The sequence below is a fragment of the Nuphar pumila genome, chromosome 7 (assembly GCF_984573655.1).
Source record: "Nuphar pumila chromosome 7, dmNupPumi1.hap1.1, whole genome shotgun sequence".
Taxonomy (NCBI): Eukaryota; Viridiplantae; Streptophyta; class Magnoliopsida; order Nymphaeales; family Nymphaeaceae; genus Nuphar; species Nuphar pumila.
The window spans coordinates 59,287,064-59,359,152 of NC_143255.1; the positions used below are offsets into that span (position 1 = coordinate 59,287,064).

General features: G+C 38.4%; 1 protein-coding gene across 2 annotated transcripts; it reads right to left on the reverse strand.

Annotated features, from left to right (window-relative positions):
• Window positions 1-10,632: 10,632 nt before the first annotated feature.
• LOC149832340 (uncharacterized) lies at window positions 10,633-48,614 on the reverse strand. 2 transcript variants are annotated; one of them, XM_090012427.1, is made up of 7 exons: window positions 48,271-48,614; window positions 47,823-47,942; window positions 47,618-47,671; window positions 39,999-40,162; window positions 39,504-39,680; window positions 39,193-39,402; window positions 10,633-10,707 (listed from the first exon to the last, which is right to left on the reverse strand). In XM_090012427.1, the coding sequence occupies exons 1-7, from the start codon at window positions 48,571-48,573 to the stop codon at window positions 10,647-10,649; spliced, it is 1,089 nt and encodes a 362-aa protein (XP_089868553.1). In that variant the 5' UTR covers window positions 48,574-48,614; the 3' UTR covers window positions 10,633-10,646. The 2 variants fall into 2 exon arrangements, with proteins under 2 accessions (XP_089868553.1, XP_089868554.1); XM_090012428.1 differs by lacking the exon at window positions 10,633-10,707 and having other exon boundaries at window positions 39,239-39,402; window positions 39,484-39,680.
• Window positions 48,615-72,089: the final 23,475 nt, after the last annotated feature.

Consider the following 72,089-nt stretch of genomic DNA (forward strand, 5'->3'; position numbering starts at 1 on the left):
ATTTATAATTTGAGTCATTTGAGAAAAAATAAGAAATGATATTATATATATATAAATGATTTAATCATAAAAATATCAAACCCTTAAAACAAATTAACTATAAAAAATCAAATTATCAAATCCTATTAAATCATAAATGCTTAAATGCAATAATATAAATCATAAATAAATAAAAAAAACCATAAGATTAAATAAAAAAACCTTAATTCGAACCCTAACCATAAAAAAAAATCACTAATCAAATATAAGAAAAGTCATAATCAAATTAACTAATCTTAAAATACAATAAAATAAGTCATAAATAAACCAAAAAAATCCTAAACTATAAGAAAAAACCATAAAATTAAACCAAAACCCCTAATTCAAACCCTAACAAAAAAAAATCCTAGTCAAATTATAAAACCTTAAAATACAATAAAATAAATTATAAATAAACCAAAAAATCCTAAACTATAAGAAAAAAACCATAAAATTAAACCTAAGCAAATACAAGAAAAGCTCTAATCAAATTAACTAATCTTAAAATACAATAAAATAAATCATAAATAGACAAAAAAAGCCCTAAATTATAAGAAAAAAACTTTAAATTTAAATAAAAACCCCTAATTCAAATCCTAACCAAAGAAAATAAAAAGAAATCCCTAATCAAGAAAAGTCCTAATCAAACTAACTATAAAAAACTTTAAAAAAATTGATTCAAAGGTATAATCAAAGAAAATCAAATTAACTATTCAAAGCTCTAATTTAAGAAATTTGATTCAAAGCCCTAATAAATTAAAATCAAAGAAAAAACCTAATAAGAGAGAAGAAGAAAAATAACAAAAGAGAGAGAGAGACCAGGGTGACATCACCGATGGCAAGGTGACGGCACCCTGGTCGATCTGCTCGTTCACTGCATAGGAGAGAGAGACCAGTGTGTTGTCGCCAACGGCGAGGTGATGACGTCCTGGTTGATCCACCCATCCGCTGCACAGGAGAAAGAGAGAGAGAAACCAGGGCATGTCGTAGTCGGCCAGTTGCTGCCGATGGCCTCTTGAATGAGAGAAAGAAAACAGAATGAGTCAAGCCACCCCTTTCCCTTGACTTTTTTTTATTTTGACAGTTCCCCGTTCCTGTTCTTTTCGTAAGAGGGGGTGAAATGGTGTTTATCCCCTTTTATGAATGTGGCGAATGACATTCCATGCGGGCACCACATCCAACGTTTCTTACAAACATTGTTCTTGGCGTGTTTTTCGTTCCGCGCGATGTGCGGGATGCACTATCAAACGTGCCCTTAAGGATGTTTTCTTCCCAAAAGAAAAAAGTTCATAGGGGTCTTTGTGTTTGGAGGTAGGGACCTTTCAGATTTGCCTGATGACAGATTAGTCCTAAGGCTACCACAGAATCGTAAATTCATGAAGCTGAAATAACTCATTAAAGAGTTAAATACATGAATGCTTTAATTTAAATCGAGAAAAGCACAAAAGGAAGCTTTTCTTTTCGCTTTCTTTTGGACAACTCTGCATTGGCAGGCCTTCAGTTCGTAAAACCCTTGAGGCCCTCACTGGACGAAGATTTGGAACTCGTTTATGTACTGTCAACTTAGTGACGTTCTGAAGTTGCCCATACCAGATTAGCAGAGCCTTTGTGGGCAACTAAACGGAAGTTTTTACGAAAAGTATCTATAAAGATATTTATCGTGCTTAAACGTTCTCCCCAAGAAGAATGTGTTGGTGTTTTTTCTTGATCATGATCTTTCTAAAATGTGGGCGAAGTTCACATGTACTTGAGATTTTTTCCTCAGCTTGAGTTAGGATCTGTTTTATGTTTGCTAATGTCATTGATCGTGGTTCCTAGGTTTCAGAATCCATCCAGTTTTTAGGGCTCGTTTGGAAGTGAGAAAGATGTTAAAAAGTGATATCAGGTGAACATTTTGTAGGGTATTTTTTACTCTTCCAAAGGAGATAAAATTTCTCTTTGAAAGAGCTTTTCTAAAAGTACACATATTGATAGGAAACATTCCTCCGACCTCTCTCTTGGAGGAATGTTTCCTGCCAAGAAAAAATGGTGAGGTCCTCTTGCCACCACCCATCTCACCACCACCACCATCACCCACCTCCAAGAAAACCACCCTCCCCACTATGATTTTTCACTATCCATCACCATCATTCATCTCATTACTACCACTACCACCCACCATCACCCACCTGCTGGAAAATAACGCCGAAGAAGCTCCATCACCACCACCACACCATTTTCCACCTCTCGAAAAACCACCCTCCCCACCATTCATCACCACCCACTTCCTGGAAAACAGTGCTCGAGAGGCTCCACCACTCACGATGATTTTCCACCACCACCATCTATCTCACCACCACCGTCACCTACGTCGGAGAAGCTCCACCATCACCCCCCTCCTCTAACTCATTTTTTTTGGATTTTTCATTTTATTTTTCTCATGCTACCCAAACAAGTGAAAATTTTTATTTTAGAAAAATTATCATATCAAAACTTCTTATAAGCAATTTTTTTTTCTGAGTTTTTCTTGCTTTCAAATGTGCCCTCAAGGGCACTTTTAGAAGTGAGAAAAAGGTAGGAAAAGTGATGGTAGGAAAGAAAAAAAGTACAACTTTTCAGACCCTTTCAAGCGAGAGAATTTTTCAAAGATAAAGTTTCATTAAAAAGTATAATTTTGATATGAAAGATTCCTCCACCCCTCTAAAAAGTACAATTTTGAAGGTGGAGGAATCTTTCCTATCAAAAGCTCTCTCTCTCTCTCTCTCTCTCTCTCTCTCTCTCTCTCTCTCTCTCTCTCTCTCTCTCTCTCTCTCATGGGCAATAGCGTGGCTCACCATTGACCGCCTGAACTCCTCATCGGTTGTCCACTGTAAAACCCTTCAATGACCTCCAAATTGTCTCAAAGTGGGCACAACTCAAGGTGTTGAACGCCCTCGATGTGGCAAAGACTCAATGGTACCACTTCCCCGTCATCATTATCACAGGCATGGGTTTCTTCACCGATGCCTCCGAACATGGGGGTGGTTGTCAATGGGGTTGCCCTTCCGGTCCTAGCTGGGCTTCGGCATCGGTGGTGACTACCCTCTCTTCGCTACCATCATGTCCGCCAAGAGAACCAGAGGGGCTGTCATCAGCACCATCTTCGCTAACAAATAAACCTTGCACCATAAGAACAAAAGGTGTAACCTCTTGACTCTAGTGGTACCTTTTATGCGCCACTTATATGTTTTTTAGTCTGTATTAACTCAAAAGACACATTTGATGATAATATTGTCTGAGGTGCCTCGGATGTTGTACATCATAAGGCAAAATGAATTGGGTTGAAAATTTTTGTGCGACCTATATGAGAGGTAAACTATCTGAAAACTATTTGGAATCCTATGTTGGATCATAACTAACCAATCAACACTGACACATGATTTTACGTGGTTCGTCTGAGCAAGGCCTACATCCGTGGTGAAACTTCTCTCTCTTTCTCAATGATTTTCCAAGAGATGAGAGATGTATATTTATACTAACATATTACAAGAGTTTTAAATATGAGAGGTTTCCCAATATCCCATATGGGAAGTTTTACAATCTTGCATAACTCCCTACTTGCACGAGACTCCTTACAATCTTTCTTTTTGGCAACTGTTGCTAGATTAGACAAGATAGGATTCTCCCCCAACATCTAGACTCTTCTTAATGTATAGGCTCTCTTCAAAGTGTGGCTCATGTGGATCTTTTTCTTATAACATTAGATCGTGTTGCTATGCATCTAGATCTTTTTGTTTAACACCCACTGCAAGCTCATCTTTCCATTGGTGAGATGGAGCTTGGTCTGAATACCTTCAAATTGCCCCGTTGATAGAGGCTAATGACTTGAATCTCAAGCTTTTTTCTTTTGACTTTTTCTCACAAAAAAAATGAAAATCAATCTCAATATACTTTATACGAGTACAAAAGATATGATTTGCTTCTAGATATGGAGCCCTAAGATTATCACAACATATTATAGGTGCACTCTATTGAGAAACATGCAACTCTCTTAATAGATGCCCAAACCATGCGAGCTCAAAAGCAACTCGAGCCAATTCTTTATACTCTGCTTCAATGTTGGACTTTGCAATAATTTATTGCTTGGACGAGTTTGAGGAAAGCAGATTAGAAAAATGAGATAGCCACCAATGGAATGCCTACCATCTAGACACCTTGCCCCGACAGCGGGAAGGATTTACTTTTATGAATATGTAGCCCAAGGATGGTTGTTCCTTTGAAATATCTGAGAATTCTTTTGACATGGTTCTAATGGTCTTGAGTCAGTGCATGCATGAACTTCCATGCTTTATTTACTACATAGAATATATTTGGGCGAGTAAAGGTAATATACTATAGAGCTCCAACCACACTTTGATGATGTGTCACATCTTTAAAGGGTTCTCTTTCTAATTTGGAAAAAGTTTTATTGATTGTGTCTGGTGTGGTCATTGGTTTAGCTTCAAGCATAGGAGCACACTTTAGGACATCCAAAACATATTTCTTTTAAGATAGAACAAGCTCATCTAACACAGGAACAACTTCTATGCCCATAAAATATCTCAAGGTGCCCAAGTCTTTTATGAAAAACTCATTTCTTAAATTATTTATTAGACCTTGAACTTCAGCATAAGTGTTTCTTGTAACAATAATATCATTCACGTATACAAGCACAAGAACATTTTTTTTACATCTTTTGATGAAGAGGGGTGTATCAACTTTGACTCTATAAACACCAATTAAACAAGGTATTTGTTTAACCGATCAAACCATGCTCTTGGAGCTTGCTATAACCTATACAAATCTCAGTCAAGCTTACAAACCTATACGATGGTTTTCAAACCCTTATGGTTAGATCATATATACATCTTTTTGTAGGAAATAATAAAAAAGGCATTGTTTCTATCCATCTTATGAATGGGACAACCATGACTCACTACCAAGGATAAAACAGTTCTGTTAGTAGTAGGCTTGACCACAAGACTGAAGGTCTCAAAATAATCAACCCCTTGCTGTTGATTGTAACCCTTAGCCGCAAGTCTAGCTTTATACTATGCAATTGACTCATATGTGTGTCTCTTAATTTTATAAATCTGCCTACATCCCACTAGGTTTTGGGTAAGTGAAGGAGAAACTAAGGTCAAAGTTTCATTCCTGGTTAGAGCATCAAACTCTTCCTGCATGGCAACTTTCCACCTTTGATCTTTACTAGCTTTAGCAAAGGTTTTTGGTTCATACTCTTGGTAAAGTTCGCGTATCATGGCAAGGCTTAATGGATATTTGGTAGACACGAACATTTTTTGTTTTAAGGTTCCATCTTGGAATCAGGTGACCATGTGGTGTATTCTGACAGGTTATTGAATCTCTTTAGAAGGAGTATTATCCAACACTGAGCTTGTTCCTGAGGGACAACTCATCTTAGAACTCAGATTAGGATTATGACTAATGGGTTCTTTAGCGGACACATTTTCAGGAGTAGGACTTAGATTCAAACTCTAATATGATTGGATCATTGTATGTTATTAGGGCAAGGACTTGGTTTGACGATATGGGACTAACACAGGCCGTGACATGTGAGGGGTTTGGAAGACTAACAATTTTAGGCAAATCATGTACTACATCATACCCTCTAGCAACTTCTTGCTGGCGTAACCAGCTAGAAACTTCTTTAAAAGAAAAAAGAGCACTGTTTCAGCATAAAGCAATTTAGTTTCATAAAAAATCATATGTTTTGATACATAAACTTTATTCAAAACAGGATCAAGACACATATAGCTTTTATAATTACTTTCATAACCAATGAAAACACGTACTTTAGTTTTGGGATCCAACTTAGCATAATTATAAAGCACAAGATAAGGGTATCAAGTGCAACAAAAAACTTTTAGAAAGGGATAATTTAGAATTAGCTTTAACATTAACTCATAAGGTGACTTGTTACCATGGTTAGAACTAAGAAGTCTATTTATGAGATATACAATTGAAGGCATATATCTAGAACTTGGTGCTCATAGAGGAAAATGATAACATACTCAATCTTGTCTCCATGACATGTTTGCTTTCCCTCAACTACCTCATTTTGCTGGAGAGTGTGAGGACACAACACCCAATGCTTAATACCATGTCAATTTAGAAATCTTGAAAAAGCATGACCCATGTACTTGTCCCCACCATCACTATGAATTTTTTTTATTTGAGAAACTAATTTTTTTTCGTAATATTTTTAAATATTTCAAAGCAACTTAAATTATCTGATCTCCTCACCTACGGAAATAACCAATAAAAACATGAATATTCATCCACAAGCAATAAATAAAATCTATGTCCTTCTCTAGACATCACAGGTGCAGGACCCCACAAATCAACATATAAAATTTCAAGAGTATAAGAAGCAATAGTCTCAGCAGATCCAAATGGTAATTTATGTGTCTTTCCAATCACAAAACTAGAACATAAATCAGATGAATGCAAACTCTCATCATAACTAGAAATTATTTAATATGAAAAATGTTCATGACATCCCTTTTAGGATGTCCAAGCCTTTAGTATGATGTTTTAGGTGACAAACCCCTCTGATAAAAGATAACCTCAACTTCTCTTTTTTATTGCTCCTTCTCTTTGCTCCAAACGTATAAACCTCCTTTACTTCAACCCTTTGTAAGGGTAGACCAGATCCTTAACATAAAAACATGTAGGGTGAAACTCAAATATGTAATTATTATCCTGAGTAAAATGGGCTACTGACAGAAGATTTTTCTTGATTTGAGAAACAAGAACATTCTTTTAAACAAACAATCTATCCTTACAAGGGAGATTAATTTTAATTGAAGTGGTTATGAGAAGATTAGCACCATTACCTACCATAACCACTTTTGGCCCTTAGAACTCTTCTTTATCTATCATATCTCCTCCTTCTCCAGTCATATGGTGAGTTGCTCATGTATCTGGGCACCCGTTAGAGTTTCCAACTGATGATATGTTCAAGACTGCAATAAAGGCCTTGGGAATATCCCATTAATTTCTAGTTGTGTGATTTTTTTTACCACAACATTGACAGATAACTCCTTGTTGAGTGAGATTTTCCTATCTTGATCACCATTGCCTTTTCCTAGGTTATTTTTCATAGAGAACTCACAACTACGACCTCCAAAGTTACCAAAGTTCTTCCCAAAATTGTTCCTTCCTTTACCTCTATCGTCACTTCTTCCTCCTCTGAATTGACGAAGAAACTCTTTACCACAACCTCTTCCTTATTAGGCAAAAAAGGTAGTAGTAGGGGTATCTTGAGAGGATCTCTGATTTATTAACTGGATCCTCTTTTCTTAATTCAAAAACATATCATATAACCCATAAAATGAAAGCAACTTTTCAAAAGTAGTAACAGTAGCAACAAAACTTTCATATTCATGAGTGAGATAATTCAATGTATAATGAACAAGATCCACATTAGAAACAATTTCATTAGCAACACTCAGAAAATCAAACAAATACTTAACATTGTTCAAGTATTTTGTCATGGAGGTCATTCTTTATTTGAATGATTTTGAGACTTGATTGCGAAGCATATGCTTTTTTCTAAAACAACCCATGCCTCTCTAGCATTAGGGATCCGGATAATTTGACTGAGCTCAGTCACGGTGGCCTTAATCCAGCTTAGGGCTAGCTGGTTTGACTGAACCCACACAAAAAACTATGGATTCACGAAATGAGAGAGTTTCACTTTTCTTACTCAAATATTGATTGGGTGCAAGGTATGTCTCGTCAACAAATTTAATTAAATCTTGGTTGATCATCACAGATTCTATTTGTGATCACCATAACAAATAATTGTTACGGTCAAGTTTTATAAAAACCAAACTTGAAAATATGTTTCACTAAATTGTCGTATTAGGAACAACAGAAGAACTTATTTTGATCAAAACACATGCGCAGTAGGGATCACCATACCTCTTAACTGTTTCCTACTATACTTAATGCAAAAAGGAATTTAGAGCCAATAGGCTTACCCCAAGATTCAACACCAATTGGCCATCAATTTTCATTGATCTACGATGCCCGACGACAATCAATCAACAACTTCAATCGATCCTGCACCTTGACTGAATACGGTAACTCAGAACGATCATGGCTCTGATATCATGAAAACTATTTGGATCTTACATTGGATCATACTTAACCAAACATCAACACTCGCACACACCGGCACATGATTTTATGTGTTTCGGCTGAGCTAGGCCTACATCCACGGTGAAACTTCTCTCTCTTTCTCAACGATTTTTCAAGAGAGGAGAGATGTATATTTATAATGACATGTTACAAGAGTTCTGAATATGTGAGGTTTCTCAATTTTGCACAACTCCCTACTAAGACCCCTTACAATCTTTATTTCTGGTACAACTCTTGCTAGATTGGACAAGATAGGACTCTTCCCAACATATGGACTCTTCTTGATGTACGGTCTCTTTTCAACTTGTGGCTCATGTGGATCTTCTTCTTGTAATATTGAACCATGTAGATCTGAATCTGAATCTTCTTGTTTAACACTATCCAACCATGGTGTTTGGGTTGCCGTTAGTCACATAGATGAACAACATCCAAGGCACTGTAACAAGTGCCTCTGACCTGTTCTTGTCTATATGTTTTTGGTAAACGTCGCGGTTGACAAATCATTTATCAAACCATCATCATAAGACCCCACCTCAATATTTAACCAAGAGTAGAGACCACCTTGTTAGATGAGGAACCATAAAGTAATGCATTACTTGGGGAATAAGATAGAATCTCCTTTACTTGAAGGATTAGAATCAGGGAAGGGATCGTCAGAATGATTGAATACGCGCAAAGAGTTGCAAGTTGTCAAAGTTCCAAAGTAGAAAGCTTGTCAATCTTCCCATTCACAAACCGAATTTCTGGATATATTTGTGTTGGCACTCTTTGAAGCCATTGAAAATCCAGAATTCTGGACCCCTAGATTACTTGATATAGTTCTAAAAACCCATCAAATCTGTATCAGTTCAGCCTAGTACTAGGGATCCTAAAGAAGAGCAAATCCAAATACTAAGAAGCGGAAGAGCTTGGGAAATGCTTGATGTAGGTGGCTGAAGAACTTGCTAACTTGGGCAAAGGCTTGTTCTGACAAGTTGCCAGGGACAAATAAGGCTCAACCGACCAAACCACGATTCTCTCTCTCTCTCAAACAAAAAAAAAAGAAAAAAGAAAAGAGAAAAGAGAGGACCGAACCGTGATTTACCAAGTTTATGCATGCTTAGCCTGCCCATAGGTCTCACGTTGGTCACTGGAGCAACCCATCCCTTGTTTTGAAACGTGGAGGGTGAAATTTTGGCTATGAATAGCAAGTTTTGTACAAAATTCCTTGCGCATTCCGCCTGTTGATTCGACCTTTTTGGAATCACTCCTACCTTGTCGTTGCTGGAAACCGGGTTCTCAAGTTAATTAATCATTTAATCAATTATTCAACTTGCTATGTTTAAAATATACATATCTTCGTATTTGTAGAGAGAGAGAGAGAGAGAGAGAGAGAGAGGGCCAAGAAGGAAAAGAAGATGAATTTCTTGTTGTTGTTTCCATTTGCGTTACAGCGTGATTGCTGGACTTTCCTTTGGCTGTACCTATCAAAAACTACCAAAATTCAGAGATTTTATTCCTCTTAACGCCCATCATCCAAGCCTGCAGAGCAGCCATATTTCCTGATCAAAACTCGTTTTCAATCAATGTCGTCGCTTGTCAAGCAACAAAGACGACAACCTTCCCACCACCATCACCACCACCACCACCACATCATGAAGGGTTCATCAGCTGGAGGAATCAACAGAAACATGTGCCTCTCGCTTCTGATCTTCCGGGTGGCTTCCTTCTTGGTCTTTATGCTTTCTTCTTCTTCTTCTTCGGTACTGGCAAACGCCAATTTCTGGCCGGCCGAAAGAGAGGCGCTGGTGAGGCTCCGAGATTCACTCAATTCATCCGTCGGTCTCCATACCATATGGACCGGACCACCGTGCGATCAAGACCAAAGCAGGTGGCTCGGAGTTGGGTGTTCCAACGGGCACGTCATCCACCTAGTGCTGGAGAACATGGAAGTGACAGGGTCGTTACCACCCGACTCCCTATCAAGCCTCTCCTTCCTCTCCAAACTGAGCTTCAAGAATAACTCTCTCTCCGGATCCCTTCCCCAAGTCCACGGGCTTCATCAACTGCGGTTCATCTCCTTCTCTCAAAACCGGTTCTCCGGCCCCATTCCTTTCCACTACGTCGGAATAGAGAACCTAAAGGAGCTGGATCTGCAGAGGAATTCCCTCACAGGGGCCATCCCACCATTTGCTCAGCAGAGTCTCGTTGCTTTCAACGTTTCGGACAATCAACTACAAGGGCAGATCCCTGAAACCATGGTGCTTGATGAGAGGTTCGGAGAGGACTCCTTCCGGAACAACCCCAAATTGTGTGGAAAGCCTCTGCCCATGCCCTGTTCTCCTCCTGCCACACCAGCAGCAGCATCCCCTCCGCCTTGGGGATCTCCACCAACAACGTCATCAACAAAGTCGAAAAAAGGTGCAACTTCTCGGCTCGTCGTTTCGGTCTCAGTTGGCGTCGTGATCGGTCTGCTGCTGCTTGTTCTACTGTTGCATTGCTTCCTCCGTCGACGCAAGAGGACACAATGGAACGAACACAAATATGCTGGTGATGGTGAAGAAGACGATACAGGTATTTGTCAAATTGAACCGAGACTTGCATTATATGCATGTGTTTAAGCAAGGTAACTCTCTAAAGCGTTTCCTCTGAAAGCCACCTTGGTATTATTCTATACGCATATCCATGTTTAATCGGTTTCCCATTAACACTGCTTTAACACCTCCTCTCTTGTTTATGGTTATGCGCCCGCGCGCGCGTGTGGTGGGATCAGAAAGCCGTTGTTATTTTATGAATAACGAGAAACATAGCATACCACATGGAATGAATGGTAAAAGTTTCCCTCTAGCTAGTATCAGGCTAGAGCACACTTATCCATGATTTTATGTGGAATTTATTGCTGTAAACTGAAGTATAAAATTAAATCCTGCACAACTGAATTGCATTTCAACTAAAAAGAATAAAAGAAAATCATCCAACATTGAATATGAGGTGAGATCCAAGCAAAGAATATTTGCTATCGTTTCTATAGTTTATAACGGCCCTGACTTTTTTATAGTGATGTTGCTGCCTTTACTTTAAGAAGAGCATAGTGACAATCGTATGTCTTTCTATTACATGAATATACATCTACAACCAACGGGGCTCCGCGTGGTTGGTAGGAGCTGTCAGTCCACGTCTTCTTGTGGTGTAACGTTGCAGGTTCAAACCCAGTGGTAAGTGACTGGTGGGTCTGCCTCTGCTTGCCTTTCCAATAAAAAAATGAATATACATCTACAATTTACAATCTTTTAGATTTTTTTTATTTAGGGATCATAGAAAGGTATTTGTATAAACCTATATATGTCACCTGGGAGGGGTATGGCTATGGGTACGCGACAATTCCAAAAGTTGTGGGTATGGGGACACAACTTGCTTAAATTCAAAGAAATTTTAAAAAATGCACGTCCCCTTAAGAACATTTACCCAACTTTGTTAAACGGGACCTAACTAGAAGCACAAGTTGAGCTTGTTGTATAGCACTTGCAACTTCCTTTCCTTTATCAGTCATCCTATCAGTCATCCTATCACACAATCAAACCTTTCAAAGCAAAAATACCACATAAGAATAAAATCAACAAACCATACTTGACAAAATCAATAACTAACCTATATGTAAACTGATATAATCTGAAATGATCTAAAGACATATCTAAAAATATACTGAATAGTGAATATAAATTGAATATATCTAAATTATAAACTGAATATAATCTAAATATATATGTTATATCTAAAATATATATTATATACTGAATACAAACTGAATTATTGAATATATCTAATAATCTAAATTATAAATTGACAATATATATTGAATATAAACTGAAATTTAGAAACTGAATATAAAGTTATAAAACTGAAAATATAAATTGAATTCAAAATTGAAAATATATACTAAATGCAAACTGAATATATGAAAATATAAACTGAAAACACCCTAAAACAAAAAAAAGAGAGAAAGATGTTGCTTCTACCTCTTCACCACCCATCGAAGGTCATCGGAGGTGAACTCCCTCAAGTGACCTTGCAATTGTCGGGAAAGAGACAAAGAGAAGGGAAAAACGAGATAGAGAAAAAAGGAAGAAATGAGAGAGAGAGAGAGAAGGCAAGAGGGGGGAACGAGATTGGGAAGACGAGAGAAAGACAGGGAGAGAGGTAGAAGAGGAGAATATATATATATATATATATATATATATAGAGAGAGAGAGAGAGAGAGGAGGGGGGGGATGTAAAACGAAAGGGGAAAAAGATGAGAGAAGGGGAAAGTTGAGACCAGAGAGAGAGAGAGATTGTATCGGGTGGGTGAGACCAAAATGACCCCCACTCCTTTGACCTTGGTTTGACCAAGGCAGATTTTAAGAAGAAATTTTGGGTCTGAGTTTGACTTGACCCGGCGCAGTACAGGATCTGACCTGTACCCGACCACGTATTGACGCGGATACACTGACTGTTTTGGCAGGTCCCGGTTACATAGGTATCCACAGCTCACAAACAAATAACTTTTCGTAGTTAATTTTTTCTATTGAGTGATGCATTCACAAGATTGACAGCTTGTTAGTTCAGATTTCCCAATGTAGGCTGATACTCTTTCTTAATTGTTGCACCGTGTGTAACTTGTTTCCCATACTTGACTGCTTAGATATTTTGAGGAGGGCAGAAGTGCTCCAACCCTCGACTTGCCACAAACTCAAAGGAACCATTGTTGCACCCGTACCTTGTTAAAACTGGTTACGAAAATTGAATAGGGGCGTGGGTTATTGCATGGCGTCTGTTAGTTAGTGCACTTAGTTTTTTATTCTTAATTTGGAACGGTTTTGCCCTTGCATTGATTATGGTTATCGTTTCTGCATGTTACCAACATTCTGTCTTGATGCTTACAAGTTTTGACAGCAACGACCTATTCAGGGGAGGGCTCAGATTCCATGGTTTCCCAACTGGAGTTTTTCGACAAAGAGAGGGCGGTGTTCGGCTTTGATGACCTCCTGATGTCGTCTGCTCAAGTTCTGGGCCAAGGAAAGGCGGGGACCTCGTACAGGGCCACACTGGAGTCCGGGACGGTGGTCGCAGTGAAGAGGCTCAAGGACGCATCGAGTGTCATCACCAAGAAGGATTTCCAGAATCGCATGCGACACCTGGGCAACCTGAAGCATGACAACCTGGTGGAGATGATCGCCTTTTACTACTCCAAGGAGCAGAAGCTAATCCTTTACGGCTACGTCCCCAATGGTGGAAGCTTGTTTGAGCGGCTACATGGTACATGCCTCTCTCTCTTTCTCTTTTTAAGGGCAAGCTGGGGTTAGGCAGACTTCGTATCTCTTAAGCCCCATGTGGCAGAGGGATTCGAACATGAGCCTTCAGCTTGGCACAGGACCCCGCTTACGACATGGGATACCACTCTCTCTCTCTCTCTCTCTCTCTCTCTCTCTCTCTCTTCTTTTCTACATTTAAAAAGAAAAAAAAAATGGTATCAGCAGCAGAATAGTCTTGTGATGCTTGACTATAGGGACGTTTATGGTAGAGAGCAGAGGCCCAGGGAGGGTACCCCTGGTGTGGCAGACTCGCCTACTGATCGTCAAAGGGATCGCCAGAGGGCTCGTGTTCCTGCACCAAGCCGCCAAGCTTCCACACGCCAACCTCAAGTCCACCAACGTCCTCCTCACCCCAGTCCAGGCCATCCCCAAGCTCACCCACTATGGCTTCGAGCCTGTCCTCTCACCATGCAGGGCTGCCACGATTCTAGCTGCTGCGAGGTCGCCAGAGTTTACCCACAGCAAGAAGCTCACCTACAAGTCTGATGTTTGGTGCTTCGGAGTGATCCTCTTGGAGGTCATCACTGGCCGAATTCCGGCAGAATTCTCCTCTTCGTCATCCTTGGAGAGCAGCAGCTTGCTGCCGCTCTCGGAATGGGTAAGGTCTGCAGTGGGCCAAGACTGGTCGACTGATATCCTGGATCTGGAAATACTGCCAGCCATGAAACAGCACGGTAACATGCTCAGGCTCGTCCAAATTGCCCTAGAATGCACCGACTCAGTGCCAGAGAAGCGACCAGAGATGTCCCAAGTATTAAGGATGATCGAAGAGATCGAAGAAGAGGAAAAGTTACAGGAAGAAGAAGGGAGGGTGGCAAGGCAACACCAATAGACCAGGCGTAGATAGCAAATTCTCTTTGTAGTTTTGTACAGGTCAATCAAGCAAGATGTCGAAGCGTGTAAGTGCACGCAGAGTATTGAGGTTATGGCATACCGCTCATACAATTATTACTACCAACCAAATTAATAGCCATCGGCGACCGAAGTGGAGATCTTACCAAAATGGTTTCGCATTGATCAAGTTAGATTGGATTAGACTTGTTTCAAGGAAAGTAACCAAAGGAGCATAATTAATTTTTTTCCTCTTAATATTAGCTAACATTACTCAAATATATTAGCTAACTAACAATCCCTAATATCATTTTGATTTAGTAATGAATCCATTCCAATTTGCTATCCAATTTTCACCCAAAAGATCATGGGATCAATCAAATTTCTCGATCCAGAGAAACAACAGCTTGCGCAAGTTATGCATTCGCTTGCAGCCTCTTCCAGTGGTCGTTCTGAATCTTGTGCTTCCACTTAGAAGTCTTTGAATTTGGAGTCTATCCGCTATTAAAAAAAAACGTTCATATTATGCCAGGACACCCAATATGCAATTATGTAAAACCTGAATTTGATTCTAGAAACAAATTAACCAGCTCGACGTTAGCCGCCTTCGGGAGTCAAATTATATCATGCGCCTCTCAAAAAGAGCACAAACTTCTAGTCTTTATCACTTCTTAGAACGAACCTCAAAACCAACAATGGCAGTTGTTCAACCAGGACACACACACACACAATATATATATATATATATATATATGCATTCTTTAGGCTTTTTTTTTTGTTAGGTCTCATTAGGCTCCTTCAAAAATCATAGTTTTAAGTATTTTTTTTCACTTCTAACACCAAGATGTAATCTATAGTTTTTTAGTGAAAACCATCTTTTACATATACAGAGGTTTTTTCAGTGATCCAAAATCAATGACTATGAAGGTACCAGTTTTTCTCGGCTCATAAAAACATGTTTTTCATTGAAAAAACATTATCCAAGAGTAGATTCACACAATATTGATCATGCTAAATACATCTAACGGTTTAGATCTATCATAAAACACTTAAAACCTATAAGGCAGAACAAGAAATGGGGCCTAATATATTCAGTTTATATATATATATATATATACAAAAGGTGCTTTCGGAGCACCTACTCCAAACAAATAAAAGCTTAAAATTTTCAAAAATTTTGACATTTTTTAGTTGATCAAACCCTATGATATGGTCTACAATCATTATTTAGTGAAAAACAAGTTTTGGATCATGTGATTACAATACAGGTAGGGCTTTTAAGATCTTCAAAAATCAACAACTCACAATCTACCATAATTTGATGACTTATAAAAAACCTTTTATGTCCAAAAATTCATGATCCAAAACATCAACCTACAATCATGATTTCTAGTATGTGAGAGTAGGTGCTCCAGACTGTAGCATTACTATCTTTCTCTCTCTCTCTCTCTCTCTCTCTCTCTCTCTCTCAATATATATATATATACGTGCTAAATGAAACATGCTAAATGGGTTTTTTGGTTTTTTTTCATTTTTTTTTAAAATTCTATTTGTACAGATTTGACCTATATATTTGATTTTATAGGGATCAGCTCTTGGAGCGTCGGATTCGGACACATTGGTGGGTTTTCATAAGGTTCAAAAACATCAACTGTCCAAAATCTTTGTAGATTTTTGAGACTCTAAGTATCATTTATTTTCATTGAAAACGCATGAGCGTGTAGATTCCTAGTAAATTGACCATGCCCAGCACATTTATGGGGTCAGAATAGTGAAAAAAATACTGAAAACAGAAAACCCATTTAGCACACACACACACACGAGAGAGTAATGCGTAACTTCTAAACCATGTATCTTTCAGACCGTCTCAGAGCTTTTTAAAAAACATACTTGCAATTATATTTTAAGTTCAAGAAATCAAACTGGGTGTACTTTCGGTGGGCAGGAGAACTTCAAGGGTTTTATTAACTGGACGCCAGCCAATGAGTGGTCGCTCATAGGAGGATTTTTCCTTTGGATTATCTAAAAACATCAACTGTATACATTACACCAAAAAGTTCATTAACAAAAAATCATTTTTTTTTTGTTGAATTTAATGCATTCTTTTTTAGTAAATAAGTGATAATAAATGCATCTACAGGTTTGGATTAAAAAAAACTCAGGTCCGAGACAGCCTGGAAGATAAATGGTCAGAAAGCTGCTTATTAGGTACAAAAAGGGGATAGACCCAAGGGGTTTGGCATAGTGGGATGGGGCCTACGCCATTTGACAGGCAGCCTAGGTTCAAATCTCATGGGTGTCACCCACCTGCGTAAGCCGCCAAAGCTTGGCGACTCCTTGGAGTCGAGGGGTACGCCTTCATAATTTTAGGTTGACAGGACAATAAGTACGGCAGGCTGAGCCAGCGCGGCTAGGTCCCTGCACCTGGGGTGGTTTCTCCAAGTAAAAAATAAAAAAAGGTGAGGAGGGGATAAGAACAAAAAACGGGCTCGCTAAGCACTTGTAACGTGGGCTCTATAGTTTACACATTTTTCAGTATGCGTCGCAATGGGAAGAACCAACTTCCACGTCTCCAACACATGTTTACCCCTCCTTGTTTCAGGAACTCTAAGATCCGTTACATTCACACCACCACCACCAAGAGCAACGTGAGAAAGGCTTTATCACTCTTTTGTCAAGCTGCAACCATGCGTCGTCAGTTTGCGGTTGGAAGGGAAGAGGACTCTACCTACCCAGACACCATACATGCTGCCTTGTCTGAATTCATATCTACCCTCATCTTCCTCTTCCCCGGTGAAGGCGTGGTTCTTGATCATGGTAAGCATGAAATTTATGGGATTTTGGCTTTAAAATCTACATGCAATCTCTCTCTCTCTCTCTCTCTCTCTCTCTCTCTCTCTCTCTCTCTCTCTCCCAAGCATATGCATATAAATTTGCTTAGTAGAATTAAATCGATTTTCCGGAAGCTATTCCTGACTGCAATTTTTTAACATGTATTTTCTGTGGCGCCTGTGCAGATAAATGGTCAAAATGAATAAGTTTCATCACGGGGCTGGTTGGTGTAGTTGATGGGTTAAGGATCGGGGTGTGCGCAGAGTGAGGGAGGAGAGATTAGAGAGAAGAAAATGGAGATTGAGAAATCTGGAAAACGGTCGGTATCAAGGGGGATATCCGCACTTGGATTCTCCACTATATATATAGCCTCTCTTGGGTTGCCATTTCCGCCCAAATTTAGTACATATTAATTCATATGTTTCATTTTCCTGCACATTATGCACCTTTTCAATTCGCGGCTTTGGGATTTTCGATGTGAGACCCTTATAGGCATATTGGATTTGATACCAATATCTAACATCTCTCACTTCACCATATGGGGTGAACATTCATATTATATCATACATTGTGCATCATGTATTACATGTATTGACAAAACATGCACCAAATAAACATACACAATTCCTCGAGTTATATCAATATTTAAGCTTGATATTTTTCTCACATGTTACAAGTTATTTTCACATAATATGTAAAAAATTTTATCATTTATTTTCAAGTACAAGGTTTTAACACATGCTATGAGTTATTTCTCACGAAGTCTTGTAAATTTTTTCCATCATTCATATTCAAGTATAAGGTTTTCACACATGTTATGAGTTATTTTCCACACAGCCATGAGAATTTTTCTTCATTTTCAAGTATGTTGTTATTCACACATGCTATGCTATATTTCTTACATAGTCATATGATATTTTCATCAGCATATGATTTTTTACACCTATGATATAGGTGTAGCCATAACATTATCCTTTCATGCACTTATTTCACGTAACCATATAGGTTTCTTATCATGTCATAGTTTAAATTATCCTTTAACGTGCAATACAATGTGCAAAAATTTATTTCAAGTATTCATCATCCACTTCATAGTATGCAGTTTATAGTTCTAAACCAATCTATGGTGAATAGATCATAATGTGAGTCTCACTTTCTTAGTTAGTTATGGGGTTTTTATTGCTCTTCTATGACAACGCTATCAGACATCATAATGTCCACATGCATACTAGTAAAGTACTATGAATTTTAATTAACTTATGAATTCATGATAAAATATCATTTGTAAGTCATAACAAATACTTTCACTATTAAAAAATTCACCATAGGCAATACTCTCATTATCTATGTGCATCACCATCACATGCAACATGCTTTAACTCTGGTCAGGTTAACCACCTGAACATTTTGGATCGGTATATTCAAATCCAAATAGCTATAAATATAATAAAAAAATATGAATATCACCATGTTGCATACCATGCATAAAGCTTCTAAAAAAATATGAAAATATCTCTTCATGCATTTATACAATAAATGATAATGAGCATGACTTATAATGATTATTTATCATCATATGCAAATAAATATCTACATGCACGTGTAAAATTATAATCTCGCTCTCACTTTTTTAGAAGCAATATGCATTAGAAGTAAAGCATAAGTCCTCATATTCATATTTAATTTGGATATGCACCAGATCCACTTTCAATGAGAGATCCACTTTCAATGAGAGTTATCCTTTTTGTCCCATTATCATTTGAATATGCAAATTATAATAAGCACACTCATTTTTTAAGACTTTAATGTTATCAAATATGATAATAAGCAATTAAACCATAAGTATGTGAACATATAAATCCATATCAATAACCGGATCCACTAAAAAAATCTATACTAATATCCAAAACTGACTTTAAATGTTATCATCATGTCCAACAGGATCCATAGAAAAAAACAGATCTTCATGCAAGCTTAAATAACTCATGCAAAAGCATACATCACAAGATATTTGATCATTGCCCAAATCTATATCCTTATGTTCCAAATTTAAATGGATTGACACCGCACATCCAACATTATACTTATCTAGATCTATCCGAGTCAAACTCGGACCCATACAAAATATATTATTAAGTCCAAATATTCGACTTGATACTATCCAGATCCATCAGATCAAATCTAGATCCATACAAATCTGACAATATATTTTTTAGATCTATCTCTAGATCAAATCTAGATCCAAACTAATTCAATGGGATCTATTCAGATCCATTCATGTTTAACTAGATCTAATATTGTTTTACTGGATTAAACCAAGTATATGTCACCTTACTTGATTTAAACATCTGATCTAATGAATCTTAGTCCAATTAAACTTGATCCACTATAAAAACTGGATTAATAGTAAGTCATACCTTATCCATATATTAGTATGATCCAAAACATTAATAACACATATAAAAAACTATTTGCAATTACACAATATTTTAGGATCCAATATAGATGTGTTAAAAATCCAACCTCTCCCATACCAGTGTAAAGATCCAATCCAGATTACAACTGGATAAAAAAATCAAACCATGAGTTTTTAGGGTCATAAATAAAATTGAATATCATGATTTTAACCCATGTAGATCAGGAAGACCAACAAGTGTGCTTGATTGGCTCGGACTTGGTGGGGGAACTGGCTTGCTTTTGCCTAAAGAGAGGTGAAAGACTCTAACCTGAAACTGGTCATATGTTGGTTCTTCTGCCTATTGAGCTGGCTTGATTTCTCCCAAATTGCTAACTTGCTTGCTTGATTGGAAAAATAATTGAGAGATCCTCTTGGGAAAGGGATTTTTCTCCACCGCCGCAGAAATCCTGGGTATACAGATGATCCTATCAGCAGCTCCACCTTCCTTAATGTAATCAATAGTAAACCATTTTCCTAACTTATCACAAGTTTGAACTTGATTATGATCCAAGAATGGTGGTTTGAAGATGCCTTGATCCTCATTGCCCCTCTTAGTAGGTTTTGAAATATGAAATAAGCAAAACTATAATAGATGGCCACTAAGGGTTACAAGAAATCATAAACACAAAGTGGTCACTAATAGATCAAATACACTCCCACAAAGGAGATACACAATAACACTTCACAAGAGAGCCAAAAGTAAAAAAAAATATGATTGTATTAATTCACAAAATGCTTAGACAAGCATTGTTTTACAAAAGCAACATCAAAGAGAGGCCAATGGTCATAAATATGATTGTTGGGAACAATCCAACAACTAATTGGACTGCCCCAACCGTCATATTCACTGAAAAATAAAAAATAGAAAAATAGAAAAACAGCAAAATAAAAAAGCAAAAATAAACAAAATAGCATCTACTAGGTTGTCCCTATTACATTAGAGAAAATGACCAAAATACCCATGATATATATAATCATATTTTAACACTCCTCCCTCAAACTTACGGTGAGATCACCGAAAGTTTGTTAAGAAAAAAAATGCGGTAAAGAAATTTGCAATTTGAAATTCAGATAGTACATATGGTAAATCAATAGTCTCCTTCAAATATTCTTCTCGAACATAATGGCAATCCATCTCGATGTACTTCATTCGTTCATGAAAGCTATGATTGATGACTATATATGTCACTTTTGTTATCACAACATAATTTTAAAGGTTTTGAGATATTTACTCTCATATTTGTAAGCAAAGACTATAGCCACGCGATCTCGATTGTTGTTGTAGTCATCATTCTATATTCAACTTTCATGGAGGACAACCATACCTTTGCTTTCTATATCTCTAGGATATAAGAAAATCACCTAAGAATACACAAAAACTCGTACTCTAGTGTTGGTCATTGGGATCTTCTTCCCAGACAAAGTCAATATATGTAGTAAGATTTAATGACGATGAAGAATATAAGAATAACCTTTTAGATATAATATTTTTAATGTATTAGACTATTCTCAACACAATACTATGTGCACCAAAGTTGGCACAAGCTGAAATTGACTTGCAGTATGCACTGCATGTGCAATATCCGATCTAGTGATAAAAAAATACGTTAGTGATCCAATAAGTTGTCTACAAGGAGTTGGATCATCCAACAAGACTCCATCTTCAACTCTCATTTTAGAATTAATCACTTTTGGAGTATCAGTGTGTTTTTCATCTATGATTCCTGAACATGCAACTATATCAGCTGCAAACTTCATCTGAGACAAGATGTATTCTCATGGCCAATAAACTACTTCAATACCTAAGAAATATCTCAAGAAACTAAGGTCAGTCATATCAAATTTTTTTTAAACATAAATTTAATTTCTCCAACTCCTTTCTTATCACTCTCAATGATGATCAAGAGCAAAATGAGGAGCGTAGAACCTATAGATCTTACAAAAAAAGCAATATACGTATAACATGATTTAAAGACAAGATCTAACATAGCTCAACTGAACTGATCATACCAAGCTTTAGAGGCTCGTTTAAGCTCATATAAAGTCTCATGAAGACAGAAAATCATACTTTTCCAATACTTATACCAGGAGGATCCATATAGACTTCTTCATTTGAATTACTATTTAGAAAGACATTTTTAATATCTAATTGATATATATGCCCATTCCTAATGGATGCTACAACAACTAAAGTCCTAACAATAGTCATACGAGCTAATAGGGCAAAGGTCTCATCACAATTATTCCTAAGAATACATTTTTGCAACTAACCTAACTTTGTATCTTTATAGTGATTCATCACTCTTTGTTTTAATTTTAAAAACCCACCTACATCCTGCAGTCTTATTTTCCTTATAGAGATGTTGGATTTCTCAAGTATTGACTTTATGTAATACCTCTAATTCTAAGTTCATAGCATCGACCTACTCTTTTGTGTCTTTGGCTTCCGTATAACTTGATGGCTCATGGTGTGAATGAATAACTAGAAGATACTCTATAATTAGGAGAAAAAGATTTATAGGAGAGAAACCTATTTGGGGCTCTAGAGGGAAGTTCGCCTAAGACTAGGTTCCTCTATTTCAAGTGTTTGACTATATTTATCAAGTGCACATGGATGTTCTCCATCATTTCGTCTAGTATAATGTAAAATTTCATTACTAGGTTCTCTCTATCACTTTAATCATTGTGCAACTCCACATTGTCATAAACATTATCAATATGCTTGCTAGAAGCATCAATTTCAACATTGTTATTTTGATTAAGCAATAAATCAAACAAGAAAGCATACTCAAATTCATCCTTAGATTCTTGAAAATCAAATTCTTTTTTGTTTTCAAGAAAAGTGATATTTCTAGAAACATAAAGCTTATCATTCTATAAGTCATAACACTGATAGCCTTTTTTTATTATCGGTACATTCGAGAAACACACATTCAATAGCTTTGATAGAGAGAGTGATGCAGAGCATCCAGAAACAGAAGCGGATTTGGATCCCAATCCAAATATCCAGACCCGTTCTGGACATCGCTACCCAAGGCGATCCACACGCTTGCAGGACACCCGTGGTCCTAGTGGATCTCCCAGTTAGTTGATGTTCATCGTGATCCTTTTATTGCTTTGATTCTATTACGTAATCATATTTTTGGATTTTGCTTCATCAATAGTTATTTCATGTATTTTTTTTAGGAGCCGGATTCTACGTATCCGGATAGTTCTAGTACCCTGTGGGATCTTTTTGTGGTACTAGAGGGTGTATGGGGTTCAAGGGTAGTTTTTATTTTTTCGCAAATTCGCTTTTCTCTTGGTGTTGGTGCAGGATCCAATTCACAACCTATTTGGATCCGGATCTTGATCCGTCTTCATGAGGGGGGTCCTAGGTGGCACCACTTTAGTGTGGTCCATCTTGGACCTCATTTGAATTCATGTTGACCAGCCCAAAGTCAAAAATGGACTGTTGGTGGAGTTATTAGCATTTGACAAAATCTAGGCTTGCACACTCGTTTTTGGTGCAAAGCTTGGAAAGGCTAATGTCTCTTTATTGTGACTCTTCCCAAGCAACCTAAGCCCTTAACTAGAGAGGTAGTCCAAGGGGTGAGGGGTCTTGTTCAATTTCGAAATTGGTAGTGTAGCTGGTTCTAGAGTAAGAAAAATCAAGTTTTTGGTGTGGTTGGTGCTAAAAAGAAAGCTATCTTGGTGTGAAAGAAAAACCGAACTTCGTTTTTGTGTGAAAGGTGCTCTTGTGAAGAGGTTCTATTCGTGGTGGCTGTTCTAAACTTGTTCGTGGTGGTTGGTAATCCATCCCTACTGTTCGTGGTTCATCTTGTGGCGTCGGTTGCTTCCCAACGACGACCATTATCGATTTCAGTCAGGATATCAAACATTGGTTATTCGTTCTTTTCCTTTACTACTTTGATTCGCATTTGCTTGCAATTGTTCATGTTTTATCGTTGTTAAGTTGTATTGAATCATTAGAGAGTTACAAATACATGCTTAAAGGAGTTTTATGTTAAAATTTGTCTTCGTTGGTCTTAAGTTCTTTCAGATTATTGTTGTGTGTGAATGAACTCGGTCCCTACAAAAAAGACCAAAACGCTGTTACGAGAAAACAGAGGAGTCTCTGATAAAACATCTGTATCGGACTCAATACTGAACAAATTTTCGTGTTCTTTAGCTTTCTGGAAAGCTAAAACAATTGTCTACAACTTTGTAGTTGAGACCTATTTGTGATTCGTCCGTTTGAACCTCTGAAATTGTCTGTCAAGTTGTCGGACTGACAGAAGTCCCCTGTTACATTTCTGCTATAGAACCAACTTAATAGTGTTCGGTATTTTCTGATTATCTGGAGATTCCCTGAATGAAATTTTGATTTTTTTGATTCTGTGGAAAGTTATAATCTAGACCTATAACTTTCATGTTTTTTATTTTGATTGAATCATTGCTTCGTTGCCTAAAAAATATTGATCTTTTCTGCTATTGTCGAATCTTTGAATTTTATTTTCTGAAACAATAACTCATATCATTCCGAAATTCAAAAATTTGTAGAGGACTGTAGAAAATTCCAAAAATTACAATCTTGAGTGTTATGGAAAGGTTGGGATTTGACATTCCTTTCGTCAGTTGTGAGTTTTCGCAAACTCTAACGTTTGAGGGGTCAAAATTCTCTTCAAACAATCTATCCCTGAAATACGATAATCTGAGTTGGACTTGTTTAGCAGTCCCGGTGTCGAATCTGTAGAGCAGTAGTTCCTGCTCCGAATCTAGTATTTTTGGATTCGTTGGAAAGCTGTGTGAATCGTGCACAACTTTCATTTGGATCCCCTCTATCGAAACAGATCGCACAGATCCCAAAAATTAGTTTTCCAAAGTTCTGTTCAGACTCTGCATCATTTCAGCTTCCGCGTGCGTTTGGATCTGTTTGGATCGTGGATCATGGATCGTGGATCGTGGATCATGGATCATGGATCGTGGATCGTGGATCGTGGATCGTGGATCGTGGATCAGTGTGTACTGAGTCCACCGTAGCATTGCATTAGAGAGCTTGTCATGTTTTTAAAGAAGAAAACAATTGCATCCAAAAACCCTGAATCTTTCTAAATTTGGGTTAACTTTAAAAAGTTTTTCAATTGAAAATTTATTTTCTAAAATTTGAGAAGGCATTATATTTATTAAATACACCGTGGTAAGGCGGCTTCTGCCCAGTTTTTTTTAAGCTTCTTTTGAAATAAGCAAGGTTCTAGTTGTTTTAATATGACAATACTTTCTTTCGACAACTCTATTTTGTTGAGGGGTTCTAGGACAAAAGGTTTGGTATACAATGCCATGGGTTTTCAAATAGTTTTGAAATTCATTCGAGATGAATTTTTTCCCCTAAATCAGAGCAAAACATTTTGATATTGGTCTTAAATTGGTTTTTAATAAGGTTATGAAACTTTTTAAAATATGAGAATACATTGGATTTGAATCTAAGTAGATCCAAGTGTGTCTACTATAGTCATCTATAAAAGTAACATATATGAGAATTCACCTTTTGACATAATGGAATTCAGACCCCATACATCCGAATGCACCAAATATTCTAGATCTAAAAGAGAGCATTTTCATTTTACCAAGTATATAATCGTTACAAGTGAAATCCTTTTCCTTATAATATTTTTTCAAAAATGTCAAAAGAGATAATTTTGATATAGTTGAGTGTCCTAAACTTTTAGGCCAAATATCTAAATCATTTTCTTTGGCATAGTTACAAAAAGTATCTTTAAAAAGACATAAAGAGTTCATATAATAAATATCTCATCTCCTATGGCTTTGCCCAATCAGCTTCCGAAGGCACTCTCACAACACTTGAACAAAGTACGCAAAAGCGTAAAAATAATAAACATGCACTATGGCATGTATTTTATAGAAAGAACAAAAATGGTTGAGACTCTCAAGCTTCTAGATTACAAGGGGGAACACCCCTATTTATACAAGTGCCAAAAGGTGCAAAAGGGGGGGGCTCCCAAAGGAGTCCTTGGGAGCCCCCAACGGTCACATTTGTAACCGTTGGGGGCCCCCAACGACTCTATTGGGGGACCCCCAATGCACTTTAATAAATAACAAAAAAGAAAAAGAAAAAGTAAAAAGAATTACAAAAAAAATAAAAAATAAAAATTACAACATATTCCAAATGGAATATGCGCAAAATAATGAAATTACAAGAATACCCTTTTCAGAAAAAAATATATAAATATATATATTTATATATAGAGAGATATATGTACATATAATATATTATATGTAAATGTATCTCTATGTATATATATATATATATATATATATATTTATATTTACAATAATGATTTTTAGGAGACACATTTTAACACCCCCCCTTAAACTTACGGTGTGATAACCGCAAGTTTGTCAAGAAGGAAATGAAATCTGGGCGAACATAGAGCTTCTTCAAGTATTCTTCTCTGACATAATGACAGTCCATCTCTATATGTTTTGTTCACTCGTGAAAGGTGTGGTTCTTGGCAATGTAGATTGCACTTTTATTGTCACAGCATAGCTTTGTTGGTTCTTTGACAACCACTCCCATATCTTCCAAAAGACGTCGAATCCATACAATTTCCATGGTGGTAGATGCCATGGCTCTATATTCGACTTCAGTGGATGACAAAGAGACCTTATGTTGCTTTTTACATCGCCATGAGATCAAAGATTCTCCTAAGAAAATACAAAAACCAGTGGTGGAGTGACGGTTACTAGGGTCACCTCCCCAATCTGAGTCAGTATAAGAAAGTAATTTCAATTCAGAAGAAGAAGAAGATAGAAATACTCCCTTATTCACAGTTCTCTTCAAATATTTGATGATGCGAAGCACAACACTCATATGAACGGTTGTAGGAGCATGCTGAAACTGACTGGCGATGTGTATAGCATGTGACAAATCAGGTCGGGTAATGCTAAGATACATTAAAGAACCTACCAACTGCCTGTAAGGAGTAGGATCGGTTAGAGGAACACCGTCGTCAATCTTCATTTTTGCTCCCACAACTTCAGGAGTTTCGCATACTTTGTCATCAGAAATTCCTGACCTATCAATAATCTCGCAAGCAAGTTTAGACTGAGATAGAAAATAACCATGTTGCAAATAGGCAACCTCAATTCCAAGAAAATATGTCAGAAAACCCAAGTCTGACATTTCAAAATTTGAAGTCAATACGGACTTAATACCCTTGACTCCTTGAACATCATCACCTGTTATTAGCATATCATCAACGTAGAGTAACAAAATTACAATCCCTGCATTAGATTTTCTAGTAAACAAAGCAGTGTCAGTATAACATGAGGAAAAACCATTTTCCAGCATTACACTGGTAAACCTATCATACCAGGCTTTGGGGGCCTGTTTTAATCCATAGAGGGTCTTTCGAAGAAGAAAAACTTTATCTTTAGGAATTATCATGCCTGGTGGGGCATCCATATACACTTCTTCGTTAAGATCACTATTTAAGAAAGCATTTTTAACATCCATTTGAAAAATGTTACAATTTTTAATGAATACAATAGTAATAAAACACCTAACTGTAACCATTCGGGCTACAGGGGCAAAAGTTTCTTCATAATCAATTACATACTCTTGCTCATACCCTTTTGCAACTAAACGAGCTTTATACCTTTCTAGAGAACTGTCGCTCTTAGTTTTAACTTTAAAGACCCACCGACAGCCTATAGTTTTCTTTCCTATAGGTAAAGTTTGGAAATCCCAAGTTTCTGCCCTTTTAAGGGCATTAAGTTCACTTTGCATGGCTTCTTGCCATTCTATACATTTTTTAGCTTCTTCAAAATTTCTTAGTTCAAAATAAGAGTGAATGGCACTAAGGCAAGCCCTATATCGGGGTGAAAAAGAATCAAAAGAGACAAAACGAGTTGGAGGTCTTCTATTCCTTTCAGATCTTCTATGGTCAAGAATAGGAGTAAGCTCACTATATTGATCAATAGCACTTCTAAAGGTGTCTTGGTTTCTACGAGAGTAGGTTATTGGCTCACTTGGAATTCTACTTTCTTGTTCATTGAGTGAGTTATGTTCACCAATATCTCCATCATTTTCCTCATCATGGTTTAATGATACATCATCATCACTAGATATATCATCATTACTAGACAATAAGTCGAATAAGAAAGAGTAATCAAAATTTTCTTGTTGAGAAACATTTTTTTTCAAAACCACTCTCATTTTCTAAAAAAGTTACATTTCTAGAGACATATAGCTTATCATCTCGAAGGTCATAACAACGAAAACCTTTTTGAGTTTCGGAATAACCAAGAAAGACACAAAGAATAGCCTTGGGAGAGAGCTTGTCATTCTTATCCATAAGTATGAAACACTTACATCCAAAGACTCTTAACCTATTATAATCAGGTTCAAGCTTATGTAATACCTCAAAGGGAGATGTTTTTCCTAATATCCTAGAGGGTAAGCGATTTATCAAATAGACAGAAGCAAGAGCTGCTTCCGCCCAAAAGTTTTTAGGAATATTTTGAGATATAAGAAGAGTCCTAGTGGTCTCAATAATGTGCCTATGTTTTCTTTCAGCCAACCCATTCTGTTGAGGCGTTTTAGGACAAGACCTTTGGTGAACAATTCTATGATCCTCAAGATATACCTTAAATTGATTGGAGAGATATTCTTCCCCAGAGTCACTTCTAAAAATCTTTATGTTACTGTTGAATTGATTCTTAATCATTGAATGAAAATTTTTAAAACACGAAAACACTTCATGTTTAAACTTAAGAAAATATATCCACGAGTATCTGGAAAAATCATCCACAAATATTACGTAATAAGAAAAACCTTCTTTTGAAACAACAGGTGCAGGTCCCAAAACATCTGAATGAACAATTTCGAAAGTTTTATAAGAGAACATAGTTATTTGCTCAAAAGGTAAACTTCGCATTTTTCCGAGAATACAGTCATTACAAGAAAAAGAGCTTCTACATAGGTCTTTTGCAAGATGTAAATATGATAACTTGGTGATATTAGGATGACCAAGTCTTTTGTGCCACACATTTATATCTTTATGTCGGGCAACATTACACAAAACTTTTGGAACTTGAAGAGATTTCATATAGTATAAATCTCCTCTTCTAAAGCCTTCCCCAATCAATTTCCCAGACTGGCGATCCTGTATTAAACATTTATCACAAGAGAATTTAATATCGCAGCCATGGTCCGTGAGTTGAGAAACAGAGAGGAGATCTAAGTTTAGCTTAGGTATAAATCTGATTTTTGGAATAAAAAACTTTTGAGTTTCAAAATTACCTATTCCTTTAATTTCAAGAGAGGTTTCATCCGCAGTGGAGACATAAGATGGGGAGCCATTTTTCGAGTAATCGGAAAGTGAGAAAATGTTTGGGGACATATGAAAGGATGCACCGGAGTCCAAAAGCCAAGAGATTTTACCTGGAGAGGAAGAAGTGGATACGGCCGCACCGGAGGTAGATCCCTTGAGGAGAGGTTGAAGAGCTTCCACTATTTGATTTATAGAGAGGGTCCCACTCGAAGATGCCTCCTCCTTTTGCGGTACACCAGTGGTAGCCATGGCTAGGAGCTTCTTCCATTTGGGACTTACGGGTTTAATATGCCCCGGTTCTTTACAAAAATGACAAATAGTTTTGCTATAGTCCCTTTTTCCTCTTTGACCACCATTTTCACCTTGATTTTGAAATTTAAAGTGAGGGGGACGATAGGTTCTTACATTGTTTCCGGGTCTTGATACGGCATTGACCTCACTATTTTCTTCAATATTACAAGGGACCGCAAGAACATTTGGTCCTTGTTTACATAAATTCATATGAGTCTCTTCACCACTTAATTTGGTGAGAACATCTTCAAGAGAAGGTGGAGAAAAAGAGGAAAGAAGTGGATACGGCCGCACCGGAGGTAGATCCCTTAAGGAGAGGTTGAAGAGCTTCCACTATTTGATTTATAGAGAGGGTCCCACTCGAAGATGCCTCCTCCTTTTGCGGTACACCAGTGGTAGCCATGGCTAGGAGCTTCTTCCATTTGGGACTTACGGGTTTAATATGCCCCGGTTCTTTACAAAAATGACAAATAGTTTTGCTATAGTCCCTTTTTCCTCTTTGACCACCATTTTTACCTTGATTTTGAAATTTAAAGTGAGGGGGACGATAGGTTCTTACATTGTTTCCGGGTCTTGATACGGCATTGACCTCACTATTTTCTTCAATATTACAAGGGACCGCAAGAACATTTGGTCCTTGTTTACATAAATTCATATGAGTCTCTTCACCACTTAATTTGGTGAGAACATCTTCAAGAGAAGGTGGAGAAAAAGAGGAAAGAAGTGGATACGGCCGCACCGGAGGTAGATCCCTTGAGGAGAGGTTGAAGAGCTTCCACTATTTGATTTATAGAGAGGGTCCCACTCGAAGATGCCTCCTCCTTTTGCGGTACACCAGTGGTAGCCATGGCTAGGAGCTTCTTCCATTTGGGACTTACGGGTTTAATATGCCCCAGTTCTTTACAAAAATGACAAATAGTTTTGCTATAGTCCCTTTTTCCTCTTTGACCACCATTTTCACCTTGATTTTGAAATTTAAAGTGAGGGGGACGATAGGTTCTTACATTGTTTCCGGGTCTTGATACGGCATTGACCTCACTATTTTCTTCAATATTACAAGGGACCGCAAGAACATTTGGTCATTGTTTACATAAATTCATATGAGTCTCTTCACCACTTAATTTGGTGAGAACATCTTCAAGAGAAGGTGGAGAAAAAGAGGAAAGAAGAGATGACCTTATTTGCTCAAATTCGGGCCTTAGCCCATTCAAAAAGTTGAAGAACCGATCTTCTTCAAGTTGCTTGTGATGGAGCTCAATTGCCTCTCCACTCCATTTTGGTTCAAGCATTGCAAGCTCATCCCAAATAGAGGAAAGATCGGCAAAGTATTCCCTAATCGTCATTTCACCTTGAGTAAGGGAGATAGCCTTCTTTTGAAGATAATACTTATGAGATAGATCCCTTGATGTGTATATTTTTTCAAGATAATGCCAAGCTTCCGATGCCTTTTTGAACTTAATAATGTTGACATTAATCTTGGTTTCCACGGATGAGAAAAACCATGAAAGAATCTTGAAATTCTTCATTTCCCATTCATCGTGCTTCTTGGAATATTCTTCAAGGGCTTTGGTTCTTTCTTCTCCTTCAAGAATCTTGATTTTGCTTCCATTTACTACGGTAATCTTGGGTTCCGATTCCGGAATTGTGCCAAGTACATATCCTCATAGGCCCTTCCCTTTTATATGAGCCTCCATATTTCCGGCCCAAACATGATAGTTGGACCCATTTAATTTGAACCCAAGAGCAAAATAAGACTCTTTTTCGCCCATTAGAGAGTAAAGAGGGAGGGAGAAAGGCGTACCAACACAATATTTCCAACACCAACTTTGCACAAGATTCTTCTAAAATATTTGAGAAGAAAGATCCACCACTTCAAACTTCAAAGATCGGAAGACACGTTTTTTCGAGGCACTCAAAAAAAAGGAGAATCCCACGATCTTCAATAATCAACCTTGCTCTGATACCATGTAAAATTGTCTATGACAAGACAATATGCATACGAGCACAAATACTTTAGAAAAGATGTGCTCGAAGGCACTCTCACAACACTTGAACAAAGTACGCAAAAGCGTAAAAATAATAAACATGCACTATGGCATGTATTTTATAGAAAGAACAAAAATGCTTGAGACTCTCAAGCTTCTAGATTACAAGGGGGAACACCCCTATTTATACAAGTGCCAAAAGGTGCAAAAGGGAGGGCTCCCAAAGGAGTCGTTGGGAGCCCCCAACGGTCACATTTGTGATCGTTGGGGGCCCCAACGACTCTATTGGGGGACCCCAATGCACTTTAATAAATAACAAAAAATAAAAAGAAAAAGTAAAAAGAATTACAAAAAAAATAAAAAATAAAAATTACAACATATTCCAAATGGAATATGCGCAAAACAATGAAATTACAAGAATACCCTTTTCAAGGAAAAATATATAAATATATATATTTATATATAGAGAGATATATGTACATATAATATATTATATGTAAATGTATCTCTATGTATATAAATATATATATATATATATATATTTATATTTACAATAATGATTTTTAGGAGACACATTTTAACACATATAACCAACAAGCCTTTGATGAAAAAAAGACCTTACACCCATAATTGAAAATTTGAAAAACCGAGAAAAAGTTCAAGTTAAATTTTAGAATGACTCCAACTCTTGGAAAGAAAATTTCTTTAAAATCTTTTGAATTTTTTAAATTTTTTTTATACTTTTAGCATATCAAGAGAGGTTCCATCAGTGGTAGACACACATGAAAAATAAGAATTGGTGCAATCAGAAAGTAAGGATTCACTAGGTATCATGTGAAATAAATCTCATGAATCCAAAATTCAAGAAGTCTTACTTGGAGGAGAAGATGTAGACACGACAACACTAGAATTAGATGAGGTAGCTTTAGATATTGCAGAATAGCCTCTGTAAGTTGAGCAATGGACAAGTCTTTTATATCATTTTCTCTTTTGCCTCTCTTCTCGTTTGAGAGTTTCTTCACTTACTGCAGCTACCTTCTTTTTCAATTTAAGGCATTCTGGTCTTATGTGTCTCGACTCATTACAAAAGTGACAAATAATTCTCCTTCCTCCATTATATTTTTTCTCAAAAACTCTTTTCTCAAAGTGAGGAGTTTTATATGTCCTCACATGGTTTTCAGGCCTTGAAACGATAAAAACCTCTTCATTTGACTTGTTAATGCCAAGTCATATCTATCTTGATATACTTCGACAAGAGCTTCACTTATGAGAGGAGGTGGAGTTCTATGAAGAAAAGATGATCGTAGTTGCTAAAATTCTGATTTAAGACAATACAAGAAAGAAAAAAGGTTTTTTCTTTCAAATTGTTTTTGTTTTATTTCTATTGTCGGTCTTTCCTGCTTGAGTTCAAACATAGCTAGTTCATCCTATACAGGAGATAAGAGATCATAGTAGTCTCTAACACTTTTATCTCTTTGTTCGGTAGTACATACCTTTTTATGAAGAAAGTATAGGTGGGACATATCACCTTGAATGAGTGTACTCTTGAGGAAGAACCATGCATCACATGTTTTCTTGAATTTGATAATGTTAGTGGCGAATTTGAGTTCCATGGTATTCATAAACCATGAAAGGATTTGAGCATTTGTTGTTTTCCAATCCTCAAACTTATCTTGATAATCTTTCAAAGCTTGTTCGTTTTCTTAAACGGAGAGTACTTTCACTTGACCTCCTTCTTTCCTTATTAGCTTTAATTGAGGTTCGGAAGTGAATCCACTAACAAAACCCCATAACTTCAATCATTTGATGTGGTTTTCCATGACGGTTGACCACATAAAATAGTTGTTCTCATTAAGCTTGAAGGAGATGATGGAAAACTCTCTTTCACCCATGTTCACGATCAAGGAAATAAGTCTTCTAGGTGGAAGATGATGATCACCACCAATAAAGAGACTTAATAAAAAAAATTTGATACCGTGAAATGAAATAAGCAATACAATAGATGGCCACTAAGGGCTACATAAAATCACAAACACAAAGTGGCCACTAATAGACTAAATACACTCCCATAAAGGAGATACACAATAACACTTCACAAGAGAGCCAAAAGTAAAAAAATATGATTATATTAATTCACAAAATGCTAAGACAATCATTGCTTTACAATAGAGAGAGTGACCTTATTTATAGAGCCAAACAACAACAAAGGGAGGCCGTCCAACTAGCTGTTGAACTGCCTCCAACAGTCATGACTACCCCATGTTAAGTCTTATGTACTATATGTAATTACTCTATGTATTCTACCCCCCTTTTATTATAAAGTCTTATGTACATTGTGTAATTGTTAGGGGTAGTTTAGTCACTTTCTTTGTTGTCTATTTTGTTCTCATAAAAGGGGTGGTCAACACTTTTGTATAGTGAATACTTTGGAGATAATAAAACATAACTTGCAGCATTGCTCTCTCTCCCTCTTCTGTTCCTCTAAAAATGAGTTCAAGGAGACTGATTCAACTTGGTATCAAAGCCTCGTTCAAGCTGTTAGAGGATTGGGTGCGTAAAGGACAAAGGTAAGGCGCATTTTGTCTTAGAGAACATGATGCAAGTCAGCCCTTGAAGTTCGAATGTCAAAGTCGGCCTTGGCTGAGGTGAGATTCAGTTAGATGTTGATTTTAGAAGCTGACCCAAACAAAAAAACGAGATTTGGTGGAATATTGGAATTGTTATGATTTTTTCAAGATTTTCTAAAAATTGCCCCTTAGTGCGCAAATTTGGGGATTTCATAGATTGTGACCAAATCGGCAGGTTTGAAGCTCTAAGATTGGTTATGTTCAGGTCGTTTTGCCCTGGAGAACTTTTAGAAGGGGTTTGGTGGGCTCTTGTGGTGATTTGGAGGAGTTTCATCGTGGTTTTGGTGGGTTTTTGTGTGGCAATAACACGCAGCGCGTGTTTTTGTTTTGTGGTGATCAGTTTGATCACTTTGCTTTGATGAAAAAGGGTGCAATTAGGTAGTTTTCACCCTAGAAGATTGTTAAAATAGTTTTAGAGAGTTAATGTGGCGATTTGAAGGTGTTTTGTCAAGTTTTGGCATTCCTAAGTGTGGCGGTAACAATGTTTTTTTTTGCTGCTACACTTTGTTTTGAATCTTGGACTGCTGTAAGTGTGCATTGGTGGTGTTTGGTCTTCATAATGTATAGCTTGAGTTGTGTATGATATGAAAAAGGAAGGAATCTAGATTGCTCCAGTAAAACTGGAGGGAGCAAATTATGCGTGTAGGGTTGATTTTATGACAACAGTAATACTAGGGAAAGGTCTTAAAGGATATTTGGATGGCTCAAAAGTGAAACCCAAGCTCATTAGTGCTGATTTCGATAAAGCTTATATAGAGGTATAGGTTATAAATAATACAAGGGTTCATTGGAACAAAGAATAGCTATGAATCTTTCTAAATTTCTAAAGGCCAAACAAGCTTAGGTGTACCTCAAACAAGTATACAAACAAGAAAATTGGGCAAGGCATTAACAACTTACTCAAGAATTGAGGAGTATGCGATAAGAAAGTAAGTCAATTGAAGAATTTTATTATGATATGCAAAGAATTTGGGATGCTCTTACTCTTATGGAGGGTCAAACGAAATGTGAAAAGTGTGCAAAATGTGAGTCATGTGCTTCATGTCAAACTTGTTTGGGCCTCCTTGACCAGTATAAAGAAACTGACAGGGTCATTGGGTTTCTTATGATGCTCAGACCAGAATTTGATGAAACCAAAAGTGCTATCTTGCATCGTTCTCATTTGTCCTCTTTTACTATGGTCATAGCTGAATTGATAGCATAAGAGACTAACATGAAATGTCTTGGAACTTATTCATCGGGTAACAGTGTTATGGCAGTTTCTCAGTAGTTAGGTGGCAGAGGTGGTGGTAGAGTTGGAGGAAGAGGTGATTTGAGTGTTGGGAGAGATGTGACCTAAGGTATATTCGGTGTCATTATTGCAAAAAAATTGGCCATATGAAAAATTATTGTCCATTTCTCAAGAAAAAGAAAAGAGAAGTCTATACAAAACCTTCTGATGGTGAGGGCTTTAAGCCCAAGGATGAGCATATCAACAATAGTACTTTGTCTGATAGTATTTTCATGGCAAAATTTCCAGAATCCTTAGGTAGTGGTCAACTTCAGTTGTTGGAGAAGGTGCAACAATAGACTCAACAATTGCAACTGCTTGCCCAGTCAGTCATAGCTCCTTCCACTTCTGCTCCTACTTCTTCTGGTACTATTTTTTCAGGTAATTCTGGTTATGCTTTTGGTTGGTTAATAGACTCTGAAGCATCATGTCATATGACATCCCATGAAACTATTCTGACCAACTCCAATGGTATTTTTTGTACTGTTGATGGTTCTTCTATGTCTGTCTCAAAAGTATGTTATATTACTTTTGATTCTTGTCCTGGTAATAAGATAAATATTTCTCAAGGTTACCATGTTCAATCCCTTGCCATGAATCTTATCTCTCTTAGACAAATTACTAAACTCAATTGTAGTGTTACTTTCTCTCAACTTGGTTGTATGGTTCATGATCAGTTGTCAGGGAAGAAGATTGGGATTGACCATAGGAAGGGGGACTTATACTACCTGGACTGGATCGGTATGAGTGAGCAGAGTAATCAAGGTGTCAGAGTGGGAGCTGCTATTACAAATCAATCAGTTTTCATATTTTTAACTCTAGGTTGCAAAAGTTAGTGTCCTCAAAAAATTTTTGAAAGTCAGAATTAGTTGTATCAAGTCATGTCAAAGACTGAAAGTTGTAGGTTGGCAAAGGGTCATGCTTTGTCTTTTGGGTCCAGTGTTAAAGAAATAAAAAGTCATTTTGCTCTAGTACATTCTGATGTATGGGGTCCTTCACCTGGTATGTCTAAAAGATGATCATCATATTTTATTACTGTCATAGATGATTGTACGAGATATACTGGTTATACTTTATAAAAAATAGAAGTAAACTTTTTGGTATCTTTAAGAACTTATATGCTATGATTAGAAATCAACTTTCTACCAAGATTAAGACATTGAGATCGAACTCTAGTGGTGAATATGTAAGTTGTGTATTCGAAGAGTTCTTGCAGGAGAAAGTGTTTGGCATCAAAGATCTTGTTCTTACGGTCATGAGCAAAATGGAATGAGTAAAAGAAGGCATATCCGTGAAACAATAAAAGCACTTATTTTTGGAGGTGAAGTACCCAAAGTGTTTTTGGCAAATGCAGTTCAACTAAGTATTTATCTGATAAATTGTATGCCCTCAAGTGTGCTTAAGGGTATATCTCCATTTCAAAAGTTGATGGACAAATTTTGAATTATGATGTGATGAAAATGTTTGGGTGTATATGTTTTGTTTTGTTGCCTAGTAGATATAGAGATGTACTATATGTAATTACTGTATGTATCATCTCAAGTTTGAAGGAAAGTGTTAAGACTTATGTACTATATGTAATTACTCTATGTATTCTACCCAAGGTTGTTAGACTAGGAAGCAGAAGTGGAAGCGAAAGCGGGAAACAATACGGAAAGCGAAAGCGAGAAGGGATGCATTTTTAAATATATAGTCAGCAGGAAACGATTAATAAAAAAATATATATGAATTGAATGAGAATCAAAATGAAACACAAATAAAAACTAAAATAAAAGTGACTAATATTAAATTTCATGATTTTTAGTGTAAGAATTAAATTTTTAACAAAATCTAAAAATGATGACTATCAATTTAGTGAAAGCACATGAAAGTGAGTGAGAAGAGTCAGAAAAAACACACAAAAAGTTAAAAGAATGTATAATAAAAATAAATGAAGTGTGTGGAAAGCATATAAGAAGCGTGGGGGAATCGAGGTTCTCATCAAGTTTCGAAAGCGAGGAGTATCGTGCTTCTGAAGCGAGCTTCCCACCTATCTAAGAAGCTTCCGGTAACTCTAATTCTACAACCCCCCTTCCTTTTGTTATGAAGTCTTATGTACATTGTGTAATTGTTAGGAGCAGTTTAGTCACTTTCTTTGTTGCCCTATTTTGTTCTCATAAAAGGGGGTTGACACTTTTGTATAGTGAATACTTTGGAGATAATAAAACATAACTTGCAGCATTGCTCTCTCTCCCTCTTGTGTTCCTCTAACAAATGAGTTCAAGGAGACCATTCTAACACCCCCAACAGTCATGTTGACTAAAAACAGAATAAATAAAAAGAAACAAAACAGCCTCTACTAGGCTGTCTCTGTTATAGTAGATGAAATAACCAAAATACCCCTGATATATACATTATATATCCATCGATGATCAACTGCTTATCCTCTATGTTATCTTGGATGATATGATTGAGGATGTGATAATTGTCAGTCTCATGGCCCAGGATACGATGGTATACCCACAATACTTGGAAGGATCATCATTTCCCTTTAGCTGAGGCGACTTTGGTGGGGTTTGGCAGTTTGATCATGCTATTCTGAAGGAGAAGATCCATGAGGTCCACATAAGCCAGTAACTTGGGATGCCGAGAGATGAAGGGTGATTTGGTCCAATGCAGCATCGGGGGCAAGCCCCAGCAAGGAGAGAAAAGGGACTAGGGGAGGATGAAGAGAGGGGTTAATGAAGGAAGAGGATTTTGAACCGGCAAATTACTCGACATAGTCAGGAGTGAAGATGGAAGCTTTTAGGAAATTCCTACATGCATGCACAAACTCCTAAGAGAGTGAAGCTTCCGTCTCAAGCAGAAGCTAACAAACCATGTAAATAATGGCCTTTATCTACTTCGTACCATTTAAGACGCCCATTGGGAAGAAGGGAGACCTTACCCTCTACTAATGAAGAGGTATCATTTGCAATGACGGTGCAGAGGTTAGCGAATGACAAATCAAACAACCATGCATAATCAAATTCTCAAAGAGCTTGCACTACATACCTGGGGAGGATACAAACAGGTTGTATTCAGTTGGGATGTAACCAATTAATACTGAATGTATATATTTGGTTATGACCTAATGGTAATCGGAGTTCGAATGGGAGTCAGATGTTAGTCAGATTCGGATGCAAAACTCTAAATCTGAAAACAAATCTGCTTATTAGACGGATATTATCTTCTTTACTGAATCCAACTAGATAGATTTGCATTTGATCGGATATGCAACCCAGCCAGCAACTGACATCCCTACGTAAAGTATTTAAGTATGTCTGTCACCCTCCTAAACCTTTCACTGTAGAAACAACTCATATTACTTATCAAATAACATATTTAAACAAGAAATCAATCCGGAAAAATAAATGAACAAATATTCCAAAAATCTAACGTGGTGCTGCAACCTCCAATATTACCCAATTAGTGATGGCCACCTTAACCACTCTTAAGAAACATCTTATAGTAGGCACAACCATTAACATGTATTGATCTCAATCGACCAGAACTTATTTGTCCAATGCTGCTGGGCTTAAACAATGTTTTCATTTTTCCTCTCAGCAATTCCACCATTTCATATGTGGTAGAGCAGATAAAATATCTTTACTTTCTTCAGTTATGGACAATAAAAAAACTTTTTAAGATATGACATTTGGAAAAGGTTAAGTTGTTCAAAGGGGAAGCACAAACAGTGGCGAAAGTTTATTAGCATCTCCAACTATCATATTTTTTCAGAAAACAACTACTGGCTTCCCACAAGATTGACTTATAGAATAGTAATTAATATAGATCCAGAAACATCATGTAGACTTAAATTCTCAGCCCAGATGCAGATATGAATGCCTCAACGTGCTAACTTCAATTGTGAATGTAAATAAACAGAGAATGCTTTTCTTTTTTCACATTAAATGCAGAGACGGAAAAGAAGGGAAAGGAACAAAAAAACAAAAAAACAAAAAAACAAAAACATTAAGTAAATTTTGCTATATCAAACTACAAGAAGTGCAAATACGAACCAAGATGGTTACCTTTTATAAAATCTGGCAACCCATGGTGCAAGCTCTGTAATTTCTGGGTTCCTTTCATTCTTAGCATAATAATCAGACCAGTAACAAGGTAATACGCCAGAAGGGAGTCCTCCACTCATGGAGTCATACACACAAAGAGGCAGCCATTCTTCACCCCCATTCATTCGCCTCTTTCTTTCTCTTGGGTAAGCTAATGGTGCCTGGATATACCTGCAAGAATAAAAAAATATTTTTATTATACTGATCCAAGTGTAAGACTTCCATATCATGAAAAGATTCAGGTGACATGACCATTGCAAATTTTGAGGCACCTTATCCCATTGAGCATAGCATCCCAGCAGAAATGAGTATGACCAAAAATGTGACAAGCAGAACCATTCCCTGCTGCTCCATGTATAGATCTTATGCGTGCTTCCAGACAATCTGAACCTATAATCTTTGGTAGGTCTGGATAAAATAGCATTCTTTTTTCTGGACAGAGTTCTTGTCTGAAACCCACAATATTTGCAAGTTGCAACCCATTATCTTGCAGTACTAAAAAACTAATCACAAGGAACTATTTTAACTATTCACTTTGGAGATTAAATTCATTAACATTGCTAGCTTGCCAAAAACTAATAGGTGCTGATATCACGAAACCTATATCACATTCATTTCAATGATCATGTACTCAACAGGTACACTTAGTTCTCAAGGTTGTGATTCTGCAGTTTGTAGGCATTTTTTTATTTTTTCCCATTTTTGTCTTTTTTAAGCGTAAAGAACCATAGAAGCAGAAAATCAGATTCTAAGGTATGTAACTTGACCTTGGAACAAAATGAGAAAATGTAATAATTTGACTACATCTCCTCCGCACTTCCTCAACTGCATGAAGATATCTGGCATTCATTTTATCAAAGTGCAGAGCAAGAGATCTATCTTTTCTTGTCAGTTTACGTGGCCATATGCACGCATGAAAGTCCTTGCAGGCCTGCACAAATAAAAAATGCAAGTTTATGAATGGTTTACTATTCCTATACATGACAACAAAAAGGAGAAGAGGTATGCCAAACAGGTATGATGAGGTCACAAAGATCCCTTTGATATCCACACAGAGAAGAGTAATAAGATCATTAAAGAGTAACATAAACTATGTAAAGCATATTACATCAACTGTGACAATTAATTGTAAATGAAGCATTACAAATTCTGAGCAGCCTCAACTTTTGTCAATATAAAATTGCTTACACATCTTCTTCTTAAAGGAAAAAAGAAAGGAAATTGCATACTTCTATAGGGGAATGAAAGCATATGAAGTTACAGATAAGTTGTTTCATCGAGAGAATTCCATGATTTGGAGGTGAAACTTTCAGAGATGCGAAAGGCTGTTGCTGCTACTGGTGCTGAGTCTAATAACAGTCATCGGCTGGAGGTTGCCAAGCAGGGAAACAGGTCCTTGATTAGTGTTTTGGTTGACCCCTAGCTTTTGGAGGCCCCACTCTGCGTGGCGGAAAGGCGGCTTATTGCAGCAAGCACGTATTTAGTAAGAATCCATGCTTTTCCTTATTGTATGTCGTCTCTGTTAAGATTAGTCGACCTTTTGAGGTTTCAAGTATTATTTATTCTTAAAGGTGGTTATTTGATATTTTATATATAATGAGGGACCCGTATGTAATTTTTACTTTTTGGCTGACCTCTGTTTAAACAAGAGGTGATTAGCCCTAAATGAAATAACGAATTACATTCTTTCTCAGCCGATCTCTCTCTCTCTCTCTCTCTCTCTCTCTCTCTCTCTCTCTCTCTCTCTCTCTCTCTCTCTCTCTCTCTCTCTCGGTTCCTATGTACCCCATTATAGCTTTTCACATGGTATCAGAGCAGCAGGTCTTGGGAGCGTGAGCACGTGTTCTGTCTGCACCAAAGGTGTGCGTCAAGTGTTGTCTGCACCAAAGCTCGAGTAAAGGAAAAAGGTGCGAGTATTTTGGTTTTTTTTAAGAGTTGCATAGATCTGATGTCGGACAAGTGTAATGACACAAATCTGTAATCAGATCTAAAGGCCACGATAATTTTTTTGTCAACAAGATCGAGTATCGGCAGCCATGGATGATGTGCAAAAGCCAAAAAAATTTCTTTTCTGATTATGGGTCTAAGTGGAAGTGAAGAAAAATTATACTGCTCAGTCGTAGATCTGGATATTCAAGAATCTGGATGTCGAAAAAAAAAAACATATATGTGTTATCTGGGGTCGGTGTGAATCTTGTGGTATGGGGAAGATTTTTTTTTACTCATCTGATGCTGCTGTGATTTCTGTTTCGTGGAAAATATCTTATCTGCACAGATCATAGATTTAATGATCCATTGTTTTGTTTTGGTCATGGACCTAGATGGCATGTTTGAAATGGTTCGGGCTATTTCAGATCTGTTGTTGTGACTCATCACCGTTTTTGTTGTGTGTTGAACAACCTAATGTGGTCGTGAAATATTCAGTTTCGAACTCTGAGTGATCTAAAGAGGGAATCTGATCATTGTTTGTTTTGTGAATCTGGGATAAGTTTTCTTTTGTCATTTATTGCAGCAGTATTATCAGCTAGTGTTTTTTCATTATGGGTGAAGCTTCGAAACTCGATTCCAAGAACAAGACTATTGGGGAATATAAGGCATTTGCAAATCCCTTCTCGTATGGCTTTTCTGTGAAATTGAATGAAACAAACTATGCCAGGTGGTCCAGAACTTTTATGATGTCGGTATCTTGTCATTGTAGAAAACACATATTATTGAAAATTGAACCAGATGATAAAGTGGGAAAATATATCACTTGCGATGAAGATAATGACATTGTTATGTCATGGATCATGAATAGTGTTGAGCCCCATATTGCAGATGGTCTAATTTACTATAATACCACTAAACAGATGTGTGACAATATTCAAGATACGTACTCTCAAGAGACTAATGTGAGTCGTATACTGCACAAGAGATATATAATTTGCAACAGGGAGATCAAACCTTGGCTCAGTACTATGCCTCTGTCAAAGCAGCATTTGAAAGACTTAATGCTCACAGACTTCTTTGTTGTTCGAAGCAAAAGGATCATCAAGAACAGACTATGGTTGTTCGGTTTCTCACAGGCTTATCTTCAGAATTCTCTATTGCTAAAGTCCAAATATTGACTGGATCTGATATACCTACGATTGTTGATGCATACAATCGCTTGAGTAGACTTGTTTTTTCTCTTTCACAATCTCATTCTATATCTCAAACATCTGCTCTAGTTGTCCCATCGAGTTATGAACGTGGAAATACTCAAAATATTAGAGGACGAGGTCGTGGAAGAGGTATGGGAGGTAGAGGTAGACTTCAATGTACTTTCTGTGAAAAATCAAGATACTTAGAAGATCGTTGCTGGGATAAACATGGATGGTTAGCCTTCTATTCATCAAAGCCTAATGTTCCAAAAGCTAATGTTACAACACTAGAGGTAGCAAATGCAAATAAAACTACACTTGCTAGCGACTGTATCACTCTTAGTCGAGCAAAATATGATGAACTGATAGCTCGTCAGCCTTCAAGCTCCTCTTCTCCTGTAGCTGGTGTTGCCTACTCAACAGGGGATCATCTTCATAAAAATGATAGTAAGTGGATTATTGACTCTGGTACCTCCAGACATTTGTGTGAAAATTCTAATTTCTTTTTAGATCTAAAGGATATTACTGCTCATCGGGGAGTCTCATTAGCAGATGGGAGTTCTTCTCCTGTTGTTGGTCAGGGAAATATTTCTATATCTTCTTCTTTGCAGTTGAAAAATGTCCTTCATGCTCCCTCATTTCCTCAGAGTTTACTATCAGTGAGTTGTCTTACAAAAGAGCTAAACTGTAGAGTGATATTTGATCCTGTGGGTTGTCATTTTCAAGATTTACTGACGGGGAAGAAGATTGGTGGAGGCTATGAAGAAAATGGAGTCTACTACCTGCATCATCCAATGAGGGGCATTTATGCTGTTGTAGATTACTCTTCCAGTCTTATTCAGTGGGATCGTCGTCTTGGTCACCCTTCATTGTCAAAGCTTCGTTATGTCTTTCCTCAAATTCCGTCTACTACATCATTTCATTGTGAAGCATGTCAGTTGGGCAAGCATCATCGGAGTTTGTTTCCTTCTAGTCAGAGTCAGTCCAGTCATAAGGTCTTGAACTTCTTCATGCAGATGTATGGGGTCCTAGTAAGATTCCTACCAAGACTCAGTGTCGATATTATCTTGTTATTGTTGACGATTTTTCTAAGTTGTCTTGGGTGTTCTTAATAAAAGAAAGATCTAAAGTTTCTAGTATTATCAAATCATTAGTTATTGAAATAAAAACTCAGTTTGAATCTGTTGTCAAGATTGTTCGCACTGAAAATGCACTTGAGTTTAAAACCAAAGCTTTGTTGCAATTTTATCAAGATCATGGCATTCAACCTCAAACCTCTTGTGCCTATTCTTCCCAACAAAATGGGGTGGTTGAGCGAAAACACAGGCACCTCCTGGATGTAGCACGTACCCTTATAATTCAATCCAATGTTCCTGCTTTATATTGGGATGATGCGGTTATCACTGCTTGTTATCTGATCAACCACATGCCTTCATCATCTGTGGGAGATCAAATTCCTTTGCATATCCTAAATCCTAATGCTCCGCTTTTCTCTCTCTCGCCCAAGGTATTTGGGTGTGTTTGCTTTGTGCACAAACTTGGATCTGACCGTGATAAATTAGCTGCTCAAGCAACTAAGTGTATGTTTATAGGTTATCCAAAAAATCAAAAGGGGTATCGATGTTATGATCCTATTTCTCGGCGAGAGTACGTCAGTGTGGATGTATCTTTCTTGGAGTCCATTCCATATTATTCTAGTACTGGTGCTCAGATGCAAGTTGATCAAGATGACTCATTTCCCCTTCCTATCCCTCCTTTTCCCTTGGAATTTGTACCCCAATTACCGAATCCAACTTTACCTTCCTCACGATTTCATAATCCTCCTTTGGTATATGTGCGTAGAGCTCCACCTCCTCATGTGCCTTCATCTTCTTCTCCTGAGGTAAGTGCTCCTGATAAAAGTGATCTACATGTTGATGATAACAGGCCAATCGCTCTACGGAAGAGGACACGACAATGTACCTTATATCCTATATCTCACTTTGTGTCCGATGCTAGACTTGGCAGTCAGATGAAAGCTTTTATTTCAGTCTTATCTGTTAAAACTATTCCTCTGAGCTATCAATAGGCAGAGCTCGATAGCAGGTGGAAGCAGGCAATGCAAGATGAAATGGATGCCTTATTGTCTCAACAGACATGGGACCTAGTTGTTCCTCCATTGGATGGAGACATTGTTGGATGCAAATGGGTATATACCATTAAGTACAAATCAGATGGCTCAATTAAAAGATACAAGGCCAGATTAGTTGCAAAAGGGTATACTCAGACATATGGTGTTGATTTCTTTGAAACTTTTTCTTCTGTCGCACGGATGGGCATCATTCGCCTTGTTCTCTCCGTAGCAGTTCATCATGGATGGAGTCTGTGTCAATTAGATGTGAAAAATGCATTTCTGTATGGGGATCTGTCTGAGATAGTATACATGCAACAACCTCCTGGGTTCGAGGTTGAGGGGGAGTGTCAGAAGGTGTGCAGATTAAGAAAGGCGATATATGGTCTAAAACAAAGTCCTCGTGCATGGTTTCAAAAGTTGTTTGAAGTGATGTCAAAGTTTGGCTTCAATAGGCCAGCGTCAGACCATACATTATTTATTAAGAAAACTAACTCAGGTCTAGTTGTTATGGTGGTATATGTGGATGACATCATCCTTACAGGAGATGATATGAAAGATATTGCAGCTACAAAGGCTCATCTTCAAAAACACTTTGTTACAAAAGACCTTGGTCCACTTAGATATTTTCTGGGTATAGAAGTTGTCAGGAGCAGTGAAGGTATGGTTTTATCTCAACGAAAGTATGTTCTGGACTTGTTAAAAGACAGGAATGTTGGGAGCTAAACCAGCGAATATTCCCATGGATCATAAAGTTCAGTTGTTCGAAGAGGGGTCAAAACCTGTTGATAGCAAAAGCTATCGCTCACTGGTAGGAAAGCTACTATATGTGACTGTGACTAGACCGGATATTGCTTTAGCAGTAAGCAAGGTTAGCCAATTCATGGACAAACCGACTGAGGTATACTGGAATGCTGCAGTAATGATACTCAGGTACTTAAAATCTTCTCCTGGAAAGGGGTTATTATTCAAGAAATGAGGGACCCTAGAAATAGTTGTTTACTTTGATGCTAACTATGCCGGATCTGTAGAGGATAGAAAATCTACCACAGGATTCTGTGTGTTTGTGGGAGATAACTTAATTTCATGGATAAGTAAGAAACAAAACGTGGTTGCTAGGTCAAGTGTTGAATCAGAATATAGGGCTATGGCCCAAACAGCAGCTGAATTGATATGGGTTTGAACTGTTCTAAATGATTTTCAAGTGAAGGTTTTATCCCCTATGGTAATGATGTGTGATAACAAGGCGGCTACATATATAGCAAATAATTATGTATTTCATGAGAGGACAAAACATATTGAGGTTGACTGCCACTACGTAAGAGATATGGTTCAAGCTGGTCATATCGCTACCAAACATCTAAAGTCGAAGGACTAAGTTGCATATATTTTTACAAAGCCTCTTGCTAGACCCAGTTTCTCAAAATGTTGCGGCAAGCTGAACATGATTGATATCTATGCTCCAGCTTGAGGGGGAGTGTTAAGATTAGTCGACCTTTTGAGGTTTCAAGTATTATTTATTCTTAAAGGTGGTTATTTGATATTTTATATATAATGAGAACCCGTATGTAATTTTTACTTGTTGGCTGACCTCTATTTAAACAAGAGGTGATTAGCCCTAAATGAAATAACGAGTTACATTCTTTCTCAGCTGATCTCTCTCTCTCTCTCTCTCTCTCTCTCTCTCTCTCTCTCTCTGCCTTGGTTCCTGTGTACCCCATTACAGCTTTCCAGGGTCTCTACTGCAAAGGGTGGAACCATTGCAAAAGCTTGGAATGTTTCACATGGGTGGATATTGCCTGGGAGGAGGCAGCTTAGAATTAGAGAGTTCGGGGATGATTATTGCTTATGAGCATTACTGCAAAGTTGTAGACCTTTATGTGTTTAGGATGCCCTCTTTGGAGACACTCTGACTCCATTACATTTTCTGTTCCATCCTGACGGGTAGTTCAGCTTTTCTAAATCAAGATTTGTGGCTACGGGTATGTCTCCAAGAGCTGCTATTGTTGCTTCGTTAGATTCACAAAACAGGCCACTAACCCAATTGAATATTAGAGACTCGGTTGGCAGTTGGTGAGCAGATGTTATTTGTATAGGAAGGCTGAATAAGATCAGATTCATTTGTTTTGGCATGTTCTTACTTCCAGAGGTTGGTACGCCTTACCTGGTTAATTGAGCTATGAAAAGGGACAAGAAATGGTGCCTTCTCTGGCATTGGTGACCATATCAAGCATGGTGGCTGGTTCGGAAGGAGCATAATTTTAGAATCTTTGAAGAATGAAGAGCATGCCACAGAACCTGAAGTGCTTCACAGCAAATTGCAAGCATGCCTTAGGTAATAATCTGTTAACTGATGGAGTCTTTCGAACCAGGCTGAATAAGATCAGCTTCATTTGTTTCGGCATTGTTCTTACTTCCAGAGGTTGGTACACCTAACCTGGCCAGAATGTATAGCGGAAATGAGGGAGGGTGGTTTTGCATATCAGAGATCTAATTTTGGCTTATTGAGCTAAGAAAAGGGAGAAGAAATGGCACCTTCTCTGGCATTGGTGGCCAAAGCAAGCATAGTGGCTGGTAAGGAAGTAGCGTAATTTTAGAATCTTTGAAGAATGAAGAGCATGCCACAGAACCTGAAGTGTTTCACAGCAAATTGCAAGCATATCTTAGGTCATAATCTGTTAGCCGGTGGGGTCTTTCGAACCTGAATTGGGTGGGGGTTTACAGAATAGGAAGATTGTAGCTTCTTGCCCGAGACTTTTTTCACCAACTTATGTATTTTGCTATCATTATCTTAATGAAGTTGTATTTCTCTTTCAAAAAAGAAAAAAAGTCACACGTGTGAGTGGATGATACTAGTTCCATGTCATAAATCACCAAATACTTTTCTACTTCAAGTATCAAGAAAGAAATATGTCAAGTGATCAGAATGAATCATCAAATATGTCAATGAATTGATCTCCATCAACTGCTCATAAGCATCTGATGGAATGAAACTGCTTTTGGTATAAGAATATACTATCACATACGCTTTCAGGTAAGAGGAGAAGATGAAAAGAAAATCACAAAAAGTAACCCAGACTCTAGAGAAGCCAAATTATTAACAAACCCAAATGCATCCCACCAACAATTATTAGATGCTGGAGTAGTAACTAACCATTTCCAGTGAAGGAATCCTTACACCAGTTATATTTCTCTCCTTATCAAAGCTCTGCAGTCAAATGTACAATGGTCAAGGGGTGGTGCAAAGAGAAGAACTTACATGTGCATCAAGCAAGGCATCTCACTTCACGTTGCATGGGTTCATCAAGAAGTACGAAATAAGTCTAAAAGATACAGCTGAAAAAAGTGATAGCACTTACCTCATCATACCAAGAGAACAGAGGAACAATTCCCAAACCATCAACAATCCTTGGGCTGGTCTCGATTCCAAGCTTACTACACGCATCAAGCAATGCATTCAGCTTCTCTAGTGAATCAAGCTGAAAGTAGGAGATCATGCTAGGTTTTGAGTCATTCAACACTTAAGGAGGCCCTTTCAATAAAAATAAATAAATGAAAGAAAATCACTAGACAAACGGATCTGTCTTCGTTTTTTTTTTTTAATTTGGTAACTTGACTGATTACATCCCAAAGAAGCGGCGAGACATTAAATGTCTATGGAGGACCTCATACAATCCTTCCTACTACATTTGAACCATTTGATCAAAAGGATTTAGACAATCAAGACACCAATGTAATCTTAAACCAAAAGTTCCACAAGAAAAAACATAACAATCATGTCCGAGTTGGGAGAAGAAAAGCTCTTACATATTTGCCCTCCTCTCTTCTGCACCAAACATCATGATTGCCTGGTACAAAGAAAACATCTCGAAATCTATCCTTCAGCATGGACATGGTCAGCACAAAGTTTTTATATGTTTCAGCTACATCACCAGCAACGATAAGAAGGTCATTTTTGTACTGAAGGGCTGGCAAGTGCTTAACCCACTCCATGTTTTCAGGGTAGTCAGTGTGCAAATCAGAAAGGGCAAAGACTCGAGGGCAGGCAGGCGGCATCTTAATATGTTCCTTAGCCATACTTTTACATCGGTGCTTACGGATTTTCCTCATGCAAACGTTGCTGGTTTCGCTGTTGGGTTCTTGCTGCACATAATTATCACTTGAATAGCAGAAATCGACACATTGGTGTCTTGGCACACCCAAGCAAGAACGTAAAATACCATCCATGCTTGATTACTACTCGGTAAACTAATGATATCAGTAAGAACGAAGCTTCAGCATCCAACGTTTATGCAATTTCCCTGCACGATTATGCAAATTTTAAGAACCAAAGAACAATCCAATTTACCCAGTGAAAAAAGAGGATACCCGATTCTCAAATCGTTTTGCAGAAAACTGGCGTGACAACGAAAATACATCTCCACATACATTAGGAAAAAATAACAAAATAAAGTGGAAAAAAAAAGAAATCCACAAGTTCTTCAATCATGGTATACTACCCCCATGTGAACGCCGAAGCAAATTTTCCCAACAAAACAACCTTGAGAAGAAAAGGGCACAAAAAAAAGGCTCAACTCGATAACCCAATAACGATTACCACCATATATATAAAAGCAAGCAAAATTTTCAAAAAAAAAAAAGAAAAAAAGAAGTAGAAGAGAGAAAAGCAAAATCATTGCGTCACACAATATGGGTGCGATACCGCGATTGCAGAAAGACCTTGTCTTTCAACACCACCCGTGCACTCTTAACATGTATAAGGCCAAGGCCAATAGAAGGTAACCAAGAGGAGAGAAGGGAGAAACACACACACACACACGCAACAATAACAACAAAGTGAAATTCGGAAGGGTGCACAAAGCCACATACGGCTGATTATACGAGGCAGGGAAGAAGAAAGCATATGCTGAAAATGCAACGAACTCCATACAGATGTTAACAGAAGAGAGAGCAGAGGAGCCATCAAAACACAAAGGGAGAAGAAGAGGAAAAAGGCATCATCAACGAATTGGAAAAGAGGGGAAACAAAAGCGGTTGGGGGTACGTCATACTCCGATTATGTGAATGTGAGGGGTAAGGTTACAGGGAGCCGGGAGGGCTCAACTTTGCCTAACGAACAACCTGTGGGTTGACCTTCAAAAAACTTTGTTTGTTGCAAATCGGCGATATGATCCAGGCAACCAACCTCGCACTTCTCTGCACGCTGATTCAGAATCGAGACTCCGGAGCGAACGGATCGGATATGACCCGGATCATGATAATCTGGATCCAATACCAAATATTGGCCAGCTTCCCTGAATCCGAACTAAATCTGATGACTTATGAATCTGAATCCAAAATCTTAAACTATAGTACTGGATTCGATTTATAGAACAATAACAGATTGAAGACAATGGTTTTGCATGTAAAAAGTTCAAAGAGTTCAGCTTTAATCCAGACCCAAATGTAATCCCTATGGGACGTATTGATCGACATTTGTAACCAGAAGGGGAAAAAATCCAGCCCCATAAATCTAAATCTTTTCGGAATGTACACACAGATCTTATTTTAAGATCCATATCCTCAAATGGCCTGTTGGGTTTAGGTTCGAATTTGCATCTGTGGTTAGGGCTAGGAAACAAGCCGGCTGCCCATGAGCCCGTTCGTGTTTGTCTTGTAAAGAACTCGTTCGAACTCATAAAGTAGGCTGGACAAGCAAAACATGAACAATGGGTGTTCATCTTGGCTCAGTTCTGCTCATATAAGTAACAAATATATTATCTATACATTTTACATCATATAAGTTGGTGTGCAACAATTAATCGAAGCAGTTGGTTCGCAAGCAAGGAGTTGTTTAGAGACAAAGTCTTATTGGTTCGAGTTCTGAAACACTTTTTTTTTTAATCCTATTTTTTTAGCTACAAATAATGTCTTTTTTCTCTGAACAAACCAGCTCAAGCTCAGCTAGCTTGATCTCAGTATGAACTTCAACTTGCTCTGAAAGAACAAGCCAAGTTTGAACACTTCAAGTCGGCTCCTTCAGCTCATCTACCAGCCTTACATCTGGTGCCAGCTACTCTAATTTCTAATTGCACTATCGAGTTTATCGATCAAGAAAGACTAACCAAGATAGTTGGATGAACATGTTAAGAGTAGAAGCATCCAAGCAAATGTAGGCAACATGCCCATTTGTTTTTTTCTTTAAACAAGAAAAATGCTGCCAAAAATTTTAGCAAAATACTCATCTAAGCTAATATGGATGGCACGACGATGCTCTCATTGTTGGAACCTTGCCAAGATGACTTGTTTCATTTTTGCCTTCAAGGACATCATACTTGATGCAACTTTTTTAATAAAATATTTTAAAAATATATTTTCAATAAAAATATTTGTACAAACCGTGCATCAAATAATAAAAACTGGCTCACATGAGTGGTGGAGTTCGGGTCCAAGTCAGGAAACCAAAAAAATACTTTGTATTCTATAAATACCTCAACTACTATTTATTGCCTTGAAAATAAAAATAATTAACTAAATAAGAGTGTGGCCCCCTGCAGAAGGTTTAAACAAATAAAAATAATAAGTATCTTATTAGAAACCTAAATTGAATTGAATAAAATAAAATAACAACCTAATCTAAAAAAAAAGAAAATGTCTTCAGTGCTTGAGTTTCTTGTCCTTTGATTGATTATTTTTTTAGGTTTTCTTATTTTTTGAGGACTCTCTGAGGGGCTCTGAGAGGCCTGAAGGGCCTTTTGAGGGGACCTTTTAGGGGTCATAGAAGGCTCTTTAGGGGTACTTTTGAAGGCTCACCGTACATCTGAACGCTTCCCTGCAAAATAAAAATACAAAGCGAGCATAACTATGAAAAGAAACACTATTAAAATCTAATAATTTAATTAAGAAAGTACTCTAGCAAACTTTAACAAACTAACGATCATGTAACAACTAAATCACTAAAAGACGAAACGACAAACTAACTAAATAAAGAAACTAACTTATAACAAACAAATAACAAATGAACTAAAAGACAAAAACTAGTAACAAAATAACTACTTAGAAGCAAATTAAAACAAACAAACTAATCTTAAACAAGAAAACATGGATCTAGATTAGTTACTTTAACAACTGAATGACTCAAAACAAACAAATAACTACTTAGCAAACTAATTAACAAATTAATAATTAACTATCAAACTAAATAAAAACACACTCTAACCAACTACAGATTAATAAAAACATGAAATCTAAAATTACTTGATAACGTAAAGCAATAGAAAATTTTTGTTCTAAAATAAATGACAATATTGCAATCTAACTAACGAACTACAATACAGATTAAAACAACCTATCTAACTTCTTACAAAATATCAACTTAACTAATTCAAAAAACGCTAGTACCTCCAACTAATTGACTGGCAACCTTAACTCAATACCGGACTTTAACCTAATCAAAAGAAATTAGTGAACTCATTACCAGACATATGAATAAATGAATCTAATGGTCTATGTAAAACCCAGTGAAAAAAAAAAACAGACCCGAGTCGGGTCTGGACCCGACCCGGATCCATACTCGAGCCAGCCCCAGCCCGTCAAACGGGCTTTCAGGGGCTGGCAAGGAGCAGCATACAGGGGGCCGCCCACCCCCTGCGCCCTCTACAAAAGGAGTGAGAGAGGGGGAGGAGAGGCGTTCGAGCCTCTCCCCTGACTCTCTCTCGTCTCTCTCCCCTCTGTCTTTGCTCTCCCTCCCCGATTCCATCTCTCTCTCTCTCTCTCTCTCTCTCTCTCTCTCTCTCTCTCTCTCTCTCTCTCTCTCTCTCTCTCTCTCTCTCTCTCTCTCTCTCTCTCTCTCTCTCTCTCTCTCTCTCTTTTTATAAACCCAGCAGGGGCTGATGGCCCCTGGCCCTCTTTTTATAAACCCGGCAGAGGCCGATGGCCCCTGCCCTCCTTTAAATATCTGGTAGGGGCCGATGGCCCCTGCACCTGCTTTCTTTTGCGACATGGGTCATTGGACCCTACCCCGTTCTGTTTCAAGTCAGCAGGGACCGTTGATCCCTGCCTTGTTTTGCAGAAAAGCCGAAACCCCAGTCCTTTGTTGTTGTTTTTCTCATTCACTTAAATGCATACTTATAACGTACCTTTGCAGCTTACGCAACGGAGCCCGTTCGCGCCCCGCGAACTGAACCGACGATTACCTACGCTCGTAGACGACCTCTTTCTCGCAATACCCCGAGGTAGGGGAAATTCCACAAGGACTTAAATAACTGAAGCTAGCTTAAATAATTAAAGACCGAAAGAACAAAAATATATATTTATATACGTATAAGTATATAAGTATGTTTTTAGCTCAAGGACGCGGTTTCACGATCCTTGTCCTTTATTTACGCACTTTCCTGCTTTCTGTCTTTAATTTGCCGTCGCACTTTGCGTCCAGGCTTTTATTTACGCATTTTCATGCTTTCTGCCTTTCATTTGTTGTCGCGCTTTGCGCCCAAGCTATTACTTTCGTATTTCCTGCTTTCTCTTTTTAGCTCAAGGATGCGGTTTCGCCATCCTTGTCCTTTGCTTTTGCATTATTTTTTCTATGTTTGCCGTCGCGCTTTGCGCCCAGGCTTTTGCTTTCACATTTGCTGCTTTCTGTCTTAAAAACTTGCAACCTCGATGGATGAAAGGAGTCCTTTTATATCGAACATACGGTTTTGCAAACAAATTTTGATTTTGAAGCATCACAGTGGGTCATCCTGAATAAAGCATTCAGAAGGAGTAGTTTTTCTACTCTAGTTCGCTTTTCTGACATAGCTCGAGATTACCCAACATCCGGGACTCGAGCAAGCTTGTGAGCGTAATTTTCTCATGCGAAATCCGCATTTACCGTTTATCGTTATCAGTGTCAAATTTGTGTTACATATTGACACTACAATAACGAATGTGAGATTCGAGAAAATCACATGCCATAAGATGGCACATGGTATCGGTCATTTCAAAAGTTTAGAATGATGATATTATATCTTTGCAAATCATGTTATTGAGGCTCCTATTGAGAATCTAGAACCCTTCCTCGTAACGTGCTCATAGACATGCATGGCATGCGAGTAATACAACGGATGTTGAGATGGTCATTCGACCTCGACCAGTGCTATGAGCACATTGGTAAACCACATTACAGATTGATTGATTATCGCATTCACAGGTAAGATACTCGATTGGGTCAAAAGACCAGAGCATGTAGAATGGGTCGTTGGTTAAGTAACCCCTGACACACCCATTCATTTTCTGGTTGTCTGTCAAGAGAGATGACGGATTGGTACACACACTTCGATGGACAGGTTGTTAACAACCATTCCATGAGCAAAGACTCGGTGTCCCCAGTCATCGGAGTTAGGGGATGAGACTACCAAATATTATCCTAGGTGGGAGATCTTTTGGACTTCTGTAGAAGTAGGATGCATCCGTAGCCACAAACGCCTTTGGGGAATCCTCTCTCGGCTAACGGCCGTCCCCTTAGGAACAAACTCAACTAGCTTTTCAGGTTACTCAAAATACATAGAATAATAGACGCTCGAATTAGTCTCAGTTGTCTCTACGAGTCGCGTCTGCGCGTACCCGCAGTCCAGTTAATGATGGAACATAAAGTAACTTGTGCACTCCACTTGATGAATCATAGAATTGTGTTTTATGCTCAGTGATTTCAATTCATTATTAAATGTTTTGTTACATCGTGCAGCATGTGCTAGTTAGACTTTTACTTATGCTAATAAACTGCTCATGTTAGTTCAGTAACTGTTTAGTTACTCGTCACACATAGTTAATTATTTGTGCTTCTTCCAGACTTTTCTGTCTACTTGTGCACCTACTAGTTTTTCATGAAACTAACCCATTTTATGGGTACAGGTGATGATTAGGTGCTTAGCAGGCGATGACGCGATTGCGAGATGTCTTCAGGATCCACTGTTACCACTTGCAACTCTTGTTCTGATCGTTTTGGCTTTTTGTTACGGATTTCTTAAGGAAATCTAAATTTTGTACAACTTGAAAACTAATTATAATACGAATGTTTTCATCTGGATATTTGCAAGTTATGCCTTTGTCTCTTTGCTCTTTTAGCTAACGTGCCCAAGATTGTCGACTTGCCTTTTTTTCTTTTAAAGAAATGTTTTCGCTGATTTTATAAATAAACTTTAAAATAAAAAGGATTTTCGAGCCTTTTAAACCATTTTAAAAAGGTTTACAAGTTCAAATTTTTGGGGTGTTACAACTTTTGGTATCAGAGCCAGGTTATACTGTGATTCTTGGACATCTGGCATCCGCATCGCGCTGTAAGTAATCTCTCTTTTTTTTTACTATTAAATTTTAGCATACCTTACATGGGTAATTGGGATCTCTTAAAGAATATGAATCCTTCGAACGGTGCAGAGTATGTACCAGGCAGAGGCGCACAACGGATGCATTATCGTTCAAGTAGGGGAAGGAACCCTACGACTTTTCGTCACAACCGTGAAGGGTCCTGAGCTAAATTTTGGGCAAGAAGGCCGACCCCCCCTACTTTTGCGGATCCTTGGGGCTTTACGCTACCAAATGCTTCACCGCATTACACTCCCACGACCCCTCCTTGCGGTCAAGGAGTCCCGAATGAAGAATTACATCGTTTTTCCCCTTCACGAGGGATCAGGCATACGTGTATTGCAAGAGAGTACTTGAAGAAGTACCCTCATCGACCCTAAAGGATATAGAACTCATTGTCTTTTCTCGATAATCGGTTTATCCTTTTGTTTACCAAGTAATTTTTTCTACCAGAGTTTGTGTACTCTGTTGATTTTTGTAAAATATCTTTTTGTACCAGCACTGCTGGGTTTTTGTAGCTTTGACACTTAGAAATACTACAATATTTTGGGTTCTTCACTATGTTTCTTCGAATCCTAACTTACATATCTTTTTATATTAAGAATGGTGCAAGGTACAAATGAAGGTTCGTTTGATAATTGGTCAGATCAACAAGGATTTGTCATGGATTCTCTCGGTGCTTTGGCAGATGCAATTCGAGGCCAAATGCGCGCTCTTGCACCCTCCTCCGAGCCAAGCCATCATATGACAGTCTCGTATGAGAAATTTCTGAAACTTGATCCGCCCATTTTCGTTGGCAAAACTGATCCAGACTTGGCAGAAAACTGGATTAAAGAGATGGAACGAGTTTTCCGAGTGCTGAATGTCCCAGATGACAAGAAGACTTTGTTTGGAACCTTTCGATTGAAGGATGACGCCCACAATTGGTGGGACACGTCCCAAGATATTCTGTTCCCAGATTCATCCGTGATTCCTTGGGAAGCCTTCAAAAAGGCATTTTTGGAAAATTACTTTCCTCCTCATGCACGAGAGAAAAAGAAGGTCAAATTTTTGGAACTCTGCCAGGGAACCTCCAAATTGGCAGACTATATCGCCAATTTTCAAAGGTTGGAGCGTTATTGTCCCGTCCTGTTCGACGGTGAATGCGAACGAGCCAGCAAGTTCATTCGAGGATTGAGGGAAGGACTCCGACCTAGGGTCCTCACCAGCATGCCCTCAACCTTCTCCGCGGCAGTTGCGGCTGCCACCCTCCTGAGTGAAGACTGGGAGCGCTCTAAGAGCACCCAGGCCAAGAAGCCATCTATCGCAGGTGGAGAACAGAAAAAGACCCTTTCTGGCGGCCAAGTCAAGCGCCCGCCCTTTTTTGTAGAAAGGGAAGGGGGGAGGAGGCAGGCTCCTCCTCACAAGCGTCAGCGCCCTTAGGGCGACCCTCCAGTTAGGCAGCAAGCTAGTGATGCTTGTCCCTTATGCTCGCGACCCCATCCTGGACAGGCATGCCCTCGTGAGACTGGTGGATGCTTATATTGTAGCAAGATGGGCCACTACATTCGGGAATGCCGCAAGAAGGTGATCGATGATCTCAGGTGAAACAACGGAGCACCTCTGTTGCCTCGACCACCACAACAGCCGCAATCCAGCGGTCAGAAGAAGACACCAGGACGCGTCTACACCGCCATGGTCGAGCAGTTGACCAAGGGCGAGCTCGTGCAAGGTACCATTCTGGTCGCTAATCGAGCAGCTTTCGTACTCTTTGATTGTGATGCCACTCATTCCTTTATTTCCGTAAAGTTTGCTGAACACTTGCACCTACCTGTTAGTCCTTTGAACAATGTTCTCGATGTGTATAATCCGATTGGAAAGAACACAGTTTGTGCGACCTACGTACCAGCTTTGGATGTAGTCTTAGCCAATCGACACTTGCCCGCTCGTGCTATCCTGCTTGAGATGACAGAATTCGACGTCATCCTAGGCATGGATTGGTTGCACAAGTACCATGCCAAAATCTTTTGTCAGGATAGTAGAATTGTCTTGTCTCCACCAGGGATGCCTAAGGTGGAATTCAAGATCGTGAGACCAGTTTGAGCTAGCAAGATAATTTCTTCGCTAAAAGCGCAAAACTACCTAAGAAGGGGATGCACTGCCTTTTTAGTCAGTGTCGTCCAGTCTGAGTCATCGCAAGTTTTGATCAGAGATTTGGAGGTTGTTCGTGATTTTCCAGACGTCTTCCCAGAGGAGTTGCCAGGACTTCCCCCGCCTCGTGAAGTGAAATTCAACATCGAGTTGCTACCGGGTACCACGCCGATTTCTAAAGCTTCATACCATATGGCGCCAACCGAGCTCGAGGAGCTCAAGAAGCAATTGCAGGAGTTGATGAATTTGGGTTTCATTCGCCCTAGTGTCTCGCCTTGGGGAGCTTATGTCCTATTCGTTAAAAAGAAGGATGGATCATTGCGATTGTGCATTGATTATCGAATGCTCAATCAAGCCACAACAAAGAATAAGTATTTGTTGCCTCGCATAAAGGATCTTTTTGATTAGCTAAGGAAGGCTAGGGTATTCTCTAAAATCGACCATAGATTTGGGTACCATCAACTCAGAATTAAGGGAGATGATATCTCCAAAATAGCTTTTCGAACCAGGTATGGGCATTACGAGTTTACTGTCATGCCTTTTGGACTCACCAACGCTCCTGCAGCCTTCATGGACCTCATAAACTGTGTGTTCAAACCCTTTTTAGACACCTTCGTAATCGTGTTCATCGATGACATCCTGGTGTACTCGAAGACCTGGGATCAACATTGCGAACATCTGATCATAATCTTGGAGACCCTGCGGAAGGAATGTTTGTTCGCTAAGTTCTCCAAAAGTGAGTTTTGGCTCAAGGAAGTTATGTTTTTGGGTCATGTTATATCTGATAAAGGCGTATTCATAGATCCCGCCAAGGTGGAGACCGTACTAAATTGGCAACAACCAAGGAATGTTCGTGACATCAGAAGTTTCCTTGGATTAGCTGGATATTATTGAAGATTTATCCAAGACTTTTCCAAAATCTCTCTACCTATGACAAAATTGCTAAAGAAGGAGGCTAAGTTCGTGTGGGACGATATATGTGAAAACAGTTTTCAAATGCTGAAGGAGCGACTTACTACCGCTCCTATCTTGGCCTTGCCTTTAGGACAAGGCGGCTTCGTGATCTATACGGACGCTTCGGGAACAGGCTTGGGATGTGTCCTGATGCAAAATGGGAAAGTAATCGCCTACGCCTCGCGCCAACTCAAAATTCATGAGAAGAATTATCTGACCCATGATTTGGAGTTAGCAGCCGTGGTCTTCGCTTTGAAGATATGGCGACACTATTTATACGGGGAACAGTTCGAGGCTTTTATGGATCACAAGAGCCTTAAGTACTTATTCTCGCAGAAGGAGCTGAACATGAGCCAACGACGTTGGTTAGAATTCTTAAAGGATTACGATTTCACCCTTTCCTACCATCCAGGGAAGGCAAACGTCGTAGCTGACGCTCTCAGTCGCAAGGCTTTCAGTGTTTCTTTCAATCAATTATACGTTGATTGGAAGCTTTTTGAGGATTTGGTTTCTTGGAAACCATTTGCGACCACACAACATTCTATCAGACTTTCCAGTCTAGTGGCCCAACCTGAGCTTTTAGCAAAGATTTTTGCTGCGCAAAGGATTGATACGCAATACGTAAAGCTGAAGGCTCAAGCACAGCAACCTGATACCCCCTTTTGTCTGAAGGAAGAAGGAAGTTTATGGCGTAAGAATAACCTCTGGGTCCCAAATGATCCTGTTTTGAGAGACGAGGTTCTCGCGAAAGCTCACAAGTCCAGATACACGATCCACCCAGGAGGCACGAAAATGTTCAAAGACCTGCAGCGAGGTTATTGGTAGAGCGGAATGAAGCGAGACGTGGCCGAGTATATCGCCAAGTGTTTGACTTGTCAACAGATTAAGATCGAGCATCAACGACCTGGCGGAGTAATGCAGCAGATTGAAATCCCACAATGGAAATGGGAAGACATCACTATGGACTTTATAGTTGGTTTGTCGAAGACTCAGAGAAAGCATGATGCGATTTGGGTGATCGTCGATCGACTTACCAAATCGGCACATTTCCTTCCAATTCGCCACAGTCAGTCACTCGACAGTCTGGCAGACCTCTATGTTCAGGAGATTATAAGATTGCACGGTGTTCCAGTGTCCATCATCTCTGATCGCGACCCTAGGTTCACCTCAAGATTTTGGGGACAATTGCAGTCAGCCTTGGGTACAAAATTGAAGTTTAGCACCGCTTTCCACCCTCAGACCAACGGACAGTCTGAACGCACAATTCAGACTTTGGAAGACACGCTACATGCATGCATGTTGGATTGGAAAGGAGAATGAGATTCTCATACCAGTCTGGCAGAATTCGCGTACAACAACAGTTATCACGCTAGCATCGGGATGGCCCCTTATGAAGCCTTGTACGGGAAGCCCTGTCGATCACCTCTCTACTGGGACGAGGTTGGCAAGCGAAGGATGAAATCTCCTGTAGTGCTACAACACTACACTCAGCAAGTGCAGTTGATTCGGAAGCGACTCCGTACTGCCCAGAGCCGGCAGAAAAGTTATGTGGATCGTCGTCATCGAGAGCTCACATTCTCGATGGGAGATATGCTCTTTGTTAAGGTATCTCCCACAAAAAGCGTTTTCCGGTTCGGGAAAAAGGGGAAACTAATTCCCAGATTCGTCAGACCATTCGAGATCCTAGATCGAATTGGTGAAGCAGCTTATCGTGTGGCTTTACCTCCTCAATACGCTCAGATCCATAATGTCTTTCACATACCCATGTTGAGGAAATATGTGCACAACCCATCACACATCATCCATTATGACGATGTAGACATTCAGAAGGATTTATCTTTCGATGAAAGACCAATCGAAATCGTGGATTGTCGAGATCAAGTGCTTAGGTCAAAGATGATATCCCTTGTCAAGGTGCGTTGGCAGCACCATGGGATAGAAGAATCTACTTGGGAACCAGATTCTGACATTAGGGAGAAATACTCTAACTTGTACTTGGAGCAATAATTTCAATCTAATTTCGAGGACGAAATTATTTTAAGGAGGGTAGGATGTAAAACCCAGTGAAAAAAAAGGACCCGGGTCGGGTCTGGACCCGACCCGGATCCATACCCGAGCCAGCCCTAGCCCGTCGAACGGGCTTTCAGAGGCTGGCAAGGAGCGACATACAGGGGGCCGCCCACCCCCTGCGCCCTCTACAAAAGGAGCGAGAGAGGGGGAGGAGAGGCGTTCGAGCCTCTCCCCCGACTATCTCTCGTCTCTCGTCTCTCTCCCCTCTGTCTCTGCTCTCCCTCCCCGATTCCATCTCTCTCTCTCTCTCTCTCTCTCTCTCTCGTTGCTGAACCGACGCCGGCGAGCCCTCTCCGTCGAGGCAGCCCGACGACCTCCCACCTCCCCAGGCGACCTCTCTCCCTCCGGCAGCCCAGGTAACCCCCCTTCTTCTCCTCTCATTCCCCCCCCCCTTTCTTCTTCTGTGTTCGCCGGAAGGCCGACACCCTGTCGTGCCTTCCTCTTCATTTTTCCGACAGGCAAGGGAGCTCCGCCCCCCTTGCCTTCATCTCCTTTAGCAGGCAGCGGGCTCCGCCCTCTGCCCTTTTTGTTGTTCCGGCAAGAGCCATCGGCCCTTGCCCTTCTCTTTCAGGCAGAGCCTGATGGCCCCTGCCCCTCTCTAGACCGACAGGGGCCTCTGGCCCTTGTCCCGTGTTTTGTCGAGCAAAGCTCGGCAGGGGCCATTTGCCCCCTGCCTCCTCTTTTGGAAAGCCGCAGGGGGCCTTTGGCCCCTGCGCTCCCTCTCTCTGCTCATTTTTCGGTAGGGGCCAATGGCCCCTGCCCTTAAAAACTAAGCAGGAGCCTTCGGCTCCTGCCTCTCTTTTTATAAACCCATCAGGGGCTGATGGCCCCTGGCCCTCTTTTTATAAACCCGGCAGAGGCCGATGGCCGCTGCCCTCCTTTAAATACCCGGTAGGGGCCGATGGCCCCTGCACCTGCTTTCTTTTGCGACATGGGTCATTGGACCCTACCCCGTTCTGTTTCAAGTCAGCAGGGACCGTTGATCCCTGCCTTGTTTTGCAGAAAAGCCGAAACCCCAGTCCTTTGTTGTTGTTTTTCTCATTCACTTAAATGCATACTTATAACGTACCTTTGCAGCTTACGCAACGGAGCCCATTCGCGCCCCGTGAACTGAACCGACGATTACCTACGCTCGTAGACGACCTCTTTCTCGCAATACCCCGAGGTAGGGGAAATTCCACAAGGACTTAAATAACTGAAGCTAGCTTAAATAATTAAAGACCGAAAGAACAAAAATATATATTTATATACGTATAAGTATATAAGTATGTTTTTAGCTCAAGGACGCGGTTTCGCGATCCTTGTCCTTTATTTACGCACTTTCCTGCTTTTTGTCTTTAATTTGCCGTCGCACTTTGTGTCCAGGCGTTTATTTACGCATTTTCCTGCTTTCCGTCTTTAATTTGCCGTCGCGCTTTGCACCCAAGCTATTACTTTCGTATTTCTTGCTTTCTGTCTTTAGCTGAAGGACGCGTTTTCGCGATCCTTGTCCTTTGCTTTTGCATTACTTGTTCTATGTTTGCCGTCGCGCTTTGCGCCCATGCTTTTGCTTTCACATTTGTTGCTTTCTGTTTTAAAAACTTGCAACCTCGATGGATGAAAGAAGTCCTTTTATATCAAACATACGGTTTTGCAAACAAATGTTGATTTTGAAGCATCACAGCGGGTCATCATGTATCAAGCATTCAGAAGGAGTAGTTCCTCTACTCTAGTTTGCTTTTCTGACATAGCTCAAGATTACCCAACATCCGGGACTCGAGCAAGCTTGTGAGCATAATTTTCTCATACGAAATCCGCATTTACCGTTTATCGTTATCAATGTCAAATTTGTGTTACATATTGACACTACGATAACGAATGTGAGATTCGAGAAAATCACATGCCATACGATGGCACATGGTATCAGTCATTTCAAAAGTTTAGAATGATGATATTATATCTTTGCAAATCATGTTGTTGAGGCTCCTATTAAGAACCTAGAACCCTTCCTCGTAACGTGCTCATAGACATGCATGGCATGCGAGTAATACAACGGATGTTGAGATGGTCATTCGACCTCGACCAGTGCTATGAGCATATTGGTAAACCACATTACAGATTGATTGATTATCGCCTTCACAGGTAAGATTCTCGATTGGGTCAAAAGACCAGAGCATGTAGAATGGGTTGTTGGTTAAGTAACCCCTGACATACCCATTCATTTTCTGGTTGTCTGTCAATGGAGAGGACGGATTGGTACACACACTTCGATGGACAGGTTGTTAACAACCATTCTACGAGAAAAGACTCGGTGTCCCCAGCCATCAGAGTTAGGGGATGAGACTACCAGATATTATCCTAGGTGGTAGATCTTTTGGACTTCTGCAGAAGTAGGATGCATCCATAGCCACAAACGCCTTTGGGGATTCCTCTCTCGGATAACGGCCATCCCCTTAGAAACAAAATCAACTAGCTTTTCGGGTTACTCAAAATACATAGAATAATAGACGCTCGAATTAGTCTCAGTTGTTTCTACGAGTCGCGTTTGCGCGTACCCGCAGTCCAGTTAATGATGGAACATAAAGTAACTTGTGCACTCCACTTGATGAATCATAGAATTGTGTTTTATGCTCAGTGATTTCAATTCATTATTAAATGTTTTGTTACATCGTGCAGCATGTGCTAGTTAGACTTTTACTTATGCTAATAAACTGCTCATGTTAGTTCAATAACTGTTTAGTTACTCGTCACACATAGTTAATTATTTGTGCTTCTTCCAGACTTTTCTGTCTACTTGTGCACCTACTAGTTTTTCACGAAACTAACCCATTTTATGGGTACAGGTGATGATTAGGTGCTTAGCAGGCGATGACGCGATTGCGAGATGTCTTCAGGATCCACTGTTACCACTTGCAACTCTTGTTCTGATCGTTTTGGCTTTTTGTTACGGATTTCTTAAGGAAATCTAAATTTTGTACAACTTGAAAACTAATTATAATACGAATGTTTTCATCTGGATATTTGCAAGTTATGCCTTTGTCTCTTTGCTCTTTTAGCTAACGTGCCCAAGATTGTCGACTTACCTTCTTTTCTTTTAAAGAAATGCTTTCGCTGATTTTATAAATAAACTCTGAAATAAAAAGAAATTTCGAGCCTTTTAAACCATTTTAAAAAGGTTTACAAGTTCAAAATTTTAGGGCGTTACAGTCTAACTAACCACGGGACAGATTAACATCAAATTGACTAAGTAAGAAGGAATTTACAAACTAACTAAAGAAATTTAACTACAGAAATTAACTACATATTATCTAATGCATGATGCTGCAACACTGATCTATTTAACACTTGAATGGAGTCTAGTTAAAACAAATTGCTAACTTTTACCTAGAAAAACATCAAATTAAGTTGACTACAATACGTGAACTTTACCAAGCTAAAAAACTTAGATTCTAAACTAACAAGGTATAAGATGTTAATGCTAACTATGAAAACCTATTAAAATGCTTGAGTTAATCTATAAAGTAAAACACCTAATCTAATAAAATATGCAATGCTGAAACTATAAAATAACTTAAAGAATTAAATTACTACACCACTAAAGTACGCACATGCTGCAGTATTTGACTTCAAACTATGCCATAATGCTGATCGGTGACTTGTATAGATGGTGAAGAGGTTCCTGCATAAGACCAAATAATTTCAAAGGATTAATTTCACATTTTTTTGCAGATCAGCTTGGGGCTTCACAAATCAGATTTATAACAAATATAAGCTTATCAAACAGGTTGTGCTACGTGTTTTCAAAAGCCACATGGCACAGTGTGTTTGCTGAGTCCGATTGCAACACTCGATCCGTTCTTGATAAAAGTAGAAAACACATGTCTATTGGTCATGCAGAAACGCTTCTCGTTGAAGGTTGCATGGGCTGCAACTCACGCAGATCACGTGAATACAAATCCTGTTATTCACAAATCACGTTGATCAGTTCTATGGCAAGAAAAAAATTAATGTGAATCCACAATGCTGTGTTTTCTACAAAAAATAACTAAAGTGAAACAACAACTACCATATAATGCAGTGAAAAATAATTATCTAATATGCAAAAATAACTAATGAAATCAAACTATGCTAAGTTGAAAATAAAGTGTCATGCATGCAGTAACTCTAAACTAACTACGAAGATGAGGAAGAAGACACAAACCTTGAGATTTGCTTCTGATGGAGGGGTTGAGAAAAAGAATGTGGCTTTTCCTTGGGTTGCATGTGCCATCGTCGACCAAGGCAAGAAGAATCGACAATAAAAAAATGTTAGAAGCAAAATGAATCAAAGAGAAAAAGGAAGAGATCGAAGAATAATTGGTTGGGAACGAAGAGGAGGAGGAAGAGAAGAGAAGAGGATTGCATTTTCTCAAAAAAGAAAAACGTGGGCTACAGCTTGAAAAGTGTTATTTATACTACTAAATATTATGTTAAAACATGATTTTCTATGAAAAGTTCAAAAAAAATTCAGAAATTCCTAAACAGGTCTTCCTCAAAAATGTGTTTTTCAAAAAAAGTTTTTCTAAACTAATTAAAATTAGTGAATACACTCCTAATCTAATTAGACTACAAATTAGAAAAGTTCTAAACTAACTAAAATACTGCAAAAATGAAGGTCAGGTTCTAAAATATGTGATTTTCTTATATTTTTTATTTTAAAACAATTTCTCATAACTAATAATAAAAATGAGTTTTTAATGCAAGTTTTCTATGGATCATGCATAAAATAATATGAAGAAAATGTAAAATATATACATGATTAATACTCATAAGGGTTGCTGCAACAAAGTAGCTATTGTGCCTTATTAGGTCAGTGCCCATTGCAGTTAAATATGCACGAACAATCGATCAAAAGTGATCATTGATTATGCATGCCTCTGTAAACTACTGTTATAAGAATAATACTTGTAAGCATTTTTGTACTAGAATTGGTTATCCACCCGCAATGGAGTGAAGCACTCGTGAAGGTCGTAGACACCAAGAGTGATGTCTGCATGCATATAAACAAACATAATGATAGTCACTATCCATACGAGAACCGGCCCATGTTTTAAAAAATTGGTTGTGGTTGGATTCATATTCTCTTTATGCATAATGCACTGGTTGCCTATGTGGCACTCAACGTTCTAATAATAAAGGTTATGTTGTTGACCCCCTTCAGGACTTACACTTATCAAAGAAGACAATGATGGTACCACCTAAAGTGACATACTTTATCTTATGAAACAAAGAGTTCATTGAGCCTCCCGATCACTCAAAGGTTAGAAGGTTGAGTTATCCCTAAGACCTAGGGGTTGACCTCACTACTGCAGTAGTAGGATGCATCTGAACCGGCCTGATAGGAGTTTGTCGACAAGAATTTATCTCTCTAGTACGGGCAGGGTCACTCAAGTGTCTGGGCACAAAAACACATAGCATATGAAACACCCACATGACTTTGTTTGATGTTGAAGTTATGTTCTCCCGCATACTAGAGGATGTACATATAATTATCGAAATATGCATTAGTCATAGGCATATTGTCTGAACCATCACCTTCTTACATCCATAGAGCACCTTTTCCCCATGCCTTAGAGAAGTCCATTTCTTTTCCCAAGCAAGGAATGAAGATGAATGAAATGCTTGAACTATTCAAGCAAGTCAACATAAACCTCTCATTGCTTGATGCGATTCAGCAAGTCTCAACTTATGCAAAGTTTCTTAAAAAACTTTGCACCCAAAAGAAGAAGTCAAGGTTCAATACTCCCAAGCGAGTATATTTGATAGAGCAGGTGAGTTCGATTCTCTTGCACCAGACACCACCGAAACTTAAGGACCCAGGGGCACCCATCATTTCATGTATCATAGAAAATATTACTATCAAGCATGCACTGCTCAATCTTAGGGCAAGTGTTAATATCTTGCCAGGTTTTTTTTATGACAAATTTGGGCTTAAAGATATCAAGTCTACACTTATGACCTTATGATTCGCTGATAGATCTGTCAAGGTCTCACAAGGGGTTCTTAAAGATGTATTGGTCAAGGTGGAGGACTTCTTTTTCCCTGTTGAATTCACCATTTTGGACATGATAACATCCGACAGACACCCATAATTTTGGGTCAACCCTCCTTGGCAACAGTTAATGCATGCATTAACTGTCGCACTGGAGCCATGGATGTATCTTTTGGCAACAAGAAGATGTGATTAAACATCTTTAATGTTGTCATAGCATCTGCAGGCAGTGGTGCTTATTTTCATGTTAACATGGTCAAAGATCTGGTTGAAGCAAAGCCTATATGGATGTCAATAGACCATCCTCATGCGGAGGAGGATGTTTCTTGTTCAGAAGATGAGTCAAATAATGATACTGTGATGGTGGTCTCACTAGGCGAGAGGAGAGCTGCCTGGACCTTTGATCCCTTCCCTGGATTGGCAGAGTTACCTACCAAACCCTCTATTAAGTGTCCACCAATACTTGAGTTGAAGCCCTTACCGACCACTCTTAAGTATACATTTTTAGGTGATGGACAAACACTTCTCGTTATTATTGCTTTAGACCTGACAAACAATTAGGAGAATCAATTGATTCAGGACCTGCACGAGCATAAAACAACAATAGGGTGGTTGATAGCAGATTTAAAAGGGATTGATCCTTCCTTTTATATGCACAGAATCATCATGGATGAGGGTGCTAAACCCTCAAGAGAAATGCAGAGAAGGTTAAATTCCAATATGTGGGAGGTTGTGAAAAAGAAAGTGGTGAAATTGTTGGATGTGGTGTGAGTATTATGAAAACCCTTTTTAAAACAATATTTTTAATCAAAATCAAGTGAAAGCCATACACCAAAAATATAAAAACCGGCTCACATGAGTGGTGGAGTCCGGGTCGATCTTAGGGAATGGGTAATATTTTTTATTTAATCACACAATTTAAACTACTCTTTATTGCCAAAAAAAAATTCAATTAATTAAGTAAATAAAGAAATAGTGCAGCCCTCTATGGAAGACTTTAAACAGTACTTAACGGCCTTATTACAAACCCAATTAATTGAAATAAAAAATAAAAATAAAAACCTAATTTTAAAAGAAAGAGAAAATGTCTTCAGTGCTCGAGTCCTTGTTCCCTTTGTGTTCCCTTTAATGGAACAGGTAATGCATGTTTTCTTTTGCCCTCTGAGGGCTCTCTGAGGACAATTTTGAGGGCTTGAGGGGACCTCAGAGGGTACTTTGAGGGCACGAAAAGAGCTCTACCGCATGTTCCAACACTTCCTTGTCACGGATCGCCTTCGATGGAAGAGTTAAGGAGAGAAGATGGTCAATCCAGCTTCATTCACGCTGCCCCGACGAAGAGGAAGAAGTTGTCGATGAAGAAAGGGTTCGAAGCTTAAAGAAAAAGGGGAAGAAGAAGAATGGAGAACAAGGAGAGAAATAAATCAACAAAAGAGTGAGAGAGAGAGAGCAAGGGAGAGAGAGAAGAGAGGGGCAAAAAGGAGGGGGCATGAACTCTAATATGGAAAAATGTGTTTCAACCCTTGAACATAACTATTTATATTAAAATATTAGGTTAAACATATTTTTCAAAAAGAGCCTGATAATTTTTCAATAATTTTCAAAAGGGTCTTTTGAAAAACATGTTTCCTAAAACACACATTCCTAAACTGATTAAAACTTTTACTTAAATCTTTCTAAACTAATTTAAACATTAATTAAAAATTCTTAAACTAAATAAAATATTAAAAAATACAAGGCAAGCTTTGAAAAACATGATTTTCTGATAAATTTAATTTCAATGCGGTTTCTTAAAACTAACAATAAAAATGGGTTTTTAAAGCGATTTTAACACAGATCATGCATAAAATAAGATGAATAAAATGCGAATATGTATGCATGATCATGATGTTGGGATCATATATCTCATTTCTGATAGTCAATGGGTGAGTCCTATCCAAGTGGTGCCCAAGAAATCGGGGCTCACTGTGATTACGAATGATGATGGGGATAGCATCCCCATGCGAACCACTACAGGATGGCGAGTCTACATTGACTATAGGAGATTAAACAATGCACCAAGAAAATATCATTTTCCATTGTCACTTATTGATCAAATTTTAGAACGACTCGCAGGCCAGAGTTATTTTTGTTTCCTTGATGGATATTCAGGATACAACCAAGTGGTTGTTCACCCAGAGGATCAAGAGAAGACCACATTCACATGCCCTTATGGCACCTTTACATTTAGACGAATGTCGTTTGGGATATGCAATGCCTCAACAACCTTTTAAAGGTGTATGATGGCCATCTTCTCTGATATGGTTGATGATGTCCTAGAAATTTTTATGGACGACTTCTCGGTATATGGTTCATCTTTTGAGGATTGTCTCTAAAAGTTAACTAGAGTACTAAAAAGATGCATGAAGATAAACCTAGTGTTGAGTTGGGAAAAGAGCCATTTCATGGTGAAACAAGGTATAGTGTTGGGCCATATTGTGTCCCAAAGAGGCATTGAGATTGATAGGGCAAAGGTGGATACCGTTGAAAAACTTACTCCACCTACCTCAGTCTGTTAGATTCATTCATTCTTAAGGCATGCTGGATTTTATAGGAGGTTCATCAAAGATTTCAGTAAGATCTTCTGTCCTTTATGTGCATTACTCTCTAAGGAGACTCCCTTTGATTTCAGCCTTAATTGCATGCAAGCTTTCCTTAAGCTTAAGGAAGCTTTGATTTCAACTCCTATTCTAATATCTTCTGATTGGGCATTACCTTTTGAGATTATGTGTGATGCCTCTGATTTTGCGGTGGAAGCCATTCTCGGTCAAAGAATTGATTGGAAGCCCTATGTGATCTATTATGCTAATAGAACCCTTTCTGATGCTTAGTTGAATTATACTACCGCAGAAAAAAAACTACTAGTTGTAGTTTTTGCATTAGAGAAGTTTTGATCATATCTTTTGGGCTCTAAGGTAATTGTCTACTCAGATCATGCCACATTGTGGTACTTAAGAAGGATGCCAAACCGTGATTCATCCGGTGGATATTGTTACTATAAGAGTTTGATCTCGAGATTCGAGACAAGAGTGGAAGTCAGAATGTAGTAGCAGATTACCTATCAAGACTAACAGTTTTGTCATTCCCTCAGTCAGGGCCGATTGATGACTCTTTCCCAGCTGAGCAACTTTTGAGTATTAGGCGTCTACCGTGGTTTGCCAACATAGTCAACTATCTAGTGACAGGAGAATACCCTGCGCATTGTTGTAAAATAGAAAAAGATCATTTTATGGCATAAATAAAATATTACTTCTGGAAGGATCCAGAACTTTTTCGACTAGGAGCAGACCAGATCATTAGGAGGTGTGTGTCTGAGGAGGAGATTCATTCCATTCTAAACTTCTATCATTCCTTAGCATGTGGAGGACATTTTTCATGTAAAAAGACTATAGCAAAGGTCTTGCAGTCTGGATTTTGGTGGCCCACATTGCATAAGGATGCTTATGAATTTTGTCAAAAATATTTGTGATGACAACAAATGGGAAACATATCCAAGAGGGATATGATGCCCTTAATCCCCATCTTGACAATTCAGATCTTTGATGTTTGGGGAATAGACTTCATATGGCATTTTTGTGAACAACCCAAATTTTCAAAATTTCAAAAATTTTCTTTTTGCCCCTGGGCAATTAGGTCAATTTCTATTTGTTTCTCGAATTCATTTCCCTATTGAAGATCTGAAATCCAATTTTATTTTCCATATTTGACCCAATCTCAAATCCAGATCTGATATCTGAATCCAATTATGACTCTGGATCTTCTATTTTTGAAAGATAAAAAAATCAATTCTCTGTATTGGCTCAGGTATTTTATTCAGATCCATTCTCGTCATGTTTCCGCAATTCGAGATCCAAACTCGATATTTTCTCAAAAGCTCAAATCCAGATCCATTTTGAAACTCGATTTTTAAAAATTAAACTCTGTTATTTCAAAAACTCTCTTTTTGTAAAATTCTTAAGATTTTCAAATTAAATATTTTTGTGAGGCTTTCAAAAACCTTATCTGGACCCATATCTTAAATCCCTCGCATTTCTCTCGTATTTTAGGGTTTTTCTTTCAGAAACATGAAAGAAAATTTTTGAAAAGTGGCTTGACCCTCTTCTTGAAATTTTTTGTAATTAAACCTTCTTTTTGAATTTTTTTTTGAAAATACAAGGAACTATTTTTGAAAGAAGCATAACGGTCTCCCCCTTTATAACAACCAACGTGGAAGGGGGTGGGGGAGACCATCTCGCCTCATCCACCTCTTGCATTCCATCCATCGCCCTCCTTTTTTTCCATTCCCTCTTCTTTCTTCCTTTATTTCCCCTTTTCTTTGGTTCCTCCCCTTTGATCGACTGAAGGAGTTTTAGTCCAGCAGCAATATACAACGAAGAACTCTTCCCTCTCAATCCAAACCAACCCAAGGTAAGGACCATTCTCTCTCTCTCTCTCTTTGTTTTCCTTCAAATTTACTCATTTCTTCCCCTTTCCTCTAGATTTTTTATAGCATTGGCTTCATATTCTTGATCTATTGTGGCATAATGTGCAGTACCGATTTGCCTATAACAGCATCGATCTGCATTTTGCCATAGATCATTTTCCTTCTTTTCTTTTTTGGTTGTTTATTCTTGCATTTATTTACAGTTCCAGTAGTCGTAATTGCAATTTATGGTTTATGTATTTTAGATCAAGTGCATTTTTCTTCTTTTCTTTCTCTGCAATCTGTCTGAATCGATCTCTTATATTTTTCATTCAGCATCTCATAATATTGTTTATCGTTCCTAGGCAATCTGTTTGGATCATCATCGTTATTCTTGGTCCAGTGTCATCATTCTTATTGCATTATACTTTTTCACTATGAATCAAGTGTATCCCACGCAAATCAGCATTTGATTCAATACCATCAGGTTCATCAGAGCATTTCACGTCCATTTGCATTCTCTGCATTTTCCCCCATCTACATCACAACACTACTGGCATTCCCATTTCTGCGTCGCATTTCATTTACTGCTACTGCTACTCGTCGTTTAGTATTTACTCTCTTACTTTTTGTCGTTGCATATTTTGCACTTGTGTTTTGTTTCTTATATCGTGTTGATCATAAGTCTGTATGTTGATATTTAGCATTAGGTTAGCTGTGTTTTACAATTTTGATTTCCATCGCAACACCACTCTTTGATCTATCCCCTCAGGTGGTTATGGTGTGTAATAAACCCAATTTTCCATCAGCTGCCTTTGATATGTGTTGATTTTCATTTGATGAAATGATATAAAAACATGGCTACTGAATGTAACCAGATTACAAAATGTTATCAAGTAATATCATTATTGATTGCAGGGGTGATATTTTTATTTTATTGACCTTCTGCAGACTGTGATTGCTTATTGATGGCTCCATCTTACCCTTTCTTCCTCTTTTCAAGAGTCACCCATCCACCATCTGACCTTTATAACTGTACAAGTTTTTACCACCATCATCCCTGTGGATTTTGACTCTCCAAGGGCCCCTTCCATGATTCGGTATGTAGACATGTGGAGTCTAAAGAGCCTAAAATTTCTAGGTTTATGGTAATGCCAACCTTGGAGATACCATATATGATTCCGAAGCTGAAAGCTCGTCCCATGATGCCCTTTAGTAAAAACTCACTGATTCTGGATATAGGGGCTGATGAAATATCATACTCAAATCTTGTATATTGATATTAATGTGCAGCATGGTAATAGATTTGTAGAAGCTTTCTATTTTGCGAATAGATGGGCTTATGAGGGTGATCCTTTGGTGTTAACTAAATCAGATCTGAATGGGGATACTCTGTTCGGTCCAATAGACATAATCCCCTCAAGTGACTTTGAAGGTTATCAACCCACCAGTAGAAACTATTTTTTGATGAACCCCTGTTGTTGATTGGAATTTGCTACATAATTGGACTCCTCATATGTTTATATGTTGCATTTTGTCCCACACTTCATCACAGTATATCATTTGATATGCTTATAGCATATCATTTGAGATGCTCACATCATGTCACTTGGTTTTTCACAGCATTTCAATTTTGCAATTCACGATAATTCACATTCTCACGGAAGTGATTTTTGAATTTTTGCTATTAAATTTTAATTTCTG

Bases quoted from the DNA above. Each gene is read 5' to 3' on its own strand.
- LOC149832340 (XM_090012427.1), bottom strand. From the start codon at position 48,573: ATGAGGAAAATCCGTAAGCACCGATGTAAAAGTATGGCTAAGGAACAT. The intron at 47,672-47,822 runs GTAAGTGCTATC...ATTTGACTGCAG, and splicing joins TGTTCTCTTGGTATGATGAG to AGCTTTGATAAGGAGAGAAA. The intron at 39,681-39,998 runs GTCAAGTTACAT...TGTGGGTTTCAG, and splicing joins TTTTCTCATTTTGTTCCAAG to ACAAGAACTCTGTCCAGAAA.